The sequence below is a fragment of the Rana temporaria genome, chromosome 12 (genome assembly GCF_905171775.1).
Source record: "Rana temporaria chromosome 12, aRanTem1.1, whole genome shotgun sequence".
Lineage (NCBI taxonomy): Eukaryota > Metazoa > Chordata > Amphibia > Anura > Ranidae > Rana > Rana temporaria.
Genome location: NC_053500.1, coordinates 397170 through 469258, shown reverse-complemented (window position 1 = coordinate 469258; position 72089 = coordinate 397170). Strand labels below are relative to the sequence as shown.

At 48.1% G+C, this 72089-nt stretch overlaps 2 protein-coding genes across 3 annotated transcripts; both read right to left on the bottom strand.

Moving 5' to 3' along the window:
* Positions 1–23542: 23542 nt before the first annotated feature.
* LOC120918991 (sterile alpha motif domain-containing protein 9-like) lies at positions 23543–48676 on the bottom strand. 2 transcript variants are annotated; one of them, XM_040330920.1, is made up of 3 exons: positions 48524–48676; positions 33905–33946; positions 23543–28393 (listed from the first exon to the last, which is right to left on the bottom strand). In XM_040330920.1, exons 2-3 carry the CDS (start codon positions 33906–33908, stop codon positions 23628–23630), a joined length of 4770 nt encoding a protein of 1589 aa, XP_040186854.1. In that variant the 5' UTR covers positions 33909–33946; positions 48524–48676; the 3' UTR covers positions 23543–23627. The 2 variants fall into 2 exon arrangements, with proteins under 2 accessions (XP_040186854.1, XP_040186856.1); XM_040330922.1 differs by having other exon boundaries at positions 48560–48676.
* A 4051-nt stretch (positions 48677–52727) lies between these two features.
* On the bottom strand, positions 52728–58533 carry LOC120919330 (sterile alpha motif domain-containing protein 9-like). Its single transcript, XM_040331441.1, has 2 exons — positions 58524–58533; positions 52728–58427 (listed from the first exon to the last, which is right to left on the bottom strand). Exons 1-2 carry the CDS (start codon positions 58531–58533, stop codon positions 52780–52782), a joined length of 5658 nt encoding a protein of 1885 aa, XP_040187375.1. The 3' UTR covers positions 52728–52779.
* Positions 58534–72089: the final 13556 nt, after the last annotated feature.

The window sequence follows — 72089 nt, the reverse complement described above, 5'->3', positions numbered from 1 at the left end:
TGGGGGTATAATGCAGTGACGGTTCTGGGTGGGGGTATAATGCAGTGACGGTTCTGGGTGGGGGTATAATGCAGTGGGGGTATAATGCAGTGACAGTTATGGACGGCATGTGGATGGACACCACTCAGTTAACACTTTTGTTTCTGTTAATTCAGCCCGTTACTGGTAGAGAAGAATTGAGCTCAGCACTGCCAGTACAGGTTAGTTTTCATCTGTAAGTACCGTTTGTATTCCTTATTTCTAATTCACGCTCTGCACTGTGAAGGAAGAGGCTTCATGTGACGGGATGACTACAGTCATGTGCACAGTGAAGGAAGCCGTTCAGTCCTAAGACTGCTACCCCTTGCTGTGTAGGTGACGTCTGTAGAGATGTGTATGCATCTAATGTACTCAGGACTGGCACTTCATGTGTAGATGGATAAACTGTCAGTGTGGACACTGCTGTGCTAACATGTGCATGTTCCTTGTGCTTCTAATGTCTATCCAATTGTGTGCTGTGTGCCCGTATATGAAGACCGGTACCATGATGGCAGGCAGTCGGAATAGTGACAAGTGGTTGGTTCATATGGGTTGATGTACCTCACACCAAGCCTGTGTGCATGAAACCCCAATAGAATGACGCCACACCTTACTGGTACACAGGACATCTCCCAGACATGTACATTCAGATATGTGACATCCCAATGAGACTCTGCCACACATTACTGGTACACAGGACATCTCCCAGACATGTACATTCAGATATGTGACTTCCCAATGAGACTCCGCCACACATTACTGGTACACTGTCCACAGAACATCTCCCAGACATGTACATTCAGATATGTGACATCCCAATCAGACTCCTCCACACATTACTGGTTCACGGCCCACAGAACATCTCCCAGACATGTACATTCAGATATGTGACATCCCAATGAGACTCTGCCACACCTTACTGGTACACAGGACATCTCCCAGACATGTACATTCAGATATGTGGCATCACAATGAGACTCCGCCACACATTACTGGTACACAGGACATCTCCCAGACATGTACATTCAGGTATGAGACTCCTCCATACATTACTGGTACATGGCCCACATCTCCCAGACATGTACATTCAGGTATGAGACTCCTCCATACATTACTGGTACATGGCCCACATCTCCCAGACATGTACATTCAGGTATGAGACTCCTCCATACATTACTGGTACATGGCCCACATCTCCCAGACATGTACATTCAGGTATGAGACTCCTCCATACATTACTGGTACACGGCCCACAGGACATCTCCCAGACATGTACATTCAGGTATGAGACTCCTCCATACATTACTGGTACACGGCCCACAGGACATCTCCCAGACATGTACATTCAGGTATGAGACTCCGCCACACATTACTGGTACACAGGACATCTCCCAGACATGTGACATCCCAATGGGACTCCTCCACACAATACTGGTACATGGCCCACATCTTCCAGACATGTACATTCAGATATGTGACATCCCAATGAGACTCCACCACACATTACTGGCACACAGAACATCTCCCAGACATGTACATTCAGATATGTGACATCCCAATGAGACTCCACCACACATTACTGGTACACAGGACATCTCCCAGACATGTACATTCAGATATGTGACATCACAATGAGACTCCGCCACACATTACTGGTACACAGGACATCTCCCAGACATGTACATTCAGATATGAGACATCCCAATGAGACTCCACCACACATTACTGGTACACAGCCCACATCTTCCAGACATGTACATTCAGATATGTGACTTCCCAATGAGACTCCACCACACATTCCTGGCCCACAGAACATCTCCCAGACATGTACATTCAGATATGTGACATCACAATGAGACTCCGCCACACATTACTGGTACACAGGACATCTCCCAGACATGTACATTCAGATATGTGACATCCCAATGAGACTCCGCCACACATTACTGGCACACAGAACATCTCCCAGACATGTACATTCAGATATGTGACATCACAATGAGACTCCGCCACACATTACTGGTACACAGGACATCTCCCAGACATGTACATTCAGATATGAGACTCCTCCATACATTACTGGTACACGGCCCACAGGACCTCTCCCAGACATCCAGGTATATTACCCCTACACTAGAACAATGGTAACGATGATACTGCATAGCGTATGTTCCAGCCGGAATCTCTTATGGGCTGCCCTGTGATCTGGGTGCTGGTTGGCTGTGGACAGGGGCCAGGGTGGAACGTTTTCTCTTTCGTTCATAGACGGACACAGCCTTCATTGACCTTAGGGTTATGCTTCTTCCTACCAGGAGATTTAGGCAGAATTCTACAGCACTTAAGGTGTTAAAAACTTTCCTTCATGCTGCTCCTCCCAGGGGGCGTGGCTCCCCAGGCATAACCCACACCCTGCTTTAGCAGCCTCAGTTTGTTTTCTGCCTAACGACAGGAGGTCAAGGCTATCTCTGGAGTTCCTGGACTCTGGAGTTTTTTTCTGGCGATTTTTCTCGCTTTTTTTATTATTTTGTTCCTGCATTTTTGAATCCTGCGATTCTTCTATCAACAGCCGACTGGGTGACAGGCTGGGTCCTCGACTCTTGTAGTCCCCCCATGTTCGGCCTTCGAGCGTGTGCCGGCCCTCAGCTCAGCTTTGGGACGTCCACGACAGGCCCCATTGCTCCAGGGGCGGCCGGGGAACTTTGGTTCTAGGGCACACATATGACCGGTCTCTATGGCTTTGTCACAGTGTGTCTGGCCGACAGCCATGCCGTTTACGGACGTTGGTTCTGTCTGGGATACCTCCAGCCGGGTAGTCGCAGGACAGGTAAGTAGTGGCCCCTTACTCAGGTAAGTGGTCTGGCTGGTGGTTTCCCTGGGGAGGTCGACTGAGGGTCCGCCCTGCTTTCCTCTCTCCCCTTCCTCTCCCTCCTTCCCCTGACTGGGTAGTGGCTGTGAAGGGGGGCCTCCTGGGTTTTCTTTGTTACCACCGGGGCCCGTGTGTTGTTAGGGGGACTGTGTTGTTACTCTGGGGTGTGCTGCTGTGTTCTATGAGGTAATTTTTACCTCAGACAGCGGCCGTCTTGGAAATCTCCTTGGTAACGCTGTGATTCTTTTCTGAGGTAACAGACAAAGCAGTCAGGGCTGCTGTGTTCTATGAGGTAATTTTTACCTCAGACAGCGGCCGTCTTGGAAATCTCCTTGGTAACGCTGTGATTCTTTTCTGAGGTAACAGACAAAGCAGTCAGGGCTGCTGTGTTCTATGAGGTAATTTTTACCTCAGACAGCGGCCATCTTGGAAATCTCCTTGGTAACGCTGTGATTCTTTTCTGAGGTAACAAAGCAGTCAGTGCTGCTGTGTTCTGTGAGGTAATTTTTACCTCAGACAGCGGCCGTCTTGGAAATCTCCTTGGTAACGCTGTGATTCTTTTCTGAGGTAACAAAGCAGTCAGTGCTGCTGTGTTCTATGAGGTAATTTTTACCTCAGACAGCGGCCGTCTTGGAAATCTCCTTGGTAACGATGTGATTCTTCCCTGAGATGACTCGGCACAGCCTCTGGTCAGTTTTAGTGCTGTTACAGTTTTAGTGCTGTGAATCTTCCATGAGGTGAATACACATCACAGTCAGCACATCAGAGCACACCTGAGGTTTTTCAGCTCCCTCTGCAGCTGGGTGGGGTGGTGAATACCGGGGGCCCCCCATGCTCTGCAATAGCAGCAAGGAGGTGACCAGTGGGTTTTTTTTTTTTTGTCCTGCCTTGCAGGGTGGGTGACTCAGCGCTGACACTATGGAACTCAAGCTATGCCTGAGTTAACCCTTACCGCCCCTCCCCCTGCCACATCTGTTATGTTGGCTGTCCTGGGTTTCTTGCCAGGTTTGAAGCAGCTAGTGCCCGGATGGGGGGTAAAAAAGCGCCCCCTTCCTGAAGCCTGCTTCTGGGGATGACACAGAATCGCTGTTTTTTTCTGGTTCTGTTATGTCAGAGGCTGCGGGTTTTAACCCTTATGGATAGTGAGGATGACTCTGCTGCAGTCAGTTGCTGGCAAGAATTTGTTGGAGCTCTTGTTTCTGCGGTGCGTGAGGCTCTAAAAATTGAGGATGTGGCGGAGACACCTCCGTGTCAGTACCAGCAGACTACCACGCATCGCTGAAGTGTTTCCTTGTGTTCCTTATTTGGACTATATGTTATACAAGGAATGGGATGCACCGAAAAAAGTTTGTCAAAAAAACTTTGCAACCCGTTACCCCCTTGAGGGGGGTTTTAAAAAAAAAAAAAAAAAGTAGGTCTCTCCTCCGCCAGTGGACCCCCCTGTGTCCAGACTGCGCAAGGCCACCACATTGCCTGTGGAAGGGGCTCCTGCATTTCAGGATCCCGCTGATAGGAGAGTGGAGGCCGTGGCCCGCTCCCTATTCACGGTGGTGGGTTCGGCGGTGAGGCCGGCTCTGGCCGGGGCCCTGGCAGGCCCCGACTAAAAGGGCGAAGCTCCTGCTGCAGGAGCTGGAAGAAGGACCTCTAAGGTGGCCTTGGTGATCACCGTTAAGGGTGAACGGTCCTGTTGGGTCTTCCCTGACTGGCATCATTGAGGATGCCACAGGTGGTAAGCGCATGCTGTTCCCACGGTTTGGGAAGGGCTAGGGACCTCGCCCTGTGCAAGGACCCTCCTTGCCTACCTCCGAGCGTTTTTTCGCTCGCCCTGTGCGGTGGGGGTAGGTCTACATGGTGCTTGAATCCCCGCTGCGGGGTAGCAGCGCACCGGATACCGCATGCCTAACAAGTCTGCGGACATACCTGCTTCCGCCTGAAGGTCTGCTCCCGCCCGTGTCTCGGGTGGGAGACTGGCTTCGCATTGCGAAGTGTTTTCCTTGGGGTACAAGATTGAGTTTCTCTCTTGTCTGCCAAACAGGTTTTTTCCCTCCGGCTTCTGGCCTCCTCCGGTTCGCCGGTTGACTCCGTCAGGGGCTGTCCAGGATCTTCTGGTCAGGGGAGTGATTGTGCCAGTTCCCTCGTTGGAACGGTCTCTGGGTTTTACTCCATTCTGTTTGTGTCCCCATGGAGGATGGGGCCCGGTCGATCCTGGGCCTCAAGTCCCTCGTTTTGTTTTGTCAGGTTTTTCTGGCATCCTTGGATGTCATGAACGTGTACCTGCAGATCCTCAAACCACCAGAGATTCTGTGCTTTGCGGTCGGGGGGGACCATTTTCAATGGTGTCCTTCCCATTCGGCGGGTTTTCGCCAAGGTGCTCGTACCGATACTGGCCCGGCTGTGACAGCGGGGGTTTGTTATCATGGGATGTCTGGACGACATTCTCCTACGAGCTTCTTCGAGCTCTGCATTGGTGGAGCCGTGTCTATCACGTGTCAGGCTCTCCGAGTGTTCGGCTGGTTTCTGGATTGTCCTGAAATCAGGGTTGATTCCGTCTCAGGGATACCTGAGACTGGTCCTGGATTCCTCCGGGGCGGGAGTGTTTTTCTCCTAGCGGAAAAACTTCAGACTCTGCTATCTGCTGTGCAGCAGTTGCCGACCCAGAAGCGGTCATCTCTGCGATTCTGCAGGAAGGTTCTGGGTCAGTTGGTAGCCTCTTTCGAGGCGGTTCCGTATGCCCAATTCCACGCCAGGGTACTACGGAGGGAACTGCTGTCACGATGGGACTAGCTTCCGTCATCTCTGGATTACCAGATTCAGTTGAGTCATCTGATCATGTCTCCCCTGGTATGGTGGCTGGCGTTTCCGGTGCTTCGGGCCGGAAAGTCATTTTTCTGCAGGCCACTGGACAGTGGTCACGACGGATGCCAGCCTCTCCGGTTGGGGAGGGGCGCTTGGGGCACCCAGTCAGCCCAGGGGCACTGGACTCAGGTGGAGTCCTGCCTACTGATCAACGTTCTGGAGCTCCGAGCAATCAAGCTTTGCCTTACCAGGTGGTCCCTGGATCTACAGGGCCGACCGGTCAGGATCCTGTCCGATAACACCACGTCCGTGGCGTAGGTTGATCATCAGGGAGGCACACTGAGTTCTGTTGCAGCGACGGGGGTCGCGCGCATCCTTTCGGTGGGCCGAAGGGTCCGTTCCGGCTCTATCGGCCGGGTAAATTCCGGGAATACGGAATTGGCTAGCCGACTACCTAAGTCGCACTGCACTGGGCCAAGGAGAGTGGTCTCTCCACCCGCAGGTGTTTCGGGGTCTGTGCCGAAAGTGGGGCACTCCGGACGTGGACCTTCTAGCGTCCCGTCTCTATATCGGTAGGTGCCACGGTTCGTGGCCAGGTTTAAGGACCCGTGGGCGGACGCGTCAGGCGCGTTGGTGGCTCCTTGGGGTCGCTGTCGCCTACTTTACACCTTCCCTCCTCGGAAGCTTCTTCCTCGCCTGCTGCGCAGAGTAGAAGCTGTAGGGATTCTATCGGTCCTGATTGCCCCAGATTGGCCGCGTCGCTTCTGGTACGCGGACCAGGTGCGTCTGCTGGCAGACGCCCCCTAGCGTCTTCCCCTGGGAATTGATTTTCTGTTACAGGGTCCAATCTTCCACCCTGTTTCACAGCCACCGGCCTTAGCGGCGTGGCTGTTGAGAGCCAGGGGCTTAAGGACCGAGGCCTATTGGGCTCGGTGGTCTCTACCGTGCTGCCTGCACGGAGGTCTACCTCACGTAGGTTTTTTCCTCATACATGGAAGGCCTACTTCTCTGTGTGTGGGGAGATGAACTGGCACTCTCGTACATGCGTTGTGTACAGGATTCTGCTGTCTTTGCAGCAGGGAGTGGTTCAGGCTCTCGCCTTACGTACGGTTAGGAGCCAGATTTCTGCTCTGGCTGTTTTTTACTTGCAGCGACCCTTGGCATAGCACTCCTGGGTGCGTGCGTTGGGTCAGGGGGTCTGGCAGGTGGCCCCTCCGGTGCGCCCTCCATTACCCCCATGGGACTTAAATTTAGTCTTTTCAGTGCTTCGGGATGCTCCCTTTGAGGACATTCGGGAGGTTTTTTGTTTTATTGTCACAAAAGGTGATTTTATTTCTGGTAGCAATTACCTCGATCAGACGGGTGTCTGTCTGTTCTGGTGGCCTTGTCTTGCAAGGCTCCCTGCTTGGTCATCCGTAAGGATGAGGTGGTGCTGCGGCCGCAGCCGTTTTTCTCCCTAAGGTCGTTTCGGCTTTTCACTTGGATGTGGACATTGTTCTTCCATCCTTGTGTCCTCAGCCGAAGAACCCGAAGGAGGCCACTTTACATTCTTTGGATGTGGTTCGGGCCCTTCGAGTTTACTTGTCGGCGACAGCTCCGTTCCGGATGTCGGACTCGCTGTTCGTGTCTGTGTCCGGTCCCAGTAAGGGCCTGGCAGTTTCGTCGGCCACCATTTCCAGGTGGATCCGACGGATTGTGCTTCAGGCCTATGCCCTGAAGGGCGGGCGCCCCCCTTTCGGGTCATGGCGCATTCGACCAGGGCGATCGGGGCCTCTTGGGCTTTCCGACACCAAGCCTCTGTGTTACTGGTGTGTAAGGCTGCGACCTGGTCGTCGGTCCACGCTTTTTCAAAGTTTTATATGGTGGATGTGAGTGCATCTTCGGATGCCTCCATTGGCCGCAGGGTGTTACAGGCGGCAGTTTAAGGTTGGAGTTCCTCCGTTGAGTAACTCCGGTTTTTGTTTGGGGTGTAACCTGTTTTTGCTGTGTTATTTTTCCCACCCCTCGAATTTTTTTGACACTGCTTGGGGACGTCCCTAAGGTCAATGAAGGCTGTGTCCGTCTATGAACGAAAGAGAAAAAAGGATTTTTGTACTCACCGTAAAATCCATTTCTCTGAGTTCATAGACGGACACAGCACCCACCCCTCCTTTGTTTGTACTGCTTGTTACGAACTGAGGCTGCTAAAGCAGGGTGTGGGTTATGCCTGGGGAGCCACGCCCCCTGGGAGGAGCAGCATGAAGGAAAGTTTTTAACACCTTAAGTGCTGTAGAATTCTGCCTAAATCTCCTGGTAGGAAGAAGCATAACCCTAAGGTCAATGAAGGCTGTGTCCGTCTATGAACTCAGAGAAATGGATTTTACGGTGAGTACAAAAATCCTTTTTTTCCAACTCCTGGCTAATGAAAACCAGAACAGCATGATGGTGATGCCAAAGGCAACCGGTTTAATTTAGTTCCTATACTGGTATAGCCGGTGTTCCAGTACAGATGGAAGCCAATCGCCTTCATTCATGATCACCTTCTCTGTAATTATTCACAATATTTCCATCCTGTTATTGGACCACATGGAGTGTATTTGCAGGCACAGCCCATATCAACCAATCGGATGAGTGAGGAGTGTAGGATGGTAGTTGTGTATACACTTGTGCCTCTCTTTACCTGTAATTCAGTACAGCTTCTCCAGAGAGCCGTGTGCTGCGATTGGCTGGTCTTCCTTCCAGGTCTTCTCTCTTCTGTGTAAGTAACCTTATCCCTTCACCTGGCACTCATTGGTTGGTAAGTACCTCAGACACATGTATGGTTATCAATGTCTCTCTGGCACACACATCCGTCACAAGAGCTGAATATTCGGTAACTCGGGTTCCATTCACACTGACATGTCGCCACGCTGCCGATCCCAGCGGGAAGAATCTGGTGACCACACCCAGCCGTCAGTCCCAATCACATACACTGACAGGCTGGTGGCTGCAGCTATTCATGTCAGATTGCACCCCCAACGACTGCCTACAGGGGGGTCACAGAGAAAATCAGTGTGTCACAAATGGCTGCGGACCCCGACAGCCTGTCATTGCAGTGTATGGAGCCGGCGGCCGCAGCAGGCAATCCCAGCCATTGTAATCTATTTATTTCTGCTGCTGGGATTTGCAGCGTGGCCAACATTGACCACCAAACTTCAGTAAAAGGATTTGTTGCTATGGGTTACTGCGTCATGTACATTATCATTGCTGTAACTGCCTCAAACGCCTGTGCTGAGGTGATCTAGTTTTATATTCTGTATGTATATTGTGATAAGTCTATAAAGCTTTTTAAATGTCAAGCAGCTGCCTAACATAGAAGTGATCAGATAGGTTGTGCTGTCCCCCCCCCCCCCCCCCTCCATTGATTCTACATGGTAATATCATACTAGAAAGAGCCAGGTACACCCTCCAAATGCTGAAGATGGGTGCGAAGGGTAGTGCCCATGTCTAAACTCTGTCTACAGAGGTGCAGAATTGTGACTATCCACTACTTATAGGTCACCTGCCACTCCCTAAAATTAGTTTTGGGGATCTTTAGTAAAGTCTGATGTAAAAGTGGGGAGTGGGGACAGCTAAAAACCAACTCTACACATACTGTGGTGAGGGTAGTAGAGAAAATTATCATTCAATAAAGGGGTGGGACGGGAAGCTCTGTGGGCGGGCGCAGTGGGGTAGGAAACTCTGTGGGCGGGTGCAGTGGGACGGGAAGCTCTGTGGGTAGTAGAGAAAAATTATCATTCAATAAAGGGGTGGGACGGCAAGCTCTGCGGGCGGGCGCAGTGGGACGGCAAGCTCTGCGGGCGGGCGCAGTGGGACGGCAAGCTCTGCGGGCGGGCGCAGTGGGACGGCAAGCTCTGCGGGCGGGCGCAGTGGGACGGCAAGCTCTGCGGGCGGGCGCAGTGGGACGGCAAGCTCTGCGGGCGGGCGCAGTGGGACGGCAAGCTCTGCGGGCGGGCGCAGTGGGACGGCAAGCTCTGTGGGCGGGCGCAGTGGGACGGCAAGCTCTGCGGGCGGGCGCAGTGGGACGGCAAGCTCTGCGGGCGGGCGCAGTGGGACGGCAAGCTCTGCGGGCGGGCGCAGTGGGACGGCAAGCTCTGTGGGCGGGCGCAGTGGGACGGCAAGCTCTGTGGGCGGGCGCAGTGGGACGGGATGCTCTGTGGGCGGGCGCAGTGGGACGGCAAGCTCTGCGGGCGGGCGCAGTGGGACGGCAAGCTCTGCGGGCGGGCGCAGTGGGACGGGATGCTCTGTGGGTGGGCGGGCGCAGTGGGACGGGATGCTCTGTGGGTGGGCGGGCGCAGTGGGACGGGATGCTCTGTGGGTGGGCGGGCGCAGTGGGACGGGATGCTCTGTGGGCGGGCGCAGTGGGACGGGATGCTCTGTGGGCGGGCGCAGTGGGACGGGATGCTCTGTGGGCGGGCGCAGTGGGACGGGAAGCTCTGTGGGCGGGCACATGCAGAAATGTGCTATGTCTGTTTTGCTCTGTAATGTGAATCTATATTTGCATTGAATGGAGTTGCCAGCGGATGGCCTTGCGTTCCCTGGGATGGTTTGGTTTATTTCTGGATGACTTGGATTAGAAGACATGAAGTATATTAGGCCTTGTATTGGTAAGCGCAGTGATCTTCCATCATCCCGCCCCCTATTATAGATGAGCGATGAATTTCATGTTTAATGGTTCATGCAGGTCATGGATCGGCAACAATTTTATTTTTTTCTCTCTTCAATAAAGATATTTGTTTGTTTTTCTATGATTTTGAGTCCTGATTTTGTGTCCATTTATTCATGTGAGGGGTGATTACCTTTGGGAAAGATGAGTTTCCTGTTTTGTGCCTTCCTGTCCTGTCATAAATTTCAGAATGATGGCTCCAATTTGAAGAGTGACACGCTGAACACATACAAAGCCTGGGACACGCTGGACACGGGCATGAATACATACAAAGCCTGGGACACGCTGGACACGGGCATGAATACATACAAAGCCTGGGACACGCTAAACACGGACACAAATACATACAAAGCCTGGGACACGCTGGACACGGGCATGAATACATACAAAGCCTGGGACACGCTGGACACGGGCATGAATACATACAAAGCCTGGGACACGCTGAACATGGGCACTAATACATATAAAGCCTGGGACACGATGAACACGGACACGAATACATACAAAGCCTGGGACACGCTGGACACGGACACGAATACATACAAAGCCCGGGACACGCTGAACACGGACACGAATACATACAAAGCCTGGGACACGCTGGACACGGACACGAATACATACAAAGCCCGGGACACGCTGAACACGGACACGAATACATACAAAGCCTGGGACACGCTGGACACGGACACTAATACATACAAAGCCCGGGACACGAATACATACAAAGCCTGGGACACGCTGGACACGGACACGAATACATACAAAGCCCGGGACACGCTGAACACGGACACGAATACATACAAAGCCTGGGACACGCTGGACACGGACACTAATACATACAAAGCCCGGGACACGCTGAACACGGACACGAATACATACAAAGCCTGGGACACGCTGAACACGGACACGAATACATACAAAGCCTGGGACACGCTGGACACGGACACTAATACATACAAAGCCCGGGACACGAATACATACAAAGCCTGGGACACGCTGAACACGGACACGAATACATACAAAGCCTGGGACACGCTGGACACGGACACGAATACATACAAAGCCCGGGACACGCTGAACACGGACACGAATACATACAAAGCCTGGGACACGCTGGACACGGACACTAATACATACAAAGCCCGGGACACGCTGAACACGGACACGAATACATACAAAGCCTGGGACACGCTGAACACGGACACTAATACATACAAAGCCCGGGACACGCTGAACACGGACACGAATACATATAAAGCCTGGGACACGCTGAACACGGACACGAATACATACAAAGCCTGGGACACGCTGGACACGGACACTAATACATACAAAGCCCGGGACACGAATACATACAAAGCCTGGGACACGCTGAACACGGACACGAATACATACAAAGCCTGGGACACGCTGGACACGGACACGAATACATACAAAGCCCGGGACACGCTGAACACGGACACTAATACATACAAAGCCCGGGACACGCTGAACACGGACACGAATACATACAAAGCCTGGGACACGCTGAACACGGACACTAATACATACAAAGCCCGGGACACGCTGAACACGGACACGAATACATATAAAGCCTGGGACACGCTGAACACGGACACTAATACATACAAAGCCCGGGACACGCTGAACACGGACACGAATACATACAAAGCCTGGGACACGCTGAACACGGACACTAATACATACAAAGCCCGGGACACGCTGAACACGGACACGAATACATATAAAGCCCGGGACACGCTGAACACGGGCATGAATACATACAAAGCCTGGGACACGCTGAACACGGACGAGGTCCGGGACATGCTGAACATGGGCACTAATACATATAAAGCCTGGGACACGCTGAACACGGACACGAATACATACAAAGCCTGGGACACGCTGGACACGGACACTAATACATATAAAGCCTGGGACCCGCTGACACAGACACTAATGCACATGAGGTCAGGGACATGCTAAACATGCACAGTAATACACACAAGATCAGGGACACGCTGGACACACAGTAATACACACAAGATCAGGGACACGCTGGACACACAGTAATACACACAAGATCAGTGACACGCTGAACACACAGTAATACACACAAAGCCTGGGACATGCTGAACATGGGCACTAATGCATATGACAAGATCCAGGACACACTGAACACATACGAGGTCATGGACACTAATCGATGAGATCAGGGACACACTGTAGACGGGCACTAATGCATATGAGGTCTGGGACACGCAAAAGAGGAAAGATATGGACAGCCGCACTCCAATTTCTTAAAAAGACGTGCCCTTTATTGGGTAAAGGAAAAATGCACTACAGGTATCAGCACACAGTGGGAAAAACAGCTGACGCGCTTCGCATTGGATATCAATGCTTAGTCGATGCTTATGACTAAGCATTGATATCCAATGCGAAACGCGTCAGCTGTTTTTCCCACTGTGTGCTGATACCTGTAGTGCATTTTTCCTTTACCCAATAAAGGGCATGTCGTCTTAAGAAATTGGAGTGCGGCTGTCCATATCTTTCCTCTTTTGCATATCCCGTGCATTGCCGGCACCCATTGGTTTCTGAGTGGACATTGATTGTTCTAGTGTGCTCACCTGGAGCGGCAGCCTTCCTACCTGAGGTCTGGGACACGTTGAACATGCGTGTGATGAGTCCGACATCCAAATGAGATTGCAGAAAGCAAAGATGACTGATCAGACCCAATTTGTAACCAGCAGGTTTTCCCTCAGACACGGGTGTTAGGGTCTCTCCCCCCCAAGCCCCGTCCTCGCAGCTGCATCCACTTCCGCAGTACCTACCGTTCCTCTCCTCCGAGGTCCCCCAATTGCTATTGTTAGTGATCTAGTACATAGGTGGTCCCCTCACGCTCCTGGCCAGTTCTCGGGTGGCAGAACTACTGAGACTGAGCAACTCTAGAGGAGGAGGAGGAAGACCGTTGCATCCTCCTGAATGCTTTAGCTTCCATGCACCTGATTGGTTGCTAGGATGCTAGGCATGTCTACCACCCAATAGTTCTGTCGGTGGGATGTGAGAGAGTCGGACTAGTCATAAACCACCATAGAGACTACAGGGGGATTTCTTTACAAACTGTCCATAAAAATATGACCGGTTAGCAGCCCTGATACACATTGAAGTGTAAAATTGGCTAAAGATGGATCGGAAACTGTCCGTTTCAACAAGGATCGGCAGGATTTCACCCATTGTGGACATCCCTGCTCGAAAGAAGTCTCATTTCACACTGGTGCGTTTTGACACGTCAAATTGGCAGCAATGGCACCATCCTAATCGGTGCGACGCGGCATCTGCGGTGCTGCACCGATATCAAAAAGTTGTGTCTGTACTACTTTTTGCGATTTCGGGCTGCGATTTTACATGGACAGGTTTCTGCACAGATGTCTTTTAAATCGATCGACAGGTGGGAGTGAAATCGTGCGAGTTCAGCTGAAACCCCCCCCCCCCCCACATCGAGTGAGTGAGTGAGAAACTTATATAGCGCAACCCATGCGAAATGAATCGCCTTCATTCCCGCAGCCCAGTGTGAACCGGGCGGCTTCATTCATTTTTTTTTCGGAAGAGTTTTTTTGACCGGTGAATTCTGGCAGCACTGGGTTCCGCCTCCTACAATACAACGTCTGCGGGAGGGCGGGGGCGGGCATTCTCCATCATCCTGTAGATGAAGGAATCTCTGGCCAATTTCTATGGAACTTTTAACATTACAGTAGTTATAAAGTCTAAAATAAATGTTACTATTCCTTGCATTAATGTTTAGATAGTAGTTACATATAAAGAAATGATTCCGGGCGGCTGCACTTCCAAAAATCCTTTTATTGAAGCTTCATAGGACAAGTGGTTGATGGATGGAGCAGGGGACAAAGAGGTAGATGTGTTTCGCACAGATGTTAGTGCTTAGTCATTACCTATTGGAACCAGTCACCTATCTACTACTCTAATGTAACGTCATTAGGTTACAGGTAAACTAACCAATTAAAAATGAGTTCTCAGCTGGTGTTAGAAAGAAAACCCGCCTAGAATACACGGTGTAAGTGGAAACGCGTCTACCGCTTTGTCCCCTGCTCCATCCATCAACTTGTTATAGGAAGCTTGAATAAAGGGATTTTTGGAAGTGCAGAGGTTCGGAATCATTTTCTTATGTTACACCGCATGCAAGCTCGGCTACACCTAGCTAGTGTAGGTGTGTGGAGGGGGGGGGGGTAACCAGAGACTCGCTCACCTGGAGCAGATTTTCTTGTTACATAGTAATAGCCCCCCATACACACTATTAGATTTTTGTCTTCAGATTTACCAGAACCATATAATATGAGGCCAAGAGAGTGAACCTATATGAGTGGCCCCCATAGTAGGCAGCTTTCTAGGGGGGGGGGGGCACTTGTAGAAAAGGAGGAGCTTTGCTGGGGTACCCCAGAAGAGGAGGTTCAGGGCTGCTCTGTGCAATTCCAACTTATTTTATATATTTTTTAACCACTTTCTGCCCGCCGTATTGTAAAATGATGAGAGGATGAAAGTGAGAGAAGAGCCCGTGATACCAACAAGTCCCACGCCGGCCACAGTTCACATAAAATCCCGCGCCTTGGGTTACGCTATTATTACTGTACATCAAATCTATTGGAGTTCATGGGCAGCTTCCATCACCCACCTGCGATAGACGCCCTATTCTACGTGGATACCCCATTATTTGTAAAATATATATATATATATATATGGATAGAAGTCACATATAAGAAGGTTTGTGAATGAGAGGCAAGGTGTTTGGCGCCCGAGGGGACCTGTAACCCATGTCATTTGTTATGTGAGGAAAATCCCAAAAATGGAGAACAAACAGCCGGAAGACCTAGAATTATAACAAGAAGATTACTAATGTGAAGGAAGGGATCACATGACTCCTATGGTAGGTTCATAGTGATCTCTGATCAGGACATAGATAGGAAGGGATCACATGACTCCTATGGTAGGTTCATAGTGATCTCTGATCAGGACATAGATAGGAAGGGATCACATGACTCCTATGGTAGGTTCATAGTGCTCTCCGATCAGGACATAGATAGGAAGGGATCACATGACTCCTATGGTAGGTTCATAGTGCTCTCCGATCAGGACACAGATAGGAAGGGATCACATGACTCCTATGGTAGGTTCATAGTGCTCTCCGATCAGGACACAGATAGGAAGGGATCACATGACTCCTATGGTAGGTTCATAGTGATCTCCGATCAGGACATAGATAGGAAGGGATCACATGACTCCTATGGTAGGTTCATAGTGATCTCCGATCAGGACATAGATAGGAAGGGATCACATGACTCCTATGGTAGGTTCATAGTGCTCTCCGATCAGGACACAGATAGGAAGGGATCACATGACTCCTATGGTAGGTTCATAGTGATCTCCGATCAGGACATAGATAGGAAGGGATCACATGACTCCTATGGTAGGTTCATAGTGATCTCCGATCAGGACATAGATAGGAAGGGATCACATGACTCCTATGGTAGGTTCATAGTGATCTCTGATCAGAACATAGGAAGGGATCACATGACTCCTATGGTAGGTTCATAGTGATCTCTGATCAGGACATAGATAGGAAGGGATCACATGACTCATATGATAGGTTCATAGTGATCTCCGATCAGGACATAGATAGGAAGGGATCACATGACTCCTATGGTAGGTTCATAGTGATCTCTGATCAGAACATAGGAAGGGATCACATGACTCCTATGGTAGGTTCATAGTGATCTCTGATCAGGACATAGATAGGAAGGGATCACATGACTCATATGGTAGGTTCATAGTGATCTCCGATCAGGACATAGACAGGAAGGGATCACATGACTCCTATGGTAGGTTCATAGTGATCTCCGATCAGGACATAGATAGGAAGGGATCACATGACTCCTATGGTAGGTTCATAGTGATCTCCGATCAGGACATAGATAGGAAGGGATCACATGACCCCTATGGTAGGTTCATAGTGATCTCCGATCAGGACATGGATAGGAAGGGATCACATGACTCCTATGGTAGGTTCATAGTGATCTCCGATCAGGACATGGATAGGAAGGGATCACATGACTCCTATGGTAGGTTCATAGTGATCTCTGTTTAGGACATAGATAGGAAGGGATCACATGACTCCTATGGTAGGTTCATAGTGCTCTCCGATCAGGACATAGATAGGAAGGGATCACATGACTCCTATGGTAGGTTCATAGTGATCTCCGATCAGAACATAGATAGGAAGGGATCACATGACTCCTATGGTAGGTTCATAGTGATCTCTGTTTAGGACATAGATAGGAAGGGATCACATGACCCCTATGGTAGGTTCATAGTGATCTCCGATCAGGACACAGATAGGAAGGGATCGCATGACTCCTATGGTAGGTTCATAGTGATCTCTGATCAGGACATAGATAGGAAGGGATCACATGACTCCTATGGTAGGTCCATAGTGATCTCCGATCAGGACATAGATAGGAAGGGATCACATGACTCCTATGGTAGGTTCATAGTGATCTCCGATCAGGACATAGATAGGAAGGGATCACATGACTCCTATGGTAGGTTCATAGTGATCTCCGATCAGGACATAGGAAGGGATCACATGACCCCTATGGTAGGTTCATAGTGATCTCCGATCAGGACATAGATAGGAAGAGATCACATGACTCCTATGGTAGGTTCATAGTGATCTCCGATCAGGACATAAATAGGAAGGGATCACATGACTCCTATGGTAGGTTCATAGTGATCTCCGATCAGGACATAGATAGGAAGGGATCACATGACTCCTATGGTAGGTTCATAGTGATCTCCGATCAGGACATAGATAGGAAGGGATCACATGACCCCTATGGTAGGTTCATAGTGATCTCCGATCAGGACATAGATAGGAAGGGATCACATGACTCCTATGGTAGGTTCATAGTGATCTCCGATCAGGACATAGATAGGAAGGGATCACATGACTCCTATGGTAGGTTCATAGTGATCTCCGATCAGGACATAGATAGGAAGGGATCACATGACTCCTATGGTAGGTTCATAGTGATCTCCGATCAGGACATAGATAGGAAGGGATCACATGACTCCTATGGTAGGTTCATAGTGATCTCGATCAGGACATAGATAGGAAGGGATCACATGACTCCTATGGTAGGTTCATAGTGATCTCCGATCAGGACATAGATAGGAAGGGATCACATGACTCCTATGGTAGGTTCATAGTGATCTCCGATCAGGACATAGATAGGAAGGGATCACATGACTCCTATGGTAGGTTCATAGTGATCTCCGATCAGGACATAGATAGGAAGGGATCACATGACTCCTATGGTAGGTTCATAGTGATCTCCGATCAGGACATAGATAGGAAGGGATCACATGACTCCTATGGTAGGTTCATAGTGATCTCCGATCAGGACATAGATAGGAAGGGATCACATGACTCCTATGATAGGTTCATAGTGATCTCCGATCAGGACATAGATAGGAAGGGATCACATGACTCCTATGGTAGGTTCATAGTGATCTCCGATCAGGACATAGACAGGAAGGGATCACATGACTCCTATGGTAGGTTCATAGTGATCTCCGATCAGGACATAGATAGGAAGGGATCACATGACTCCTATGGTAGGTTCATAGTGATCTCCGATCAGGACATAGATAGGAAGGGATCACATGACTCCTATGGTAGGTTCATAGTGATCTCCGATCAGTACATAGATAGGAAGGGATCACATGACTCCTATGGTAGGTTCATAGTGATCTCCGATCAGGACATAGATAGGAAGGGATCACATGACTCCTATGGTAGGTTCATAGTGATCTCCGATCAGGACATAGATAGGAAGGGATCACATGACTCCTATGGTAGGTTCATAGTGATCTCCGATCAGGACATAGATAGGAAGGGATCACATGACTCCTATGGTAGGTTCATAGTGATCTCCGATCAGGACATAGACAGGAAGGGATCACATGACTCCTATGGTAGGTTCATAGTGATCTCCGATCAGGACATAGATAGGAAGGGATCACATGACTCCTATGGTAGGTTCATAGTGATCTCCGATCAGGACATAGATAGGAAGGGATCACATGACTCCTATGGTAAGTGATCCGATCGGGACAAGATAGGAAGTGATCTCCGATCAGGACATAGATAGGAAGGGATCACATGACTCCTATGGTAGGTTCATAGTGATCTCCGATCAGGACATAGATAGGAAGGGATCACATGACTCCTATGGTAGGTTCATAGTGATCTCCGATCAGGACATAGATAGGAAGGGATCACATGACTCCTATGGTAGGTTCATAGTGATCTCCGATCAGGACATAGATAGGAAGGGATCACATGACTCCTATGGTAGGTTCATAGTGATCTCTGATCAGGACATAGATAGGAAGGGATCACATGACTCCTATGGTAGGTTCATAGTTTTTTTAACCCTTTCACTTCCAAATCATTTTAAACGCGCCCCGTCCCGCCGAGCTCACGTGCAGAAGCGAACGCATACGTGAGCAGCGCCCGCATGTGAAAACGATGTTCAAACCACACATGTTAGGTATCGCCGCGATCGTTAGAGCGAGAGCGATAATTCTAGCCCTAGACCTCCTCTGTAACTCAAAACATGCAACCTGTAGAATTTTTTAGACAACGCCTATGGAGATTTTTGGTAAAAGTTTGTCGCCATTTCACGAGTGGGCGCAATTTTGAAGCGTGACATGTTGGGTATCAATTTACTCAGTGTAACATTATCTTTCGTGTGTGGGTGAAGGGTGCGCTAAATAAATAATGCTAATAATAAACAATATTTGTGCAAAAAATACAAATACTATATCATCTTAAAGAAACAAATAAATGTGATAAACCAATAGATCCAGAGTCACTGGATGCTAAAAGTGATAATGTGGTAAACCAAACGTGAGTCCACAGTAAAGAAGTCCAGTGAAAACATAAATGGCTGGAAAAAATGCTTCCCATATGTGATTCTTAGTTGTAAGAAATATTGTGCTTGCAATCAAAGTTGTAATCCACCTTCACCATAACGTTATCAAACACCCAGTGTGAATGAATAGGCAGGCTCCTTACCAGATGGAATTGCCCCCAGTTTTGATACCAAAAAGGGAGGACAATTAAAGCTTTAACAGGATCACCTGTATAAGAATTGGATACGTCCTGACAGCAGTGATGATCGCAGTCATTGATTTTCGGATGTATGCATGTAAAATAAATTGTGGCAGAACATAGTGTAACTCGTTTTAATATCGTTAAAAATTATGTACATAGGGAGCCAAGTGGCCGCTTAACATTATCTTTCACAATATAAAAATATATAAAAAATTGGGGTAACTTTACTTAAAAAAAGTGCGCTTGTAAGACCGCTGCGCAAATATGGTGTGACAGAAAATATTGCAACGATCGCCATTTTATTCTCTAGGGTGTGTGAGGATGGGACCTTGTGCTGGGTGAGAAAGGGCTGTTTTACGCCAGATTCTGTAAAGAAACACATGTTAATTGGTCAGCTGTGTTTTGGGTTTTTAAAGGCTGATCTGAGCAGCATTCAGGGCCCCACCCCACAGACAGGAGGTCTGTGCTAAGGAGTCAGGTGACTCCCAAAACTTCTGTGAGAGAAGACAGAGTGGATGCATCTCTGCAGGAGGCAGAGGTGATTACTGTTGGAGCAGCAGGACATAAGCTAGGTGTGTGCTTATGTCTAAGAAGCTGGTAGTTCTGAGGAGCAGAACGTGGGGCCTAAGCTAAAGGCCTGAACAGCCGGATGGCAAATGTGAAAGCCGGGAGGCTGAATTGTTGATTTCCAAGATACAGGAATGATGAAAACCCCCTGCGAGGGCTACTTTTGTTTTCTTTGAACTTTACTTTTAAATAAAAGTGGGCTGCCAGCCCTTAAACTCCAGTATGGGATTGGCGTCTCGCTGAAAAACGCATCTACCCTTGGGAGTCTGATCCCCCAATCTCACAGGTGTTAAAAAAAAATGTATAATGTTTGGGGGTTCTAAATCATTTTCTAGCAAAAAAAAAAAAAACAGACTTTAACTTGTAAACGTCAAATCTCAGGAAGAGGCTCGGGGGTGGGGTTAGAGCACGGTGGAGAATCTGGAAACTTCAGGCGGTGATCAAGTCAAGGACCCAACCAGCGGAGGAGACACTTGCAGAGCAGCCTTGTGTGTCAAGCCAGGGACCGAGCCAATCAGCAGGGCTGAAGCTTGAGAAGTATCTGGAGTGCCAAGTGTGGGTGACGCTTGAGGGAGATACCACTGCAAGGATTGGAGGAGCTCAAGGGATTCAATCGGAGGATCTAGTGAAAGACCGGGAGTCAGTGTAGAACTACAAGAAGCAGTTATAGTGAGTGAGTACACCCCAATCTTTTCTTGTATCTTTTCATGTCTCTAGTGGTTGCCGGCGGTACTGCTTCTGATAGATTTAAAAATTGGGATGTTGGCGCTGCTTGTATAAAATCCAGCTAAATGCAATCAGTGAGTGTGGGGGGAGAAAGCAAATACTATCAATGTATAAACGGTCAACAAATGTATGATTGTATAAAACAAACCTGTGATATATCTGAATATATAATATAAAAAAAGCCGCGCCCAAAATTAAAAAGTCTATAATATTCAGCAGATGAAAGGAATGATTAAATCCTGTGTAGCATCAATCAAATATTTCAGGTGGAGCCTTCAGAGTTGATTTGTATGTTGAGACAATGACTGGTCAGAACTTCAAACCACCAGGTACCATGCATGCAATCTGTGCCATCCCTCCACCATAAGCATAAGCAGCTTACCAGATGGCAAGCCTTTAACACAGTTGGCTATAGCCCAGCCACGGCCTTTCAATCCCCTGGACACTTGGTTAAGACACTTCGTTATTAACGGCAGGATCCCAGGCTCAGGTGTTAGTGGTAAAGGATTGCGGTTCAGCCGCAATTACAACCCATCAGCAAAACGACAGCAGTCAAGCGGTCCACAATACATGTATCGGGAGATAGAGAGGGACGCAATAGCGTGATACCGTAGGGTATAAAGATTTATTTAAAACAGTAGTGTACTTACACAAATACAGATAAAAACAGCGTGTAGCAAACGAATAAGTATAAGCCGACCGGCTTGAGGAGCCCTCCTCCTTGGCGTGGTGACGTCACTGACGCAGCCTCCCAGACGCGTTTCGTCACTAATGGACGTTATCAATGAATAGTTAGAGTTATATGGTCTTTAACATTATAGACATATCACTGGTCTGTTTTTTATACATTCAAATTTTAAGATATATCACAGGTTTGTTTATTTATTTAGGGGGGGGGGGGGGTTCTGGCATTCAGTTTTTGAGAATCGTGATCTTTATTCTAAGCAAAAGAATCGCAAATCTCATTTTGCCCAGAATCATGCAGCTCTACCTGAGACCTTGTAACACTAATGAGTCACATGACACCAGGAGGGAAAATGGCTAATTAGGCCCAATTTGGAGATTTTCACTTAGGGGTGTCCTGACTTTTGTTGCCAGCGGTTTAGACATTAATGGCTGTGTGTTGAGTTATTTGTTATACAAGCTGTACACCCCTCCCCCCTGTGTACAATCACTACACAACATTGTAGATACAAATAGCCAGATTCACGTAGGCGGGCGCAACGTTAGGCAGGCGTAGCGTATGGCATATACGCTACGCCGCCGTAAGTTAGAGAGGCAAGTGCTGTATTCACAAAGCACTTGCCTCCTGTTACGGCGGCGTAGCGTAAATGGGGCCGGCGTAAGCGCACCTAATTCAAATGAGGATGGGGGGGCGTGTATTATGTAAATGGTAGGTGACCCGACGTTTTTTACGAACGGCGCATGCGCCGTCCGTGTACATATCCCAGTGTGCATTGCTCCAAAGTACGCCGCAAGGACGTATTGGTTTCGACGTGAACGTAAATTACGGCCAGCCCCATTCACGGACGACTTACGCAAACTACGTAAAATTTTCAAATTTTGACACGGGAACGACGGCCATACTTAACATTGACTAGGCCAGCTATTTGTTCGACTAACTTTACGCCGGAAAAAGCCATACGTAAACGACGTAAAAAAATGCGCATGTACGTTCGTGAATCGGCGTATCTAGTCATTTACATATTCTACGCCGAACTCAACAGAAGCGCCACCTAGCGGCCAGCGGAAAAATTGCACCCTAAGATACGACGGCGTAGGAGACTTACGCCGCTCGTATCTTAGCCTAATTTAAGCGTATCTGGTTTCCAGAATACGCTTAAATTTACGCCGGCGTAGATTCAGAGTTACGAGGGCGTATCTACTGATACGCCGGAGTAACCCTACCTGAATCCAGCTATAAGTGTAATTTCTTCAGTGTTGTCACATGAAAAGATTTACACAAATGTGACTGTGGGATGTACTTACTTTTGTCAGATATTGTATGTTTGTTACTCTTTTATCACTCATGAAAAAGCTCTCTTCTGACCTACACTTGGTACATGAGACCACAAGACACAGTCGGAGTCATTACACAGGAAGTTTATTACAAATAGAACGTGATCTGAAGTTGCATGCAATACTATAATGGGGTTAAGCTCTCAAAATTGTTTCACCAAAAAAATAGGCGCTTGTCTGCCTACCAAGGGAATCGCGGAGGCTGCTGTTACCTGTCCTCCTGAAAATGTTAGATATTTAGCTGTCAGCATGAAAACGCCATAACACATAACAAAGGGTATAGAGGCTTAAGCCCTGTACACACGGGCAATAATCTCATCAGGAAAAACCCGTAGTTTTCCCTGACGAGATTCTTGGCAAGAATCTCTTGCCGCCCGAGTGGACGCACTGACCTTTCAAAAGAACTGCGGTTCTCTTGAAAGGCAAGAACGCGGTGACGTCATTGCGTACGACAAGCATGCGCTCGTCGCAATCGATGCCGTCGCCTCGTTCTTGCTTCACCCTACCTATGCCGTGGGTTTCCACAGCGACAGGTAAGTATACACACTTTCGTATTTCTCGTCAGGAAACAGGCCGACAAGACTCTTGACGAGAAAAAGAACCGGTTCTCTGTTTTTCTCGTTGAGATTCTGGCCAGATTTCCAGACGAGAAACCTGAAAGCCTCGTACACGCGACCGGTTTTCTCAGGAAGAAGCAGTTTTCTTGCTGTTTTTTGCCGAGAAAACCGGTCGTGTGTACGAGGCTTTATAGTCAAGCTGGGCTACTGCACTTTTATATTGTATGCGACTAATCCTGTATATGTAAAACCGAGGTAGAAGGTTACATTCTCATTTCCGCATGGTACAGAAGAATTGTTTATGGGAATAATTTCAAATCTTTCTTTTTTGCAGTGTCCTTTGGTGTAAATTCTCCCATTTTCAGCAAATCCCGGCACAGTTTTAAGCAGTCTCTGCACACTTTCTAACTTTCTCACCTCTCCATCATCCCACTTTAATCTCCATTCATTTACCGGTCCTTCCATGTGTTTTTCTACAGTGCTACGGTGCAGAAATTTCTGAAGACCAAAGCCATGTCCCAAGAAAAATAGTACATTGCTTCTTTTCTTCCGAACGGGGACATTTTTGATCCTGATTCCATGTAGTCTCCGGACAGACTGAAGAGCATAGTTTAGGATGCCATCCTTTTTATCATCTGGCTCTCTATCCATGATCTCATCAGGCCAGTAGAGCAGCAACAGCAGCAGATAGGCACTTGGCGGAAAAGACTTCCTCTGTGTTTGAAATTTCTTGCTCAGTTGCCTTAACTCCGGAAACGAGAGAAGTTTAGGAGAACTTGGGTCTACACAACCCAAAGCTATATGACTCATAATGTAGTTGATTAAATCAATATCATCCAGTATTTCATTTTCTATGCATTTCTTGTACAGATCTACAATAGCTGAAAGTTTACCTTTCGACCTATCATCCTTGTAATCAGATAGTAAAGAAAAAATTGTTGTAGTGCTTCCACCTCCCAGTCTGTAAATGTTCATCTTTTGAAGTAGTTTGTTGATTGAATTTTCTGTATCGGTTTCAGACGGCGATAGCTGGTAACTAAAAAACTTGGCAAATGCTTCTATTTTCCTCATCAGCCATTTTCGAGGGGTGAACACCCTTTCTTCCACTTCCCTTTCTTTCACTTCGCTGTTATGTTGCCCTCCATCAATTTTATCAGTCTGAAAGTAATTTAATTCTTCAGCTATCCAGTCTAGAGCATTGTAAATGTTTTTATGCAGGCCTTTTAAATGGCTGTGATATTTGGACCATGGTTTCTTGATGGGCTCTGGAATATAATCCGTCAAGAGATAATGTACGAGTTCGCAGCTCTCACCTTTTTGGTCTTTTGGAAAGATTTCAATTGTCGATAACAGGTGCAGCAAACGGCATCCAACTTCCACTTCTCCGAAATATCCAGCATTGTTCATCGTGTCCATTTCTGCTTTTGCGGCTTTTTGAGCTGCCTGAAAACACTGCATAGCTTTTATTGCATATTCTAGGTAGTCTGCTACTTTATCTATAGGTTCAGCACTATCTAAAGGTTTAGTGTTATGTAGAGGTTCAGCATTATTCTTCTTATCTAATAAAGAAAAAAACCACCTTTTATACACTTGGCCTTCTGTGTCCAGAATAAATGAATCTTTCGGAAGCTGAGATCTAGCGGTTTCAGCCCAATGTTTGGCCTCTTCAAAATTCTCATACTTGTAATGCAACCTTGCAAGCTGCTGTGCTAGAAAGGGATCTTTATCAAACCGTTCGTAGGCCGCTTCCAGAAGTTTCACGGCTTTCTCTTGTTGTTTTTCAACGTTACAAACATGTTCAATAAGAGGGGACAAATACGAGTCCACACCGTCACCTCTACTTATTTTACGCCGCCGGAAAAGCAAGTCCCTAACAAATCCAAGAAATTCATCTCTGCCAAATCTGTGCTTGAACAGGACATTTTCCTGAAGGAGGTCCATGGCTATTTGACTTTGTGGATATTCAGGAAGCTGTTTTAAGATTTCCTCCGCAACTCGAAAATGTATGATATGAATGCAGTTAATGGAAGTAACGAGATCCACTTGTTCAATGAATATTAGCCTTGCTTGTTCATTTAAGCAACTGTTGAAGTTGAATTTCCTCAATGGACTTGATTGTGTTGTATATGGTTCAAGGCCTAGGAAGGCCTCGCAGTGCGAAAAGGATATGTAGGAATTTTGAATGTAGCAATTTAACAAAGCTACATAACGCATTAGACGTGTCACATTAGAAGAGTGGTCAACATTAAGCATGATGTTATGTACAAAGTTTTCCACATATTCTTTAACAAATTCTTGGCTCATTAAAATAAATATGATGATGGATTCTGGTGAGAATTGCTTCTGAAGCTTTTCAACTTTCGTTGCGAATTTCGTCTTTTCTTCTTCGCTCAGTTTGTGGGTGATGGCGACAGTTTCGTGCATTGAAAACCTTAGAAGATTTTCAGGGGCATTATCTCTTTTACAACTGAGTAGAATAAAGCATGGTTTCAGGGAGAGAATTTTCATAGATGCCATTGCTTTCATTAGTTCATCCCTCAAGTCATCAATGTACTCATCATCGCAATCTTCAATGAGGAGGAGAACGGGGAGACATTGGTTCATATCCTTTTCATCATATTGTCTTAAATTGACAGCATGTTCACATACAGTCATTACTGGAAATGATGACTTCACTACAGCACATCGCAATTCTTTACGTTTTTTCCAAAGAATTTGCCGTGCAACCGTGCTGCCACCACTGCCTGGTTGGTGAACAATTTTTATCCGGGCAACAGGAAGTCTTACAGGATTGCCAATATTATTTAATAAGGTTTCAACTTCCTTACAAGCTTCTCTTTCAATAAAGTTTTCACAGAGATTTTTTTCTGCAAGCCAGAGGTGTTTCCAGCAGACTTTTCCGCCTCGATAGAAGGTAGTCTCGATTTCATCGATTTCCTCCTTGGTCAGGTCCTGCAGCCCTGTACTGTCACATTGGTTTTCACACAGCACCTCCAATGAATGCATCTTCTCTTCATCTGGTCTGGCAAGGATACACACTCCCTTTGTAGAAACACATAACTGTCTAGGAGAAGATGATGAAGGTAGAAGGCTTTGGACTGTTGCATCAACATGACTTAGCTTCATGCCCACAATGCTTCTCTGCTCTAGAATCTCCATTGTACAAGAAGCCTGTGCCTGGCTGGTCCACATCTTGTAATTGTCTTTGCTTTCTGAAATGCATAGTACGTACTCCATCCCATTTAATTCTGTGTAGAATTCATGAAATGTATTTACAATGGGCTTTTCTACGGGGGAAAACAACAAGAAGATGACAATAAAGTATCCCTTTGGAAGAATTTCATCACATAAAAAAGAAACAGCTTTTTTTAGAAGTTTCCTCTTTGTTGTAATCCAAGTGTTTTCGTCACAGGCCTCATCTTCCCCCCTGTAGTTGCTTCTTCCATTACAAAATATCCAGCTGGTTTGATTGAAGAGGGAGAGATTTTTCTTGAGGTCACTTGTGCTCACCCCACTTTCATTGGAATAGCTCTTTAAGGAATGGATGTTTATGGCGTGGTGCTCCTTATATTTAGCACATAGACCATTGCTGTCAGAATTTGGGTCAAAGTCAAAAACGCACAAAATTTTTAAACGCGTCAGAAATGTGATGTGAGGTAGGAGAGCCTCACTGCATTGATTGGTGACTAGTATGTATCTGAGAGACTCGTTAAGGTATTTTTTCCCATCAGTCAACAGAACTGATAGTTTTCTCCCTAAATCTTCCGTTATCGATGTGTCACCGCTCACATTCAGTTCTGCTCTCTCTCTAATTTCATCTACATTTCTCAGTCCCTGAATAAATGCGACCTTCTCATCGTCTGCCACAGGTTCAGACTTGGCACCAATCCTTTGGTACATCGCTTTCTTTTCCTGAATCGTTTTATTGGATTTTTCATTAAATTTTGGCAAAGTCACCTCAAACACTTTTCCTTTTACCTTCTTTGTTTCAGGCACAATGTCAACTTCCACTACAAATTTCTGTTCGTTTGAGCCTCTATCGACAACCTCAATAAATTTTGGAGGGCGAATGCAATATCTTGCTGCATCACTTGTTACTTTAGGGAAACACTTCTCGATACAATCCAAGGCATCAATGTACCAGTCTGGGTCTTTCACAGGAATGCCAGCTATTTGCCCATGTTTGTAAGTCTTGTCTTCTACACTGTCCATCACACCAAAATGTATTGTGCCATTCGTACGCATGTTCATGCAGGCACAAGCAAATCGGAGAACTTCGTAGGCAAATTTTGCCTGTAGTCTGACTCGATCCAACTTTGCTGCAATAACAAGTGACTTGTATTCATGACAAGGTGTAATGAGATCATCGACTCCTGTTTCTGGTGGAAGAACCTGGTTTTTAAGGTATTTGAAACCTTCAACTTGTTTATCAAATGGTCGGAAAATAGCCGTGGTTATAGGTTCTGATTGTTGTATGCATTTCTTGTCCGGTTTGGATGGATTTGGTGGATTCTCAGCCAGTGTCTGGTTCCCCAGTGTCAAGGATTGCATGGGTTGTACAAGTTCATCATCAGTAGAAGATTGGACTGCTTCTGGTTGGGTGGCACTTTGAACTTCTGTGGAAGCAGCTTCAGCTTTGGTTTTACCTGAGTGCTGAACATCATCTGAGTCTTTTACCCTGCCGGGGACATTCAAGGGTGGTGAACTGGATGTATTATTTCCAGCCCCCGAGTCATCTTTGCTTCGTTTTTGATCTCTTATAAGCTCATTTCTCTTTTGGATTAGCAGCTGAATCTGCCCTTGCTTCATTCCAATTGTTTTAAGAAAGTCATCTTTGATTTCTTTTAGAACTGGTCCGGTTACTTCTTCATCATATAACTTATCAATATACACAGGCTTTATTCGTATGGAGTGGAGCCACGATCGAACATGGTCCTCCGTCCAGTCATCCACAGATACGGTCATGTAATCTAAGAAGAAAACAAAAGACACGATCTTCAGTAAAGGCTTGAACCCACCATGAAAGGAACGTTTATTTATATACCCCTCCCCCAGCTTACATCTTGCATTGAACAACTGCCAGCGTGAAAACATTACATTGAAAAAATATCGATCTGCCTCACATAATACTAAGTTACAGTTGGGTCCATTTATATTTGGACACAGGCACAACTTTAGATTATTCAGGTATTTACCAAAACATATTCAAGCTATAATTATATAATGGATATGGGTCGAAAGGCCACACTCTCTTGTTTAAGTTGAGGGTATGTACATCCAAATCGGAGGAAGGGTTTAGAAATGACAGCTCTTAAGATTAGCCACCCCCCCCCCTTTTTTAAAGGGACTAAAAGTAAATGAAAAAGTAAATGAAAAGCTGTTTCATGGTCAGGTGTGGGCTACTCCTTTCGTTATGTCTTCATCAATTAAGCAGGTAAAAGGTCGGACGTGACTGGGGGGTCACACACGCCTCCCACATCTTTGTTAACGATACGTTTATCTCCTTTGAGGATTTAAAAGGTACGGTGTGGAGTGACGGATACATTTTTATACAAGTATCTATTATTACGCCATGCCGTTAGGGTGCAGTTTGGTGGTCTGACCCAGGAGCCCACTGAATCACCTTTGGAGGTGCTAATGTCGTACCCGGATATTGAAAAGCTGGTTACGACTATTTATTCCCGCCTGCAGTCTGCGGGGGTCAAACCCTTTCAGATTGCTCAGCAATGGGAGGTGGACATTCCGGGGCTGTCCGAGGAAGGGTGAGAGGAGGCCTCGGAGGTCTGCTTCCTCAATCTTATCGGGTCTAATGATCAGTTTGTACAATTTAAATTTATACACCAGTTGCACTATACTCCTGCCAGGCTGGCCCACATGGGATTTGATTCTGCTGCTTCTTGCTCTAGGTGTGGCTTCACTGAGGCCGGTTACATACATATGTTTTGGTCTTGTCCCGCTCTATCAACGTTTTGGAAGGACTTGTTTTCTTTCTTTAAGGACACCTTACATTTACCCATTCCTCACACACTGGAGGTCGGGCTGCTGGGAGTGCTCAATGACTTTATACCCAAGATCCATGCTTGAACTCTGATACACACTGTTTTGTTTTATGCTAGGAAATTCATTCCAGATATTCAAATGTAACGTATGGTGAATAAGGTTATACACATCTTTAAACGCATTTATAAGGGAAGGACCTGTCCGAAAAAGTTTACTAAGATTTGGCAACCCTGGCTTGATATTGCAAATTCCTTTTGGAAAGACACCCCGCTCTCCCAGCCATAGCGGGCTATCGTCATGAGTTGAACTGGTACGTCTGTGGGTTGATGGGTGACGGGGTGGAAGGTTTTGTGTGTTTTGGATCTAGTTGGGGGTGTGGGTGGGCTGTTAGGTGAGACTGGTTGTGTGCATGTGTGTGAGTGTTAGACTGATGCCGCGTACACACGACCGTTTTTCGGGTTGAAAAAAATGAAGTTTTTTTTAATGTCATTAAAAATTATCGTGTGTGGGCTCCAGAGCATTTTTCACGATGTAAAAAAATGGGCATTAAAAATTTCGAACATGCTCTAATTTTTCACGTCGTTTTTAACGTTGTCGTTTTTTACGTCGTAAAAGATGGTCGTGTGAGTGAGTGAGTAACTTGTATAGCGCAGCAAATGCAAACTTAATCGCCTCAAGGCGATTGGAATCCAGCGTCGTGGTCTTTCAGAAGAGGTGGGTCTTTAGTTTTTTCCTAAATGAAGGACACTCTCCAGGAAGTGGAGACAAGTGAAGGACACTCTCCAGGAGGCGGAGACAAGTGAAGGACACTCTCCAGGAGGTGGAGACAAGCGAAGGACACTCTCCAGGAGGTGGAGACAAGCGTAGGACACTCTCCAGGAGGCGGAGACAAGTGAAGGACACTCTCCAGGAGGCGGAGACAAGTGAAGGACACTCTCCAGGAAGTGGAGACAAGTGAAGGACACTCTCCAGGAAGTGGAGACAAGCGAAGGACACTCTCCAGGAGGTGGAGACAAGTGAAGGACACTCTCCAGGAAGTGGAGACAAGTGAAGGATACTCTCCAGGAAGTGGAGACAAGCGAAGGACACTCTCCAGGAGGTGGAGACAAGCGAAGGATACTCTCCAGGAGGTGGAGACAAGTGAAGGACACTCTCCAGGAAGTGGAGACAAGTGAAGGACACTCTCCAGGAAGTGGAGACAAGCGAAGGACACTCTCCAGGAGGTGGAGACAAGCGAAGGATACTCTCCAGGAGGTGGAGACAAGTGAAGGACACTCTCCAGGAAGTGGAGACAAGTGAAGGACACTCTCCAGGAGGCGGAGACAAGTGAAGGACACTCTCCAGGAGGCGGAGACAAGTGAAGGACACTCTCCAGGAAGTGGAGACAAGTGAAGGACACTCTCCAGGAAGTGGAGACAAGCGAAGGACACTCTCCAGGAGGTGGAGACAAGTGAAGGACACTCTCCAGGAAGTGGAGACAAGTGAAGGATACTCTCCAGGAAGTGGAGACAAGCGAAGGACACTCTCCAGGAGGTGGAGACAAGCGAAGGATACTCTCCAGGAGGTGGAGACAAGTGAAGGACACTCTCCAGGAAGTGGAGACAAGTGAAGGACACTCTCCAGGAAGTGGAGACAAGCGAAGGACACTCTCCAGGAGGTGGAGACAAGCGAAGGATACTCTCCAGGAGGTGGAGACAAGTGAAGGACACTCTCCAGGAAGTGGAGACAAGCGAAGGACACTCTCCAGGAGGCGTATCATTGTCAAAGTTTACAATCCAAAGAAGACTTGAGGAGAGCAAATGCAGAGGGTTCACCACAAGGTGCAAACCATTCATAAGCCTGGAGAATAGAAGAGCCAGATTAGATGAGCAGTTCTGGAAAAGCATTCTTTGAAAGTTGAAAGTCTGCACTTCAAATTTATTTGGATTGTTTCTTTTTAATTATTCTGGTGGTATACAGAGCCAAAGTCTGAACATTGTGTCCAAATATATGTAGCGCCCGGCTCCCAAATGACTGGGCACCATGTTAAATTTAGTGGGTGTCTGAGCGATAACATGGCTCAGACTGTATGTTTTATTCTAAATGAGCCTCTGTCCTGGCAGTGGTTGTGTCTGGTAGCATTTTTCACCGTTACCTGTAGGTGGCGATACCCCCACAGGTCAGTGTTGCAACCCAGGTAAGCCACAGGTCATTGAGTGTCTTTTCTTAGGAGTAGCCCAGTGGGAGTGGTGCCCCGCTGTGCATGACGGGAAGGGATACTTAAGGGGCAGAGGCCATGTTTTGGGGTCCTTTGCCTCGTGGCCCTCCTGGCATGAGGTATGTGTTGTGTGATTTACAGCCCCGGGACCAGGTTGGCTGCATCTCTACTAGTAGGCCCAGTTATGTTGGCTGGGGTCTACGAATCAAGGGGGATTCCAAGCTGTCCATCTGAGTGAAGGAAGCTACACTTAATGAAGGAAACATGGGGAGGACCTGCCCTGGAGAAGACCAAGCGGAAGGCTTATGTCTCGGGATAGGCCTGGTGACTTTATTAAGGAGGGATCCACATATCAGAGAGGGGTCTATCCAGGGGAGAGGGGTCTATCTGGGTAAGAGAGGGGTCTATCTGGGTAAGAGAGGGGTCTATCCAGGGGAGAGGGGTCTATCTGGGTAAGAGAGGGGTCTATCAGGGTGAGAGGGGTCTATCTGGGTAAGAGAGGGGTCTATCTGGGTAAGAGAGGGGTCTATCTGGGTAAGAGAGGGGTCTATCTGGGTAAGAGAGGGGTCTATCTGGGTAAGAGAGGGGTCTATCTGGGTAAGAGAGGGGTCTATCAGGGTGAGCAATACCCACTCAGGAGGTAGTGGTGAATGACTTTGGAGTTGAGGGGTTTTTCCCCAGTGATCTGTAGCGTGTACCTGAACCTTCCCTTCCCCTTCATCCTTCTACCTTCTTCACAAGTTTTCAGCAAAAGAATAAAACCTGACAGTTGGAGGTTTTCCATCTTGTGTGGACATTGGAATTCTTTCAGACTCTCTTCCCCTAGATGACAAGTGTTGAGGTAACGTGCAGGACCCAAATCTAACCAGCAGCTCCTCCGGGGGAAGTGCTACATATATATGGACCTGACTGTACATACACGCGTTGTTCCTCAGACTAAGCTGCACCAGAACCCAGTGGACTTTACATCAATTATGGAAATGGACTATATTGTCTGTTACAAGATGAAATTATTATGAAATATATTTTTTCCAAGTATAGAGCCAAAATGGAAACCGGAAACAGAGGAAGGTCTTTTCTCTGACATTGTGGGGTGGGGGGGGGGGGCGGCAGAGCGCACAGCGGGGCGACATACCTGGAAGGATGGGGTAGCAGCCCCTCTTTTATCTCAGAAAGAAAGCTTGAATTTGAACTCACAACCTGCTGGACGGGTAAGGCCCCTTTCTCATTGGTGGCCCCAATCGGACCATCCATCTATTGCCCTCTATGGAGCTGCGGGTGTCAAGAGAGACGTGTCCGTTGGCATCTGATCCTATCTGCTAAAAAACACAAACGGGATCCATTCCCCATCTGTTTATTGAATGGGATGACCAATCGGGTGAAAGCAGACAGGCGGTCCATTTACTGAACTCCGACTGCCCACAGAGGACAGTGCGCTGTGTCTGCAGACAGACGGACAAACCATCCGCCTCTTCATCTGGGGGGAGTGTGAAAGGGGTCCAACCATCCGCCTCTTCATCTGGGGGGAGTGTGAAAGGGGTCCAACCACCCGCCTCTTCATCTGGGATCAGCGGACACATTCTCCACTGAGCAGGCGGGCTTCGGGGGGAGTGTGAAAGGGGTCCAACCATCCGCCTCTTCATCTGGGATCAGCGGATACATTCCCCACTGAGCAGGCGGGCTTCGGGGGGAGTGTGAAAGGGGTCCAACCATCCGCCTCTTCATCTGGGATCAGCGGACACATTCCCCACTGAGCAGGCGGGCTTCGGGGGGAGTGTGAAAGGGGTCCAACCATCCGCCTCTTCATCTGGGATCAGCGGACACATTCCCCACTGAGCAGGCGGGCTTCGGGGGAGTGTGAAAGGGGTCCAACCATCCGCCTCTTCATCTGGGATCAGCGGACACATTCCCCACTGAGCAGGCGGGCTTCGGGGGGAGTGTGAAAGGGGTGCAAGCAGCGTGTATTACTGGGTGCTTTGTGTAAGTGACTGCAGGATTCTCTGAGTTCTACAGAAACACCAAATTCCTTGTAGATGTGAATTGTCTCCTTTTTACACTTGAAGAGGATCTACAGGAGAAGAAACCCGCGCCGGAGATTCTGCGAGACGCTTCCATTATGTCCTTTCCCCCGAGCATCCAGAACACATTATCACTACACATTATCACTACACTTCTATAGTTCTGGTAATGTAAATGCGTTTCTTTTTTTGGTTGAATTTAAAACATCCACACACAGCGTTCCCCAAATTATAGGAATAAAAATAAAATATTCTCTGTCCCTTACCCATTTTTATATGTGGAAATCATCCACGCTTCTCTATATCATCTGCAACAATAAAAACAGAACACGTTATTATACCGAATAGAAGGCAATCAAACATTTACAAAAGCATTTAAGGTGGATATATATATATACACACATTGGGCCAGATCCTCAAAAGAGATACTCCGACTTAACTGCTGTTCAGTCTGTGTCTAACTTTGGAAACGATCCTCAAAAGGCTTTTTCCAAAGTTAGACAGAAGATCCGGCATGTGTAATTGAATTACACTGCCTAATTTTAGGATGCAGTACCGCATCCGCCGCTGGGGGCATTTCGAGTCGAAATGCCGTTGCTAGTATGCAAATTAGCACTTAAGGCGATCCACAAAGCTTTCTAGCTTCCTTTTTGCGCCGTAAGTGTTATTTTGCAAGTGTAAAATTAGGGCTGGTTCTACAAAGTGTAAACTAGTCACACCTTGTAAAAGCCCATTCCAGCGACGGCATTTGGTATGCTTTCCCGAGGGAGAACTCCACGGCAATTTGTAAAAAACAAAACCGGCATGGGTTCCCCCCCAGGAGCATACCAGGCCCTTAGGTCTGGCATGGGTTGTAAGGAGACCCCCCCACGCCGAAAAATTGACGTAGGGGGTCCCCCTACAATCCATACCAGACCCGTATCCAAAGCACGCTACCCGGCCGGCCAGGAATGGGAGTGGGGACGAGCGAGCGTCCCCCCCCCTCCTGAGCCGTGCCAGGCCGCATGCCCTCAACATGGGGGGGTTAGGTGCTCTGCGGCAGGGGGGCGCACTGCGGGCCCCCCCACCCCAGAGCACCCTGTCCCCATGTTGATGAGGACAGGACCTCTTCCCGACAACCCTTGCCATTGGTTGTCGGGGTCTGCAGGCGGAGGCTTATCGGAATCTGGGAGTCCCCTTTAATAAGGGGGCCCCCAGATACCGGCCCCCCACCCTAAGTGAATGGATATGGGGTACATCGTACCCCTATCCATTCACCTGGAGGCAAAAAGTAAAAGTTAATAAACACACAACACAAGGCTTTTTAAAATAGTTTATTATTCTGCTCCGGACGCCCCCCCTGTCTTCGTTATTAGCTCAATTACCAGGGGGGGCTTCTTCTTCCACTCTCCGGGGGTCTTCTCCGCTCTCCGGGGGTCTTCCGCTCTCCGGGGGGGCTTCTCCGGACTCCGGGGGGCTTCTTCCATCTTCTCCCCTCTTCCGCTCTTGACTCGGCGCACCCCGGTTCTTCTGCAGCTCTCCGGTGCCTTCTTCTTCAGCGCTGGCTGCCTGCTATGTTTGTGTGTTAGCTCGATTTCAAACAGGCAGCCAGCGCAGTCTTCTGTGGCGTCAGGGTCTTCTCTTCTGTTCTTCCGATGTTGACTCGTCGCCTGTTGTCGCTGTAATGATGGAAGCGCGCCTTGCATCCCATTTATATAGGCATCACCGTCCCATCATGCTCCGGCAGGTACCCACGTGGGTACCTGCCGGAGCATGATGGGACGGTGATGCCTATATAAATGGGATGCAAGGCGCGCTTCCATCATTACAGCGACAACAGGCGACGAGTCAACATCGGAAGAACAGAAGACCAGAAGACCCTGACGTCACAGAAGACCGCGCCGGCTGCCTGTTTGAAATCGAGCTAACACACAAAGATAGCAGGCAGCCAGCGCTGAAGAAGAAGGCACCGGAGAGCTGCAGAAGAACCGGGGTGCGCCGAGTCAAGAGCGGAAGAGGGGAGAAGATGGAAGAAGCCCCCCGGAGTCCGGAGAAGCCCCCCCGGAGAGCGGAAGAAGAAACCCCCCCCGGAGAGCGGAGAAGACCCCCGGAGAGTGGAAGAAGAAGCCCCCCCTGGTAAAAGAGCTAATAACGAAGACAGGGGGGGCGTCCGGAGCAGAATAATAAAATATTTTAAAAAGCCTTGTGTTGTGTGTTTATTAACTTTTACTTTTTGCCTCCAGGTGAATGGATAGGGGTACGATGTACCCCATATCCATTTACTTAGGGTGGGGGGCCGGTATCTGGGGGCCCCCTTATTAAAGGGGACTCCCAGATTCCGATAAGCCTCCGCCTGCAGACCCCGACAACCAATGGCAAGGGTTGTCGGGAAGAGGTCCTGTCCTCATCAACATGGGGACAGGGTGCTCTGGGGTGGGGGGGCCCGCAGTGCGCCCCCCTGCCCCAGAGCACCCAACCCCCCCATGTTGAGGGCATGCGGCCTGGCACGGCTCAGGAGGGGGGGGGACGCTCGCTCGTCCCCACTCCCATTCCTGACTGGCCGGGTAGCGTGCTTTGGATACGGGTCTGGTATGGATTGTAGGGGGACCCCCTACGTCAATTTTTCGGCGTGGGGGGGGTCTCCTTACAACCCATGCCAGACCTAAGGGCCTGGTATGCTCCTGGGGGGGGGAACCCATGCCGGTTTTTTTCTTTGAAAATTGGCATGGAGTTCTCCCTCAGGAATGCATGCCGCTGTCATTTTTTTTTTTCCCCGACGCAACTTTTTTAAGCCGTCGCGATCCTCAAAACTCGGCGTAACGTAACTTCGCGCATGCGCAGTACGGCCGGCGCGGGAGCGCGCCTCATTTAAATGGGACTCGCCCCATTTGAATAGGAACGCCTTGCGCCGGCGGAATTTTAGTTACACAGCCTGAAATTTCTAGATAAGTGCTTTATGGATCAGGCACTTAGGTAGAAACTTTAAGGCAGTGTAACTTAAATTGGATTTTTTAAGTTACGTCAGGTTTTTGTGGATCTGGCCCATGATCTCACAAAAGTAAGTACACCCCTCACATTTTTGTAAATATATTATTCATTCATTTCTTGTATCTTTTCATGTGACAACACTGAAGGAATTACACTTTGGCCCGGATTCACAAAGGACTTACGACGGCGTATCTCCACGTACGCCGTCGTAAGTCCGAATGTGTGCCATCGTATCTCGGCGCCTGATTCAAAGAATCAGATACGCTGGAACTTGGCCAAGATCCGACCAACGTAATTTTCTTACGCCGTCGTATCTTGGGTGCATATTTACGCTGGCCGCTTCCATAGATTTACGCATGTTGGGCCATAGTCTCGTAGATCGGCGCATATTTAGTCAGGCGTAGCGCATCTCAGATTCGCACATTAGGCATAACTCCCCGCTGAGTTGGGCCGGCCCAGTGCATAAAAGCATCACCACATGCGCCCAACGAGTGCAAAGAGACTCCATTTATTTCTGTTGGTGGTGTGAGATTTGGAGCTTTAACTTTGCAATGCCTGGACCCAGGAAGGAGAGAAGAAAAAAAAACTTCACCCAAGATGAGAGGGCCATCATTGTCTCTGCGATGGAGAGATACGATGCTCGCCTCCATGGTGCAGATAGTGGCAGCACCAGCAAGACAAAAAAGGAGGAGATCCTTAGGAGAGTTACTGCCCAGGTGAATGCCTTAGGCCATGAGGTCAGGACCCCCCAGGACATTCAAAAAAAGATGAATGACCTGCGTGGTGTGGTGAGGAATATGCTTGCCACCATTAATAAGCATTCCAGGGGCACTGGAGGGGGGCCACCCTGTACTATTCGGCTCACAGAAGAGGAGCAGGTGATTGCCAGATGCCTTCAGAGCGAGCAGGTGGAGGGCCTGGAGGGCCACGACTCAAGTGAGCCGCCCATGAGGACAGGTAAGTGTGTTTTATCTTCTATCTGGTGTGTAGCATGTTTGGGGGGGGGGGGGTGGTGGGACATGTGACAAGTGTGTGGGTCCTCCAACATGTGAATGTTTTGTGTCATCCACAGGTGTGCAGGAGGTAGCTGGGCCATCTGATGCTGCCAGTGGCCGTCCCACGCCATCATCCCCTGAGCATCCTGCTTCTGTGGCTGACCCCCTGGGAAGCCAACAGGCCTTGGTGGAGGGGAGTGGGCAATCCTCTGCGCAGGAGGTGGTTGAGGAGGTCGTCCATGAGGAGGTGGTCCACAACGATCAGGAGGTGTTCCTCTTTTTGGATGAATCATGTGGTGGCAGGACCATCCCAAACCCACCGTATCTCCAGCCCCTCAGGGTCCTCCAACACCCTCTCCAGTCCCTCCCATCCCCCTCATCTCCAGCCCCTCAAGGTCCTCCCCCTATGCAAGGGCCCCAGCCACTCCTGTCCCCAGGAAGGCGACCCACAGGACAAGGGGTGCGGCAGGAGTGCTGCAAGAAAATCTTGCCAGGCAGCAGGACCAACAGAGCTGACATATGGGGGAAATCGTGGTGGAGTTGAGGCGCCTATCCAACAGCCTGGCTTCCTCGGGAGCAGTACCAGATGCTCTCCAAGATGTGGCTGGAAACAGCGCAGCCACAGTCACCAGCCTGGGGGAGCTTCAGAATACCACAGCTGAACTTGTGGGGGAGGTCAGGTGCCTTCGAGTGGCTGTACAGGCCCAGACAGCTTCCCAGGAGGCCCAGACAGCTTCCCTGGAGGCTGTGCTCACCCGCATAGCGGTGGCTTTAGAGGGCAGACAGGCAGCCAGGGAGGGACCTGGGGATGCTCCTCCACCTGATGCCCCACCCCCCCCCCAACTGAGGCTCCCCCCAGGCAAGTGAGGGCCAGAAACCTGGGCACCAGGCGTAGCCCGCGCCGGGGCAAGTGATTATTTTTTTAACTTATGTTTGCTCTGATTAAGAGCTTTTTTTATATTATTTGCTCTGATTAAGAGCTTTTTTTTATATTATTTGCTCTGATTAAGAGCTTTTTTTATATTATTTGCTCTGATTAAGAGCTTTTTTTTTGTGTGCTGCACACAGGCAGTAGTGCAGAGTACAGTGTGAATGGTGTGTGAATGTGGGGGGGTGACACTCCTGTCAGTAAGGGGTGTCACCCTCGGGCACTGGGGATAAGTTCTCCCCAGGTCCGTATGAATGGACAGCAACATCATTGGGGCCTTGACGCGGCGTTGCTGCTCCCTAGTACCATATGGGATACTTTGGTCTAATCCAATGTGATGTGCATGTGGGGTGTGTGTGCTAGGGACCACAGTGGTGTGCATGCGTGCATTCTCATTGTGCCATGATTAATGTGTGTGTTTAACGTTCAAAGATTCGTTCCACGAGACATCTCCTGACTGCTGTACCATCAGCAGACGGGGTACCCTTGGTTAGGGGGGGACTGTGTGGTTCGGGGGTCAGGTCATCACGTAGGTCAATCTCCAGGCCCCTTCTCACTGCGAAGTTGTGCAGCACGCAACATGCAGCGATGATCTGGCACACAAAGTTTGGGGAATACAACAGGGTACCCCCAGTCTTATCCAGGCATCGGAAACGGGACTTCAGGAGGCCAAATGTGGGTTCCACCACACCATGGGTACGTGCGTGTGCCTCATTGTATCTTCTCTCTCCTGGGGTTTGGGGGTTCCGGAATGGAGTCATGAGATGGGGTCCCAGTGCAATTGCAGAGTCACCTGGAAGGGAAAAGACAGGAGGATGTTGGTCATGCATGTGCCCCTCGTGATGTCTGCATCATGGGGGGAGACAGTCATACCTGACACCCATGTCACTCACCAACCAGCCAGCTGTCCCCGTACACGTTCTCTTCAAATTGTCTTGGGATGTCGCTTTGACGGTATATGAAACTGTCATGGCTGGACCCTGGGTGTTTGGCACGGACATGCCATATGAGGCCATGGGCATCCACTATCACCTGTACATTGATGGAATGCCACTGCTTCCTATTGCGGTATATGTGCTTTGTCTCATGGGGGGGCTGTAGTGCCACATGTGTGCAATCAATGGCCCTGATGGTGCGTGGGAATCCGTCAATTAGGCAGAACTCACGCATTGCCTTCAGCCGCAGGTCCTCCTGGGTGGGTTTGATGATGTGGTGGGACATGCGTCTGAGGATTGCGGGGACAACCTGGTGCACACATCTACTCATGGAGGATTGGGATATCCCAACCACGTCTCCACTTGTTCTTTGAAAAGAGCCAGTGGCAAGGAAATGCAATGTTGCCAGGACCTTCACCAGTGGCTGCACTGCATGTGAGCATTGTGTTGGGCTGGTGATGTCATCCTGCAGGGCTCTGGTAATTTCCAGGATGGCATCAGGGCTGAATCTGAAAAGGCGATACACCTCCAAATCACCCATGCCAAAGAGGCTAATGCGCGGTGGGTATATCCTCTCACGTGCCCTCCTACGTGCCCTCCTCCTTCTACGCGCCTCGGCCTCTGCACACACTAGTAGTGCTAAGACCACGCCTGCCCCTGGCATGTTGGCATACGAATGTGTTGTCCTATAAGTGTGGTTGCTCAGCTCGTCCGGGATGGTGCTGCTGTATTGGCTTTCAAGCTGACTTACTCAGGCCTGGAGCAAAGTTACCCCTGCTTTATGAGGGGTAACTTTAGGCCGGCCATTCGTCTTATGCGCACAGCCTACGCCGATCGCGCGTAGGTTCGGGAATCAGCGCATATACATCATTTGCATATTTGAATACTAATTCTATGGCAGCGTAGGATGCCATCAGCGGAAATATACGCCTACGCTGCGTAAACTTAAACAAGTTAGGACGGACGGGAGAAGCCTTGTTTCTGGCGGATCTGGTTCTGTGACTACGGCGCATAGATAGGACGGCGCATCTTTACACTTACGCCTCGCATCTCCATCGCCGGCGTAACTTCTTTGAGAATATGGCCCAGAATATGCAAATGAGCTAGATACGCCGATTCACTAATGTACTTGCGCCCGCCGCCTTGATATACGTCGTTTGCGTAAGGTGTTTTGTAGGCGTAAAGTTACCCCTGCTATATGAGGCGCAGCCAATGTTAAGTATGGCCGTCGGAACAGCGTCGAATTTTAATACAACACGCCCACTGCCTTGTTCATTTGAATTACGCGGGCTTACGCCGGCCCATTTACGCTACGCCACCGTAACTTAGGGCGCAAGTTCTTTCTGAATACGGTACTCGCCTCTCTAAGTTACGGCGGCGTAGCGTATTTGAGATGCGCTAAGCCCGCCTAAAGATATGCGATTCTTTCTGAATCTGGGCCTTTGTATCTACAATGTAAGTAGTGAGAGTACACGGGGGGGGGGGGTGAGTGTACAGCTTGTATAACAAATAACTCAACACACGGCCATTAATGTCTAAACCACTGGCAACAAATTGGGCCCAATTAGCCATTTTCCTTCCCCCTTTGGCAGGCTCATTACAGTGTCTATGGAATGTACGGTCTAGGTCCTCGTTTATGGAAAGTTTTTCGCATATTTTTGAATCCTCCTTTCCTGGCTGATCCCCACGTCAGCATGTGGTGAGTCAACTCTGCCCTTTGCCTCCTCTTAACTAGTGTATGAAGAGTGTTTATCACCCCACATAGACATTCTGTAAAATCACTCCGTATGGGACACCCAGGGGGGGAACTGTGCTGACATGAGGATCAGCCAGATTACCTTATGTCCCCGGGACGTAGCTACCAAAGAGGGAGGGAAAAGCTACGAGATTGACATCTGAGTATTGCAGCAAAACAAATTGTGTATTTACAGTGCAGATCTAGAGTTCAGTTACCGATAACAACGAGGACAGAGAGGTGGGAACGCCTATAGGGAATGATAATTACTCTTTTATGGACCTGTAGGGTCAAGGTGGCAGAGTTGACATCAGGTAGGCCAGCGAAGATAAAACCAAGATTTCTTAGGGTACTTTCACACTGAAGCGCTGGGTGCGTCGGCGGTAAAGTGCCACTATTTTTAGCAGCGCTTTATTGTCGTTTTTGCCACGATTTTCGGCCGCTAGCGGGGTGGTTTTAACCCCCACTAGCAGTCGAGAAAGGGTTAAACCCGCGCACAAAAATGCCGCTTTACTGCGTTTTGTGGGCGGTTTGAAGGCGCTGTCCCATTGATTTCAGAGGTATATTCACCGCGCCTACAGCGCCTCAAAGATGCGGCTGGCAGGACTTTTTTACCGTCCTGCCAGCGCAACACTCCAGTGTGAAAGCCCTCAGGCTTTCACACTGGATATAAAGGAGCGGCTCTTTCAGGGTGCTTTGCAGGCCCTAGTTTTAGCACAATAGCGCCTCAGTGTGAAAGAAGCCTTAAAGAAAGGAGTTTCTTGGAGCGCAGTATGGGACACAAGATCTGTATTGTAAAAGATATTTGTAAATTCTGTATAAGGAAGTTACACACGAGGCGGAATCCGCCATGGATGGATATGGACGTATCGCCATACGTCTGATTTTGGCGGATCGGATGTTAGTGGACATGTCTCCACTGACATTCGACTCTGCATAGGACTGCATGGAGCGGCCGTTCAGGTCCGCCGTCAAAACTGACAGGCGGAGCTAAACGGTCCGTCCGTGTGAAAGGGGCCTAAAACTCTATTTTGTGTGGTTTGTCTATGTATTGTACTCTGCACTAATAATGTTTAGATTATGTTTACATTCTTTGAAGTTCTGGTTAGAATTAGCCTGCCTATGTTACGCCCCTTGTTACCATAAAAGTACTATTGTAATATTGTGATCCCTATGTAATCACGTGTATAAAAACCTACTACACAATTTATTCATTTGGAACCATTGATCAATATGAGGATAGGAGTTGCCTATCTGTACATTTTCCAGAACATGTAACATTACTAATAAAACACCCAAAAAATATCTAACTGGGATGGGCAGCTGCCCACATAACAAATGGATCGAGAAGGCTCAATAGACTTGGAGAGCAGCTTGTGGCACCTTATGCCTGAACGTGGCATCTGGAGGCCTGAACATCCACCAGCAGAACTATACAAATGTGCGGACAGAAGCCCAGGTGGTAGCCATGCAAATCTCAGAGACGGATGCCTGATGAAGAATTTAAAATTAAATCCAGATAAACATGTAACAAGGGCGCTGCGAAATGTCAGGACCTAGCAGATAATGTCGGAATTGGATGAGGGTATTGAGAGGATTTGATCTTCAAACAGTTCAGGCCGCACTCAAAGAGGAAAGCGATCACCAATAGAAAACAGATAAAAGAAAAAGGCGCCTCTAAGTGCAGAATTAAAAACTTTTAATATCCCCAAAAATGGAACAAGGATCCCAGAAATGACATCAGCGGAAGGGGGCAACAACCAGCGTGGACCGCAAACAGGAAATTGGTCATCAAAATAGGACGCGTTTCGGAACTACTGATTAAAGAAGGAACCAATCAGTAGTTCCGAAACGCGTCCCATTTTGATGACCAAGGGTTTATTCAAACAGAAGTGTCAAGGCTGAGATTTGTTCTTTCGTGGTACTCTAAACGAGATGCTGATTGAGCGTGGGAGAAGGACGGAATATGTCACACACAGTAAAAATAGGCCTTCTAGGTGTGTTTTTAGACTTTGTCAGAAGCTTATTTTATTGGCCTTCACTGTATAGAAAAATCAAGTCAGATAGGCCCCTATCTCTGAGGACTTCAACAAGCATGACCCCTTGGGCCAAACGGCTGCAATGAAAATCACCAGAATTTCTTGCATCTCGATCCTTCTGAGAAGCTTCAGGGGTAGAGTGGTCCCGCCCGGTCATCCACTGTAAAGGTTCAAGAGTCCCTGGACCTGGTGACAAATCTGTCCAGTTTGTTGGTGAATCTGGGCACTAGAAGATCCACGTCTGGCGTCCCCCGCCTGTGGCAAAAGGTTTGAAACAATTCCAGATGGGGACTTCATTCCTCCGGGACCCAGATACTGAAGACTAAAACTCCACCTGACAATAAGTTTGAGTCTCGGCTACCAAGTCCATGTGACCCGTTTCCACTTCTAATCTGACAGGCGCTGTACATCTGACCTGCGAAGAAGAGCAGCCACACACCCGCTGTACACGAGATCTGACCTGCGAAGAAGAAGAGCGGCTCCATCCACACCAGAATCCCGGGATCTCACACACTGTGGCCACACACGAGATCTGACCTGCGAAGAAGAACGGCCACACACCCGCTGTACACGAGATCTGACCTGCGAAGAAGAAGAGCGGCTCCATCCACACCAGAATCCCGGGATCTCACACACTGTGGCCACACACCCGCTGTACACGAGATCTGCCCCACGAAGAAGAAGAGCAGCCTCCATCCACACCAGAATCCCGGGGATCTCACACACTGTGGCCACACACCCGCTGTACACGAGATCTGACCTGCGAAGAAGAGCGTCCACACACCCGCTGTACACGAGATATGACCCACGAAGAAGAGCGGCCTCCATCCACACCAGAATCCCGGGGATCTCACACACTGTGGCCACACACCCGCTGTACACGAGATCTGACCTGCGAAGAAGAGCGTCCACACACCCGCTGTACACGAGATATGACCCACGAAGAAGAGCGGCCTCCATCCACACCAGAATCCCGGGGATCTCACACACTGTGACCACACACCCGCTGTACACGAGATCTGACCTGCGAAGAGAGTGGCTCCATCCACACCAGAATCCCGGGGATCTCACACACTGTGACCACACACCCGCTGTACACGAGATCTGACCTGCGAAGAGAGTGGCTCCATCCACACCAGAATCCCGGGATCTCACACACTGTGGCCACACACGAGATCTGACCTGCGAAGAAGAGCGGCCACACACCCGCTGTACACGAGATCTGACCCGCGAAGAGAGCGGCTCCATCCACACCAGAATCCCGGGGATCTCACACACTGTGGCCACACACCCCCTGTACACAAGATCTGACCTGCGAAGAAGAAGAGCGGCTCCCGATTCTACTAACAGAAGACATTTCATGCAGCCAAACTCTGGTTACCTGAGGTGTGACCTGGGTGTGGAGCGCTCTCCAGGAATGAATACAGTCACACTGTGTGCAGGAGAGAAAGGTGGAATCTCACCCCGAGGAGACTGCGGAGGAATCTCAACCCAAGGAGACTACGGAGGAATCTCACCCCGAGGAGACTACGGAGGAATCTCACCCCAAGGAGACTACGGAGGAATCTCACCCCGAGGAGACTGCGGAGGAATCTCACCCCGAGGAGACTGCGGAGGAATCTCACCCCGAGGAGACTGCGGAGGAATCTCACCCCGAGGAGACTGCGGGGGAATCTCACCCCGAGGAGACTACGGAGGAATCTCACCCCGAGGAGACTACGGAGGAATCTCACCCCGAGGAGACTGCGGAGGAATCTCACCCCGAGGAGACTACGGAGGAATCTCACCCCGAGGAGACTGCGGGGGAATCTCACCCCGAGGAGACTACGGAGGAATCTCACCCCGAGGAGACTGCGGGGGAATCTCACCCCGAGGAGACTACGGAGGAATCTCACCCCGAGGAGACTACGGAGGAATCTCACCCCGAGGAGACTGCGGGGGAATCTCACCCCGAGGAGACTGCGGGGGAATCTCACCCCGAGGAGACTGCGGGGGAATCTCACCCCGAGGAGACTGCGGGGGAATCTCACCCCGAGGAGACTGCGGGGGAATCTCACCCCGAGGAGACTGCGGGGGAATCTCACCCCGAGGGGACTACGGAGGAATCTCACCCCGAGGAGACTACGGAGGAATCTCACCCCGAGGAGACTGCGGAGGAATCTCAACCCAAGGAGACTACGGAGGAATCTCACCCCGAGGAGACTGCGGAGGAATCTCACCCCGAGGAGACTACGGAGGAATCTCACCCCGAGGGGACTACGGAGGAATCTCACCCCGAGGAGACTACGGAGGAATCTCACCCCGAGGAGACTGCGGAGGAATCTCACCCCGAGGAGACTACGGAGGAATCTCACCCCGAGGAGACTACGGAGGAATCTCACCCCGAGGAGACTACGGAGGAATCTCACCCCGAGGAGACTACGGAAGAATCTCACCCCGAGGAGACTACGGAGGAATCTCACCCCGAGGAGACTACGGAGGAATCTCACCCCGAGGAGACTACGGAAGAATCTCACCCCGAGGGGACTACGGAGGAATCTCACCCCGAGGAGACTACGGGGGAATCTCACCCCGAGGAGACTACGGAGGAATCTCACCCCGAGGAGACTACGGAAGAATCTCACCCCGAGGAGACTACGGAAGAATCTCACCCCGAGGAGACTACGGAGGAATCTCACCCCGAGGAGACTACGGAGGAATCTCACCCCGAGGAGACTACGGAAGAATCTCACCCCGAGGAGACTACGGAGGAATCTCACCCCGAGGAGACTACGGAGGAATCTCACCCCGAGGAGACTACGGAAGAATCTCACCCCGAGGGGACTACGGAGGAATCTCACCCCGAGGAGACTACGGAGGAATCTCACCCCGAGGAGACTACGGAGGAATCTCACCCCGAGGAGACTACGGAAGAATCTCACCCCGAGGAGACTACAGAGGAATCTCACCCCGAGGAGACTGCGGAGGAATCTCACCCCGAGGAGACTGCGGAGGAATCTCACCCCGAGGAGACTACGGAGGAATCTCACCCCGAGGAGACTACGGAGGAATCTCACCCCGAGGAGACTACGGAGGAATCTCACCCCGAGGAGACTACGGAGGAATCTCACCCCGAGGAGACTACGGAGGAATCTCACCCCGAGGAGACTACGGAGGAATCTCACCCCGAGGAGACTACGGAAGAATCTCACCCCGAGGAGACTACGGAGGAATCTCACCCCGAGGAGACTACGGAGGAATCTCACCCCGAGGAGACTACGGAAGAATCTCACCCCGAGGAGACTGCGGGGGAATCTCACCCCGAGGAGACTGCGGGGGAATCTCACCCCGAGGAGACTGCGGGGGAATCTCACCCCGAGGGGACTACGGAGGAATCTCACCCCGAGGAGACTACGGAGGAATCTCACCCCGAGGAGACTGCGGAGGAATCTCAACCCAAGGAGACTACGGAGGAATCTCACCCCGAGGAGACTGCGGAGGAATCTCACCCCGAGGAGACTACGGAGGAATCTCACCCCGAGGGGACTACGGAGGAATCTCACCCCGAGGAGACTACGGAGGAATCTCACCCCGAGGAGACTGCGGAGGAATCTCACCCCGAGGAGACTACGGAGGAATCTCACCCCGAGGAGACTACGGAGGAATCTCACCCCGAGGAGACTACGGAGGAATCTCACCCCGAGGAGACTACGGAAGAATCTCACCCCGAGGAGACTACGGAGGAATCTCACCCCGAGGAGACTACGGAGGAATCTCACCCCGAGGAGACTACGGAAGAATCTCACCCCGAGGGGACTACGGAGGAATCTCACCCCGAGGAGACTACGGGGGAATCTCACCCCGAGGAGACTACGGAGGAATCTCACCCCGAGGAGACTACGGAAGAATCTCACCCCGAGGAGACTACGGAAGAATCTCACCCCGAGGAGACTACGGAGGAATCTCACCCCGAGGAGACTACGGAGGAATCTCACCCCGAGGAGACTACGGAGGAATCTCACCCCGAGGAGACTACGGAGGAATCTCACCCCGAGGAGACTACGGAGGAATCTCACCCCGAGGAGACTACGGAAGAATCTCACCCCGAGGGGACTACGGAGGAATCTCACCCCGAGGAGACTACGGAGGAATCTCACCCCGAGGAGACTACGGAGGAATCTCACCCCGAGGAGACTACGGAAGAATCTCACCCCGAGGAGACTACAGAGGAATCTCACCCCGAGGAGACTACGGAGGAATCTCACCCCGAGGAGACTGCGGAGGAATCTCACCCCGAGGAGACTACGGAGGAATCTCACCCCGAGGAGACTACGGAGGAATCTCACCCCGAGGAGACTACGGAGGAATCTCACCCCGAGGAGACTACGGAAGAATCTCACCCCGAGGAGACTACGGAGGAATCTCACCCCGAGGAGACTACGGAGGAATCTCACCCCGAGGAGACTACGGAAGAATCTCACCCCGAGGAGACTACGGAGGAATCTCACCCCGAGGAGACTACGGAGGAATCTCACCCCGAGGAGACTGCGGGGGAATCTCACCCCGAGGAGACTACGGAAGAATCTCACCCCGAGGAGACTACGGAGGAATCTCACCCCGAGGAGACTACGGAGGAATCTCACCCCGAGGAGACTACGGAAGAATCTCACCCCGAGGAGACTACGGAGGAATCTCACCCCGAGGAGACTACGGAGGAATCTCACCCCGAGGAGACTGCGGGGGAATCTCACCCCGAGGAGACTACGGAAGAATCTCACCCCGAGGAGACTACGGAGGAATCTCACCCCGAGGAGACTACGAGCCCCCCCCTCAAGGAGACTGCGGGGTGACATCACCCCATAATACAGCCCCAAATGTACATGGCAGACAAAATGTCATTTCTGCAAACACAATCCCCCCAACTTATCTTATTGTAGTGCACCCCGAAGCTGGGCCATTGTCACTCCAATTACCATCTATAGTGATTATTCCATCGCTGACCCATACAGATCCATACTGATATATTCTGCAGATTATTCCATCACTGACCCCCCCCCCCCCCAAGAATTCTGCAGAGCATTGCTCCCTCCCCCTCCTGACAGATCCATATTGATATATTCTGCAGAGCATTGCTCCCTCCCCTCCCCCTGCTGACAGATCTATATTGATATATTCTGCAGAACATTGCTCCCTCCCCTCCCCCTGCTGACAGATCTATATTGATATATTCTGCAGAGCATTGCTCCCTCCCCTCCCCCTGCTGACAGATCTATATTGATATATTCTGCAGATTATCTCATCACTGACCTGTCTACAGATCTGCAGATCATCTCTCCCCCTTACCCTGTGCAGAGTTGCTCTCCTCTCTGTGATATGAAGAAGTATTTCCTGATCTCGGTTGGTGTTTTGTTCTCTCTTAGTTTCGTTTTCCCAGCCTGAGTGGACAGAGAAGGGGGAGGGGATTGTAGGACGTGGGAGGGGATTGTAGGACGTGGGAGGGGAGTGATAGAACATTTCCATGGGTTCCTGTAGATCAGCGTGTGTGTTCTATTTATATAGAAGTCTCCTCCATTCTGTGTGTATTGATCACGGGTCTCATATCCTCACATTCCTCCCGCCTGTGTACTGCCCACAATATTAACCCCTTCACCTCCGGAAGATTTACCAGGCCATGTTTTATGATACGGCACAGCGTTACTATAACTGACAATTGCGCGGTCGTGCGACGCCGATCACAAATAACGTTCATGTCACTTTTTCCCACAAATGGAACTTTCTTTTGTTTTGTGGAATGGGGGGTGTTGGGGCGCTTACTACTTAAAATTAATTAATAAATATAACAACATTAACTTAGTGCAATAATTAGCAAATAAGCACAATAATGCGTGATAAAGTGCATCAATAACAAACTAATAGTGCTAATAATAAAGTGAATAAAAATTAGCAATAAGGAATAAGCAGATGATCCTCATGCAACCAATTCCATACTGTACCTGGGTTTTTTTTGGTTATATAATGTGATGCCATGCCTATACTTCCCTTTATTTGTACACGAGCCACACCTATACTATTGTAGTGTTGTGTTGTTCACTCATGGCAGCTCACAGCCACCTCGAGCCACTTGTTTACTTACATGATGTCCCTGCGTGGGCTAAGAGCTTGAGAATGTTATGCTGCGTACACACAATTGGACATTCCGACCACAAAACAGTGGGGGGTTTTTCCGACAGTTTTTGCCTCAAATTTGTCTTGCATACACACCGTCGCACAAATGTTGCTTGGAAATTCCGATGGTCAAGAACGCCGAGAAGTACAACACTAAGACAAGCTGAGAAAAATGAAGTACAATGATTCCGAGCATGCATAGGATATTTGTGCGTCAGAAATGGCTACACACGATCAGAATTTCCAACAAGAACTTTTGTTGTCGGAAATTCTGATTGTGTGTATGCGGCATTAGTGTTGTTTTATTCTCTTTGTATTTTTCTGAAACATTAATAAAAAGATGTTAAAAAAAAACGTAGCTTTAATATACACGTAATAGTGAGAGTCCCTGTCCCTATGGAAAGGGAGCAAAAAACGGACACAGAGGGCTAGATTCAGATAGATTACGCGGATCTATAGATCCGCTGATCTATCTGATTTAAGATCCGCCGCCGCAAGTTTTAGTGGCAAGTGGGTAATTCACTAAACACTTACCTCCAAACTTGCGGCGGCGTATCTTAAATCCCCCGGCGGAATTCAAATTCCGCGGCCAGGGGGAGTGTAGCATTTAAATCAGGCGCGTCCCCGCGCCGATTTACTTGCGCATTCGCCGTCCGCTAATTTTCCCGGCGTGCATTGCTCCCAATGACGTCGCTAGGACGTCATTGGTTTCGGCGTGAGCCTAACTTGCGACGAGCGGTTTTGTGAATCGACGTATGCAAACGACGTAAAAAAAATAAAATTTGACACGGGAACGACGGCTATACTTAACATTGGCTGCGCCTCATAGAAGCAGGGGTAAGTATACGCCGGTAAAACGCTTACGTAAACGACGTAAAGTGACTGCGTCGGGCCCGCGTACGTTCGTGAATTGGCGTATCTCGCTGATTTACATATTGTCGCCGTAAATCGGCGAGAACGCCCCCATCGGCAATTTTAAAATTGCAGTTAAGATCCGACGGTGTAACACAGTTACACCTGTCGGATCTTAGGCATATCTATGCGTAACTGATTCTATGAATCAGTCGCATAGATACGACCGGCCTAAGTCAGAGATACGACGGTGTATCTCCTGATATCTCCTGATACACCGTCGTATCTCTGACTTAGGCCGGTCGTATCTATGCGACTGATTCTCTTTGAGAATCTGGCCCAGAGTCTCCATGTCAGCGGACTGCAGAACTACATGGCATAGCTTTGAAACGGAGGAAACTGTTTTGTCAGCTTTCTCCGGGTTTTGCTAAGTTCGGATGGGGTTGTGTAGTTTGGAGATCCTGCAGAGACTTGGGTGGGATGGGATCTCCAACCCTGTGTCCAGGTCTTATGAATAGCCAGCAGGTTGTGTGCCCAGGTGCACACAGCCCAAATAACGAGGAGCTAGTTAGAGCAGAGAGTGGAGGAAGGTGGCGTGTGTGCAGCGGTATAAAGACAGTCCTGGGTGTGGAAAGCGGTCTGTCTGTGTGAGACTACATCCCTGGTGTGGGGGGGACTTTGTGCCTGACGGACTGGGAGGCTGGTAGACCTGAGGTGACTAGCAAGTCCAAGGGGGCTGAAGGAAGTCCTGAAGTCTGGGAGACAGTGGGCTGGAGAATCCTGTTGAGGCCAGGAGTGGGCCAGGTTTAGCAGCTAACTGTACGTCAAAGTAAGCCTAGGGAGCCAGGAGCCTTGGCATTTTCTGTTAAGTGATCTTTACTGGAGAAGAACCCCTGCGTGGGAAATCCTGTGTGTGAACTGTTATTGTGTTTCCTTTTGATAAAAATGGGCTGCCAAGCCCTCAAACCTGACAAATGACTGCTGTGGACTCGCTAAAAAACGTATTTACCACTTGAGTTAAACACCCCCATATCGCAGGACGCACTCCTGAAATTCAGCAAGAATTGTTTATATTGGGGAATGTTAGCTGCTCCAGACAGAAATCATATTCCAATATTTTACCAATGATATGGAGTTCAATTATATGTTGGTGTTTTCTCTTCCTCGGGGTGAGATCTCTGTGGTAAGATTCTCAGGTCTGTTCCTGCCACGGACATTATGAAGGAGGGTCCCTCTCCCTTCTGGAACATCTCATGTGGGGTCACCCTAAGAGGGGCAGGAACTAGAGGAACGCTCCACTTATAATTTGAGTGCTGAGGAAGAGCCCGGAGCTGGAGGAAGTGTTCCCGATGAGGTTTTCGAAGCAGAAGATGTCATCTGGGTACATTTCACACAATTTACTTAGTAATTCACAATTATAAGTGCTGGGAGCAAATATGAGAGAAAAAATCTTTATTAGATAAAGAAGTTGTATATAACTTTTTGATTTATTTTTCTAAATGATCCCAGCTATAGTTAATGAATCGTTTTAAAAAAAATCAAATTTTTAATCTTTTTTACAGACATACATATTACGCTGAAGCATACTGGTGAAATAGTTCAGGAACGTGCTCATTTCATGGAAAACTTTGTTGCTGGTGTGATAGAGGAGAAGTTGGACCCAAATTTTGCAACTGCTTAAAATGTGTGTAAAGCTTGCCATGTTCAATAAGAGCATCAAATACCAATTCAATCCTGTCAGAAATCTTGTGAGCATATAACTTGCCATGCTCTGACTGGTATCACCTTGTTCCTAGTTCTCTGTGTGGACTACAGAACACCTCCCTCCATGTTCTGGCAAAAAGTAGGCATGGGGTAGGTGTTCTGTAGTTCAGTCCTTGGGTGACATTGCTGCCTCCTCCACTGATACAGTACAGTGAGTAGGCTTTGTCACCCTAGGACAAGAAGTGTGTTACTGACAGTATCACCAAATGAAAAAAAAAAAGAAAACAAATGCAGCCATCACGTCTAAGGCCCCATACACACCATAGAATCTATCCGCAGATAAATCCCATCAAATGGGTTTCTGCGGATAGATTCTATGGTGTGTACACTCCGTCAGATATTTTTATCCGCGGATAAATCTCCCCTGGGATGGATTTCCAGCAGATGGATATTTGCTGACATGCTCAACAAATCCATCTGCTGGAATCCATTCCAACGGATGGATCCGCTCGTCTGTACAGACTCACCGGATCCATCCGTCCAAAGGGATTCCCCGCACGCGTCGTAATGATTTGACGCATGCGTGGAATTCCTTATATGACAGCGTCGCGCCCGTCGCCGCGTCATAATAGCGGCGACGGCGCGACACGTCATCGGCAGAGGATTTCAGCGCGGATTTCAATGCGATGGTGTGTACACGCCATCGCATAGAAATCTTCTGAAATCCTCGAGAGGATTTATCCGCGGATACGGTCCGCTGGACCGTATCTGCGGATAAATCCTCTCGTGTGTATGGGGCCTTAGGGCAGGTAAGGTGCAATATGAAATTTCTGTTCTTGGGTTCAGATCCACTTTAATGTTTTTTTTACTTCAATCCCGTAAGTTACGTATCCAATGTAGGTGAACCCCAGGTAGAAAGTCACATTTTCATCCCCATGAGGAACTGATGAATAGTTTAGAGGTAAGACCTCGATCTTCCCTTTTCCGAAAGGGCCCTTTGTGTAGACTTTTCTATTTTCTGTCCATCCATCGACTTTCTTTAGCTTGTCCTGGATTAGTTTTCTATCTTTTAGATCACCGTCAAATCGGAAGGTGCGTTCATTTAATGGATGGTTTAGAAGCCTTTCTATAGCACTTCTGAAAATGAACTTCTGGAGGCCGATGCCCTTCCCGAGGAAGAAGAGCACGTTTGTTCTTTTCTTACGGACGGGGACGTCCTTAATTCTTTTCTGGTGCAGCTGTTTAGCTTTTTCCATTGCAAAGTTCAGAACATTGCCTTTCTTTATATTTTGTGAGGTTAGAAATCTTTCATCTGGCCAGTAAAGCATGAAAATAAGAAAGTAGGCACTTGCAGGAAATGTTTTTCGCTCATTCAGAAACCGTTGGCTTATCTCCAGCAATTTCTTGAATTCCAAAAGTTTTCTAGAGTCCGGCTGGACACTTCCCAGAGCAATATGGCACATTATGAGGCTAATGAGGTCACCATCATCCAGCTTGTCTTCGGATATGTCTGTGGGTAAGTAGTTGATGATCCTCTCTAATGCTACAACTAGGCGTTCACTTTTTGAATTGGATAGCAATGACAGAATTGTTGCCACACTGCTGCCCCCTAGGCTATAAATTGCCATTTTTCTGGCAAATTTATTTCCTTCAGATTTGGCAGAATGTCCTGCCCAGTCTACAGATCTAAAACAATCAGCAAATATTTTTGTCTGCCTAACTAACCAATTCCTGACAAAATCATCCTTCTTGGTTGTCTCCCAGACATCAATTTTATCCCCCTGAAAGCAGCCGACGTCTTCTGAAATCCACTCTAGAGTGTTGTACATTTTTTGGTACAAACTTTTTAAATGACCGTGTAGATTTGCCCAGGAGTCCTTTATCTCTTCTGGAATGTATTTTACATCAGTAAGGTATTCCACCAATTCTGCCTTGTCTTTCTTTATGTTTTTAAATAATGTTAGTAGCAGCTCTAGCAGGTTGCATCCAATATCTACTTCCCCCATATATCCAGAGTTATTGATTGTATCTTTGTCATTATTTGCAGCTCTTTGTGCCTCTCTGAAGCATTCCATTGACTTAAGGCCAAGCTCAATCAGGCTGATTTCATCTCCTGAGCTTCCGTTCTCCTTATACTTGTCATGGTTTGCGGTAAACCATTCCTTGTAGAGGCGTCCTTCAGTGTCCAATATATATGAATCATCCGGCAGCTTTGCTTTGGCGGTTCCCACCCATTTCTTTGCTTCTTCAAATTTAGAATTTTTATAATGGAGTCTGGCAAGTTGTTGTGCAAAATGTGCATCTTTATCAAATTGCTCAAAGGCAACCTGTAGCAGCTTTATGGCCATCTCAGTGTCTCTTTCCTCCTTACATACGTGTTCTATTAGTGGTGAGAAGAAACTATCTGCATTGTCACCACGACTTTTCTTGTGTCGCCGGAAAAACAAGTCTTTTATAAATTTTACAAATTCTTGCTTTGCAAATCTGTGGTTGAGAGCAGCAGATTCGTTGAGTAGTTCCAGGGCAATCTTACTCTGAGGGTATGAACGGGTGGAATATTGATTTATAATTTCCCCTGCGATTAGAGGATGTAAAATACGAATGGCAGAAATGAATGTTAGTTCATCCCTTTGCTCCATGATCAGTGCTTGTTCACTTAAGCTGTTGAGATCATGATTTTGGCTCAGTTTGTAGTCTTGAGTAACAAAGGACTGAATTCCCAGAAGGACTTCACAGTGGGAAAGGGAGATATAAGAATTTTGAACATAATGATTTAGTAATGCTGTGTATCTGATCAGACGAGTTACTGGAGAAGAGTGGTCCAGATCTTCCATCACATTCTTCACAAAGTCTTCCAGGTACTTCTTATTGAACTCTTGACTCATTAAAACAAAAGTAATGATCATATCATCAGAAGGAAATGTTTCATTGAGTTCTTCAGCTTTGTCTTTGAACAGCAGCTTCTCGTTATCTCTGAGCTTGTGGGTGATGGCGACCGTGTCGATGGGTGAGACTGAACAAGACTTTTCTGGTGCATTTGAACGTTTACAGGTCAAGAGGATAAAGCGAGTCTTTGCACGTCTCACTTGTTTGTGAATCATGACTTCTTGTAAACTGTGTTTTAATTCATCAATGTACTCTTCGGTACAGTCTTCTAGAAGAAGGAGAACCGGCAAACAGTTTTTAGTATCCCCTTCTTCATACTCTCTGAGCTCCACCGCATGTTCACACACCTTTGTAGTTTGGTATCTTGAGTTCACTATGGCACACCGTAAGTTCTTTTTGTTTTTCCAGAGGATCTGCCTGGCCACTGTGCTCCCCCCACTGCCTGGCTGGTGAAAAATGTTGATCCGTGCTACAGGGAGTTTCACGGTGTCTTCATTTAAGATGCCGTTCAGCATGCCCTCAACTTCCTGACAGGCATGGCGCTCAATGAATGCCCCACATTTCTTCTGCTCAGCGAGCCACAAATGTTTCCAGCTAATTTTTCCTCCTCGATAGAAATCCCTTTCAAGTGTCTTGGGGTCTATGGCCTTAAGGTTGGTGTTTTCACACTCATTTACACACAAGATGTTTAGGGAGTTCATTTTTTCTTCTTTAGGAATTGTAAGAAAACAAACTCCTTTTGTAGAGACAGGTAACGTTCTGTTGAAGTTTTTTTCTGGAATCATGTTTTGAACTGTAGCATCAACATGGCTGAGCTGCATGCCAACAACACTTCTTTGGTCAAGTTCTGTTCTGTTACATGTCGCTTGTGCCAAGCCAGCCCACTGTGTGTAATATTCTTCACACTCTGTGATACAAGTGATGTACTCCATACCGCTCAATTCCTCATAAAATTCCATCAAGGCTTTAACAATTGGTTTTTCCACAGGGGAAAACAGCATGAAGAGCACAATGAAGGATCCTTTCTTAATATTATCACAGATTAAAGAAACCGCTTTCTTAAAGTGCTTCATTTTGTCTTTGATCCAAGATTGCTCATCACATGGTAAATCTTCCCCATCGAAACTCTTCCGTCCATTACAAAATATCCAGCTTGTGTGCTTGAAGAACCCCAGATTATTAATAATGTCATCCAGGTTCTTCCCGTACTCACTGGCATAGCTCTTTAAGGAGAATATATTTGACAGATGGTAATCTTTACACTTGGAGTGTAGCCCACTGGTGTCAGACTCTGCATCAAAATCAAAAACACACAACATTTTCAAGTATTTCAAAAAGGTTAAGTGTTGTAGTTGGTGGTTCTCACACCGGTTTGTGATGAGTACATATTGCAGTGTGTCATCGAAGTACTGCTTACCATTTGTTAGCAAGACAGATACTTTCCTACCTAGATTTTCATATCTGTGTGCTTCACTGACATTGGCCTCCTCAGCTTCCTTTCTCCTCTTATCTGCTTCACATCTCCTATGGTTTACTGCATTAATTTCCTCTATTTTTATGGACTGTGATGTTGTCCCTATCCTCTCATATATAGTTTTATCTTGATAAAAAGTTTTATTATTTTTCTTATCAAACTTTGGCAAGCACACATGAAATGTTTTCTCCTTTACTCTGATAAATAGAGGCTCAATATCTACTTCCACAACAAACCTTTTCTCTTTCAACTCCGCATCAACAACCTCAATAAATTCAGGGGGGTAAATGCACGCCGCTGCAGCTTCATATTCACTGGCTTCAGTAAAGCACTGATCCAAATCATTTTTTAAATCTGCATACCATGCTATATTGTAAATTGGAATACCAACTATCTGTCCATGTCTGAAGCCTTCGTCTTCTACTCTGTCCGTGATGCCAAAGTGTATGGTTCCATTGGTTCTCATGTTTAGACAGGCGGCAGCAAATTTAAAGGTCTCATATCGTAGTTTTGCTAGAAGTCTTGACCTATCCAAGCCTGCAGCAGTAAGAAATGATTTGTACTCGTGACAAGGAGTGATCAGATTAATGACACCTGTCTCAGGGGTAAGTACCTGGTTTTTCACATATTTTACATTTGTACCATGGTTATTGAAGGGTCGGAAAATGCTCTGTGTAAAAGATTGTAAGTCTTTCGGCTTCTGGACTGGTCTGGCGTTCTCTTTTGAACCATTGATCCTTTCAGAACTTTTTGCCACTATTTGGTTTTTATCTTCTGGGCTCATTGTATCTTGGTGCTCTTCAGAAACATTGATGCTTTTCCTCTGAGGTAGTTGGTCCTCTTCAATAGATCTTTTTGTTAAATTGATATTCATTTCTGGGAGTTTTCCCTCTATACTGTAATTTTGCTCTGTGGGACTTTTCTCATCTGAACATGATTTTCTCTGGTTTTCTTGAGGTTTGTCTTCTGATTCAGCTTTAGCTGTTCTTTTTACATGTTGCCCATCCTTCTGCTTTTGGTTTATGGTCTCATGAGGTGTCTTGGACTTCTTTTTTTTACTTTTCTGAACTGGTTTGTTCACTTGGTTGGGCTCAATGTTGTTGATCTCAGGAGACACTAACTTGTTTTCTGAGGTTGGATTGCAAATGTTTTGTTGAGGTTTGTTCTCTGACGACACATTTATTTGACTTAAACCTTCTGCAAATTGGTCTTTTGTATCTGTTTGGCCTTTAGTTTTTGGAGGTTGCTCCGATTTTTTTCCAGGTGGCTGACAAGGTTCTACAAATGCACTTGTACAGCAAGGATTCTGCGTTTTGGGTTTACCTTCTGTGGTTATATTTTCTTTGTGTGTCCTTGATGTATCGGATTGAGGGGCATTCTGTTTTTTTGGTGACGTGCCCTGAGGAATCTCTTTATTCTCCAATGAATTTTCTGTGGGCGGCTTGGTTTTATTTCCTGAAGGGTTCATTTTTTCTGTTAAGCTGTGAGATACAGTACTCTTTCCTGAAGTTGTCTCCTCTCCCTCCCCCGGTTGACCTTCCTTTGTCTGATGTGGTTTTGTATTAGCACCTGAGTTTTTTTTCTTTTTCTTTTTCTTTTTCGTGATCTCCCTGGGTCCTTCTTCTGAACTAGGACTTTTTATAGACTGCTTTTCCACAAGTTTATTTACATCTGGACTGGACATTCCTGGATATGGTGTAGCTTCATTCTGAGTATTTCTGTTGGTCTGATGTGTTTGTTCCTTGTTTTTTGTTGGATCAGACTGAGTATCTCTAGGTTTTTCTTGTAGGATGTTACTATTTCTCTGATCTTCCCCCTCTGTCTTGTGTTTGGCAGATGATGAACCTGTGTCTGGGGGATTAATGGAGCTTATCCTCTCCCCTTTGTCCTCCCGCTTTGGTGATTTTCTTTGAATCTCTTTTTCTAACAGTTCATCTCTTTTTCTGAGTAAAAGTTGTATTTGAAGTTTTTTCATTCCCATTTTTCCTAGATCACGTTCACTGAGGATTTTTAGCACTGCTCCTGTGGCTTCTTCTTCATGAAGTTTAGTGATGTATTCCTGTTTTAATCGAATTGAAGACAACCAGCTGCTGACATCGTTCTCAGTCCAACATTCCAGAGGCTTGTCACCTTAAGTTGAAAATACAATCATTGAGAACTCTAAACACGGGTACTGTATACTACTGTATGTATAAAAAACCCTAAGGAACACATAATGCAACTTACCCAGACTCATGATGATATCTTCTTATACCATACAGATCTGAAAGAGAGAGGAATACATGTCAGCAGCCACATTTGGAAGTGCGGTTTTTAATATCTGTATGATACCATAATCGGTCAAAAGGCAGATGAAGATGTTTGTCCACTGTGTGTAATAGTATCAAGAGTAGGACTTGTGTATGTAATACTGTTGTGTATATTAAGGAGCTGAGAGTCAGTGGGCCAGATTCACAAAGAGATACAACGGCGTATCTCCTGATACGCCGTCGTATCTCTGAGATCCGACGGTCGGATCTATGCGTGTCACGGTCTGGGGTCAGGCTCAGAGGCCAGTAGCTATAGCAGCTGAGCAGGTCACCCTGGCTGATGACACGGGGTCACCTGAGGTGCGGAATCTAAGCGCTAACCGGTATTCACCAGAGCTCCTGAAGGTGGAGATGGATTTTGCTGCGTGTTAGCGCCAGGTCGCGGTCCTCAGGATTGCCCCACCAGGAGGTGAGAAAGCCAGGGTACAATAGCAGATAAGCAGGTAAGGATCAAACAGAAGCGTGGTCGGTAAACAAGCCAAAAGGTCGGTAATGAGTATTTGTAGATTGGGATCAGGCAGAAGCGTAGTCGATAACAAGCCAAGGGTCGATACGAGTATTTGTAGGTTGGGATCAGGCAGAAGCGTAGTCGATAACAAGCCAAGGGTCGATAACGAGCAGTAGCAAATATGGACGGCAGCAGAGAAGACAGGAGCGAGATACAGGCTGGAGAGAGCACAATATTCTGGCAAGGAGGAAGTGCAGAGACATGGCTTATATCAGGAAGTTGGTGGGAGGAGCAAGGGGTTCAAGGTTCAAGACAATCAAGACACAAGGCAGGAATGTTCAATGGATCAGATGGGTTTGTCCAGCAGATCAGACAGGGAGCTATCCAGCATCCCAGATAGCTCAGTGAGAAGGTTCACTGCCAGACACAGCTGAGGTCCCAGGTTCGAATCCAGGTCCTGACAGTACTCCCCTCCTCCCAGGACGTCCACTGGACGTCTTAGGGCCAGGTTTCTGAGGGAACCTCTGGTGAAATTCCCTTGTTAATCTAGGGGCATGGACATTCTTTGCAGGCTCCCAAGAATTTTCTTCTGGCCCATAGCCTTCCCATTGAACCAAATATTGCAGTTTGTTCCTAGAGATCCTGGAGTCAAGAATTTTTCCCACTACAAATTCTTCTTCACCCTGTACCTCAACAGGTGGAGGAGGAGGATGAATTCTTCCAGAAAAGGCATTTTCATGAAACTGTTTGAGTAGTGATATATGAAAAACAGGGTGAATCTTCATATTGTCAGGAAGTTTTAGGCGAAAAGTGACAGGGTTGATTTGAGCAGAAATCTCAAAAGGTCCAATAAACTTTTGACCCAACTTAGCACATGGAACCTGAACCTTTAAATTTTTGGTAGATAACCAAACCTTGTCACCTACCTGAAAGGTGGGAATAGACCTACGGTGTCTGTCAGCAGCCTTCTTGTAATATTCCTGCGCCTCCTTCAATGTATCGGTCAATTTCTCCTGGATCTCATGTAATGAAGTTAGTCTGTTGGTAACAGCAGGAATTGAAGTTGGGATAGGGAGATCAGGAATAAAAACTGGATGATACCCGGTGTTTAGGAAAAAAGGGCTTTGGGAAGTGGAGCTATGTTTAGAATTATTATAAGCAAACTCAGCCGTAGGAAGGTAGTCCACCCAGTCGTCCTGGAGATAACTCACGAAACATCGAAGGTATTGCTCCAGAGTTTGATTGGTCCTCTCGGTTTGACCATTAGACTGTGGATGAAAAGCTGAGGACAGATTAATTGTTACACCCAAAGCTGAGCAAAAACTTTTCCAAAATTTTGAGGTAAACTGTACCCCTCTGTCAGACACCACATCATCAGGAATTCCATGAAGTTTAAAAACTTCTCTAACCATTACCTCAGCAGTATGTTCGGCAGAGGGTACCCCCTTCACTGGAATAAAATGAGCCATCTTAGTGAGACGGTCAATGACTACTAGAATGGTGGTCATTCCTTTCGAAAGAGGAAGGTCAACCACAAAGTCCATAGAAATTGACCCCCATGGTCTTGATGGAACAGGCAGTGGTAGAAGTAACCCCAGAGGAGAAGATCGGGGTGTCTTATTGCGAGCACAGGTTAGACATGAAGCCACATATCTCTTTACATCTTTCTTGTACCCAGGCCACCAAAAGGAACGTGATAAGAGTTCTTCTGTCTTAGAAACCCCAAAATGACCAGCAAGTTTAGAGTCGTGTACCAACCTGAGGGCTTCTACCCGAACTGATTCAGGTACATAGAGGCAATGTGCTTGAGTCCAAAAACCATTGTTGTACTTGAGGTTAATGTCTTTAGGAGGATTATTAAGAAGTTGGTCATTCTCATACCCCTCCTTGAGGAGATTAAGAAATGTCTTTGAACTTGTGGCCCCTAGAAAGTTCTTTTGAGGCAGGATTGTACATTCAGAGTTTCTTTCCTGGAGGGGCCCAGGCAACATCCGTGATAGGGCATCAGCCTTACCATTCCTTGACCCAGGGCGGTACGAGATAACAAAATTGAACCTAGAGAAGAAAAGGGTCCAACGTGCTTGTCTAGATGACAACCTTTTAGCAGACCTAATAAATTCTAAATTTCTATGATCGGTGAGAACGGTTACAGGATGCTTAGCCCCTTCCAACAGATGCCTCCACTCAGAAAATGCTTCCTTAATTGCCAGCAGCTCCTTGTTTCCAATGTCATAATTCCTCTCGGCAGGAGACATCAGTCGAGAGAAATAAGCGCAAGGATGAAGCTGCATTTTTTCTCCAATTCGCTGAGAAAGGATAGCTCCCACAGCAGAATTAGAAGCATCAACTTCTACGATGAAAGGTAGTTCTGGATCTGGATGTACCAGGATTGGCGCAGAAGTGAAGAGAGTTTTAAGTTTATTAAAGGCAGTCTGTGCCTCAGGTGACCACAAAAAGGGCATCCCTTTCTTTGTCAGCTGTGTAATTGGAGCAATTACCTTGGAGAAATTCCTTATAAATCTTCTGTAAAAGTTGGCAAATCCAACAAATCGCTGTATCTCCTTAACAGTTCTAGGGACAGGCCAATCCACCACTGCTTTGATCTTATCAGGATCCATGCTTACCCCTTCAGAAGAGATTATGTATCCCAAGAACTGGATCTGAGTTTGTTCAAACTCGCACTTTTCTAGTTTGATGTAAAGTTTATTCCGCCTTAATCTCTCGAAAACAATACAGACATGTTTGCGGTGTTCTTCCAAAGTATCAGAGAAAATGAGAATGTCATCCAAGTATGCTATTACAAACTGATCAAGCAAATCTCGAAAAACATCATTAATAAAATGTTGAAAAGTTGCGGGAGCATTGCAAAGCCCAAAGGGCATGACCAAAGACTCAAAATGTCCATATCTGGTTCTGAAAGCAGTTTTATATTCATCCCCGGGACGAATGCGGACAAGGTTGTATGCCCCCCGTAAATCTAATTTGGTAAAGAGTTTGGCGGAGCGGAGTCTCTCAAGCATTTCTGGAATGAGCGGGAGTGGATAGCGATTCTTAATTGTGATCCTATTTAAATCTCTGTAGTCAATACACGGACGCAGGGTGGAGTCCTTCTTTACCACAAAGAATAAGGCTGCCCCAGCAGGAGAGGTTGAGTGTCTGATAAAACCCTTCTCTAGATTCTCATTAATCCACTCTTTAAGCACCTTCAGTTCAGGTTCTGATAAAGAATAAAGGCGCCCAAATGGTATTTCTGCCCCTGGAAGCAATTCAATGGGACAATCATAAGAGCGATGAGGAGGCAGCTGATCTGCACCCTTTTTATCACAAACGTCCCGAAACTCAAGATATTGTGGAGGTAGCTTGTCGTATGACTTAATGGTTGCCAAAGCTGCTTGTAAATCCTGGGTTGGTGAAGGGCTTATTTGATAAGATTCTTTGCAATGTCTTTTGCAGTGGTCAGATGTAAAGCTTAAAGAACGTGTCTCCCAGTTGATGGAGGGATTATGGATAGAGAACCAAGGAATGCCTAGGATAATAGGGAATTTGGGTGATGTGATCAGCTCAAAACTGATGGTCTCCTGATGGTCAGTCTCAATTAAGAGCTTCAGTGGGATGGTCTCGTGGGTAACTGGTCCTGAAGACAAAGGTGAGCCATCCACAGTTTCCATATTAATAGGGGCGAGTTTATTTCTTATTAGAATGTTATTACTTTGGGCAAATTCTATGTCCATGAAGTTTCCCCCGGCCCCTGAGTCCAGCATAGCAGAGCAAGGTATTTCATTGCTTTCAACGATAAGCCTTATTGGGATAACAAAATGAGTTGATACGGAATTAACTTTATTTGCTTCCTGAATCAAAGGTGAGACGGACTGAGAAATTAAGTTTATTTGTTCAGATACTGTAACATCCGTTGCTGCAATTGTTCTTTTAAATTTATTGGGACAATTAACTGCATAATGTCCGGAGTCTCCACAATACAGACATAAGTTCTCTGAACGTCGTCTATCTTTCTCCTGAATAGTAATAGACCTCTTAATAGCATCCACCTGCATAGGTTCAGGAGCGTCAGAATCAGGAAAAACTCTTGGACCCTTAGGCGAATACTGAGTAGTAGAAAAACGCATGCCACCATTACTGCCTAAGATTCCCAGTCTCTCCTTTCTCCTTTCAGCAAGTCTCTGATCAATTCGAATACATAATTTAATGAAAGCCTCGAGGTCGTCAGGACTTTCTACTCTGGCAAGCTCATCTTTTACTTGTTCCGAGAGTCCTTGACGGAACTGACTCTTTTGTGCTGCTGGATTCCAATTGGTATCTGAGATCCAGCGTCGAAATTCAGTTGTGTACTCTGCAACAGAGCGTCTACCCTGCCGTAAATTGTGCAATTTAGCCTCAGCAGTAGCGCAGCGGTTAGGATCATCAAAAACTTGGTTCATCGCAGTCACAAAAGAATTGAAATCATCCAGGACGACATCATCTTTCTCCACATAAGGGGAGGCCCAGGCTAAAGCTTCCTCAGTCAGGAGGTTGATAATAAACAGCACCTTTTTCCTTTCAGAAGTAAATGCAGCAGGTTGCATCTGAAAGTATATACGACATTGATTAAGGAACCCTCTATAATTGCGGCGGTCTCCGTTAAACTTAAGTGGTAGGGGCATTCGTGCATTAGAATCTACAGCAGCAGTATCTCGGGCACGAAAGTCACGCAATTGTTTATTCAGATCAAGGATTTCCTCCTGTAGCGCTTTCAGTTCAATTTGTAACTCTGAAATCTTTTCCTGGGAGTTAACAGCATACGTCTGCAACTCACCGATTTGCATTCTGAGAGGGGCTACTGCAGCTGCTACAACGGCCTCCATGTTTTGGGCCAGAATATTCTGTCACGGTCTGGGGTCAGGCTCAGAGGCCAGTAGCTATAGCAGCTGAGCAGGTCACCCTGGCTGATGACACGGGGTCACCTGAGGTGCGGAATCTAAGCGCTAACCGGTATTCACCAGAGCTCCTGAAGGTGGAGATGGATTTTGCTGCGTGTTAGCGCCAGGTCGCGGTCCTCAGGATTGCCCCACCAGGAGGTGAGAAAGCCAGGGTACAATAGCAGATAAGCAGGTAAGGATCAAACAGAAGCGTGGTCGGTAAACAAGCCAAAAGGTCGGTAATGAGTATTTGTAGATTGGGATCAGGCAGAAGCGTAGTCGATAACAAGCCAAGGGTCGATACGAGTATTTGTAGGTTGGGATCAGGCAGAAGCGTAGTCGATAACAAGCCAAGGGTCGATAACGAGCAGTAGCAAATATGGACGGCAGCAGAGAAGACAGGAGCGAGATACAGGCTGGAGAGAGCACAATATTCTGGCAAGGAGGAAGTGCAGAGACATGGCTTATATCAGGAAGTTGGTGGGAGGAGCAAGGGGTTCAAGGTTCAAGACAATCAAGACACAAGGCAGGAATGTTCAATGGATCAGATGGGTTTGTCCAGCAGATCAGACAGGGAGCTATCCAGCATCCCAGATAGCTCAGTGAGAAGGTTCACTGCCAGACACAGCTGAGGTCCCAGGTTCGAATCCAGGTCCTGACAATGCGACTGATTCATAAGAATCAGTTACGCATAGATCTCCCTTAGATCCGACAGGTGTAAGTGACTTACACCGTCGGATCTCAAGCTGCAATCTTCCGCTGTCCGCTAGGTGGCGTTTACTCGCGACTAATATGCAAATGAGGAGATACGCCGATTCATAAACGAACGCCCGCCCGTCGCTTTTTTTTACATTGTTTGCGTTCGGCTTTTTCCGGCGGATAGTTACCACTGTGCTATATGAGGGGTCGTTCCCGCGCCGAGTTTTGAATTTTTTTTAAGTTGTTTGCGTAAGTCGGTCGCGAATTACGGATGGCCGTAATTTACATTAACGCCGAAAACAATGACGTCCTAGCAACGTAATTTGGAGCATGGGCACTGGGAAATTTCGCCGGCGGCGCATGCGCAGTTAAATCGGTGCGGGGACGCGCCTGATTTAAATTGTACACTCCCCCTAGCCGCGAAATTTTAATTCCGCCGGGGGAGTTACGATCCGCCAGCGCAAGTTTGGAGGTAAGTGCTTTGTGAATACTGCACTAGCCTCGCAAAATTGCGTCGGCGGATCGTAAATCACATAGATTATGCGGATCTAAAGATCCGCTAATCTATGTGAATCTAGCCCACTGTGTGTAAACAGAAGACACAAACATTCAGAACTCAGGGGGCCTAAATCACTTCTAAGGATAATAACTTAAAGGAACACTAGGGCCCCGTACACACGAGAGGATCTATCCGCTGGAATTTATCCGCGGATCGGTTTCACCTGATAGATCCGCTGGTGTGTACGATCCAGCGGATATTTATCCGCGGATATTTTTCCGGCCGATGGATTTCCAGCGGATATAAATTTCTTAGCATGCTAAGAAATCTATCCGCTGGAATCCAGTAGAGCGGATTGATCCGGTGGTCTGTACAGACTCACCGGATCAATCCATCCTATTCCCTCCCTCGCATGCGTCGTAATGATTCGACGCATGCATGGAAGTCCTTATATTACAGCGTCGCGCACGTCGCGGCGTCATCATCGCGGCGACGGCGCAACACGTCACCGCGGAGGGAATTCCGCGCGGATTTTGATCTGATGGTTAGTACAACCATCAGATCAAAATCCGCCAGAGGATTTATCCGCGGGAACGGTCCGGAGGACCGTTCCCGCGGATAAATCCTCTCGTGCGTACGGGGCCTAAAGGTTTGTTTTTTATTAGATCAATTGATTGCTGTAAGCTAGAGCATTTAAATATCACTTGTGACGGTATCGGTATGATATCCCCGTCAAAGATTCCCTTCTTCCATAAGAACATCACCCAATATTCCACGAGGAGGGATATTCCTGAGATCGCCCATTAAGCCACACATGAGTCCAGGCTTACTGCTAGAACAAGACAGACTTTAATGTTATATCACACAGCTTATATGTCATTTCCAAAACTGTTACAATGACAAATCTCCGCCCCCTCACACTGGGGCTTCCATACAGATGATTAGGCAGACACGACGGAGCCAATGCTGAAAACACATTTTCTTTAGACAATGACATCAATGACGCTGAGTACTAGTTGTACTGAATACATTAACTAGACCGCTCGACCCCGCATATAGAGAGATAATTACCACAATGGAGCAATCAGAATAATTAACACAAGCCACTTAAACACAGATCTCCTTCACACAACACAATAGATCAATTAACCTTTAGAAATAGTGAGGGGACATTAGCACGTCAATAACCTGTTAGCCAAGGACAGAATCACACAGGGCAAGCAGGGAGAATTAGACTGAGACATATAGGCAAATGCATCACAATGGCCCCCCTTTTTCTCCCTGCTCCGGCAAACCCGGTTGGACCTTCCCTGGTCCAGTAGGGTTGACGGGTTTAGAGCTTTTAGTCCGAGGTTAACTCTGTTTGGCGTGACTGACCTCCCTTGGCAACTGCTTCAGACTCAGGTATGCCACTGGGTCGTCAGATCACACGCCGGTCAGTCCCCAAGTCTTTGTGTGATCTGCAAAGTCACCAGAAGTCAGTGTGAAGACGGCGAATGGGTCTGTGCGCCGCCATCTAGGTGTCCCGCTATGGTGAGGGTCAGGTTATGGCTCTGAAGTGACAGTCACAGGAGATTCATAAAAAGAAAAAGTTATATTTGTTGAAATGCTGTAGCACCGGTGCTCAGAGTCCGGGGGGGGGGGAGGGGACTCAGAGCCCCATAAGGTCAGCCACCCTCTGCTCCCTCCGCAGCCGCCAGTTCTCCTCTTTGAGCTTCTCCAGCTCCATCTCCAGTTCATGGAGCCTGGGGGGGTCAGCCTGCTGTGACCTCAGGTGGTTGTTCTCCTCCTCCATGCGGCTTATGCACTCCTCCAGCTCCATGTACTCACGGATCAGCTCCTGCTTGCTCATGTCCTGCAGGCTCTCCACGTGGTCCTTCATCATCAGGAACTGGGTGGTGGTGTAAGGGGCCACCGGTGGGCCCTTGGCGAACATCTCGGCCCGCATCTGGGACGCCCGCTGCGACTCCCTCTCCTCCAGTCGCTTCTTCTCCTCCCAGGTCAGCTTGTTATACGGCTTCCAGGACCTCTTCTTCTTGGGGGGTAGCCGGCGGTGCCTCTTTCTGCCCCGCTCCCTCCAGGGCCCCTCCGGCTCATGGCTGTCGCCCATGACCAGCTGACAATGGTGTTCCCTGTTGTCCGTAATACCAGATTGTACCGTGAGGACTTCGTAAATGGTGTCCGATGGTTCTTCCGGACCCAGCTCCTGGAGATCCCAAGCCGAGTCTACACAATGGGCTGCTGCTGGTGGGCGGTACCCAGGTTGAGACCAATTTGACCTGGTGTTGTCATTCAGGGGGCAATTCTGCTTGAAGTGACCCAGCTGTTTGCACCGGAAGCAGCGTTGATCGTTGTCCTCCTGGCGTGGATAGCGAGGGCTCGATGTCATCGGTCTGTTAGGCGGTTGGTATCTAGCGGCTGGTGGGTGTGAGGGCGCCGTTGGTCGTGGAGGTTGTACCCACGGTGTGACCTGGTTTGTCTTGCGAGTATCCGCATATTCATCCGCCAACTTAGCGGCCTCTGGTAGAGTCATGGGCCTGCGATCTCTCACCCAATCTTTGACGTCCGTCTGGATGTGATTGTAAAATTGCTCCAGGAGCATTAGTTGCAAAATGTCCTCTGCGGTGGTGGCCTGGCTGCTGTTAACCCAGTTAGAGGACGACAGGGATAACTGGCATGCCCATTCCGCGTAAGAGTCTTTCGTGGTTTTGCGTGAGTCCCTGAACTTCTGTCGGTGGGACTCTGGGGTTACTGCATAACGAGCCAGGAGCGCTTCTTTAACCCGGGCGTAGCTATGGATATCCTGATCTGGTACGGTCCGGAAAGCATCAGAAGCTTTGCCTGACAGTTTGCCTGACAATATTGCAACCCACTCTCCTCTAGCTATTCGGTGCAGGTTACATTGTCGCTCAAAATCCGTCAGGTAGTTATCAATCTCACAGTCCTTTTCATCAAAAGCTTTAAAAGCGCTAAACGGAATCTTCCTTGCGTCTGCTGTGCTGTACTCACTGTTTGGAGAATGTGCGGCTGCTTGTTGGACTTCTGCCAGTTTTAACTGTAGCTCTGCGTCTCTTATTTCTTTAGCCTCCTGTAGTTCTGCGTCTCTTATTTGTTTATCCTTCTGTAGTTCTGCGTCTCTTATTTGTTTAGCCTCCTTCGCTAACAGGTCCATCACTTTCAGCACCACATCCGTCGTTGGGTTCGGGCCGAACCATGCTAGCTTCTCTCTCATTAGCTTGTTGGCTGGTGATTCCTCTTCCTGAATCACTGGTGTCTCCATCTCTTGTACTGCTGGCGTTGCTGCAATCCCGTCCTCCTGGTCTATCTCCATTGATTCTGCTATGATGACCCGCTTGGTTTTGTTGCTAGCAATCCTTCCACAAACTTCCAGTAGTTCTTCCAGTGTCTGCTTGGAATCCGGGTGTGAAGGGGAATAGAAGGGAAAATCCCACTGCTGCCAACCAATTGTGACGGTATCGGTATGATATCCCCGTCAAAGATTCCCTTCTTCCATAAGAACATCACCCCAATATTCCACTAGGAGGAATATTCCTGAGATCGCCCATTAAGCCACACATTAGTCCAGGCTTACTGCTAGAACAAGACAGACTTTAATGTTATATCACACAGCTTATATGTCATTTCCAAAACTGTTACAATGACAAATCTCCGCCCCCTCACACTGGGGCTTCCATACAGATGATTAGGCAGACACGACGGGGCCGATGCTGAAAACACATTTTCTTTAGATAATGACATCAGTGGAGTTAAATACTAGTTGTACTGAATACATTAACTAGATGGCTCGACCCCGCATATAGAGAGATAATTACCACAATGAAGCAATCAGAATAATTAACACAAGCCACTTAAACACAGATCTCCTTCACACAACACAATAGATCAATTAACCTTTAGAAATAGTGAGGGGACATTAGCACGTCAATAACCTGTTAGCCGAGGACAGAATTACACAGGGCAAGCAGGGAGAATTAGACTGAGACATATAGGCAAATGCATCACATCACTTACCTCGTTTTTTCCTTTTGACCTCCAAAATACAGTAATCCAGGTTTGAAAATGCCATTTCCACCAGCATCTGAGCCGTTTTGCATGGTGGAAAGCAGAATGTGCCCCTCACCCCCTCCCTATGACTACAGCCCTGCGTGAAGATGCTCTCTTATACCTCACAGGCATGGAGGCTAAGCCTTATGGGAACTGTAGTTCTCACAGGCCGTGATGTAGCAAGAATGAATGCGCACCGCAAACCAGGAAGTCAGTGAGAATAATGATTCAGGAGTGACGAAGGTGAATAAAACGGCTCGATTTCATCAGGTATCAAACTAGTTAAAATGCAAAACATTACTTTTTACTTTATCAGCTACTGTCAGACTTTCATTTAAGAGGAAAATATTTTTGTCTTTACAACCCCTTTAAAGCCCAACTCCAGGAAAAATGTTTCCCATGCAGTGGGGCTGTGACCACACTGTACGGGTCAGCTGCTTATTTTCTAGGCGAGAGGAAAGTGGAGATATGTTTACCTAATTCTTTCATCCTCCCAGCACAAGGCCTGTCCAGGAACCAGGAACAGTCTACCTTTGGACCATGGGGGAGTGTTGTTTTCTGGAGGATTGAAGGATCAGGTGAGAATAAGCTTTCTGCTCACCCCTGGACAAAAGAAGCAGTTGACTCATGCAGTGTAGGCACAGCCCACCTGCATTGGAAATTTTTGGGCTATAAAGCAGAAATAAACTCTGAAAGTCAATATGAACTATTATTATACTCATGGAGACTCATGCGCCCCCCTAAAAATTTTGAGCACCAGCCACCACTGCTTATAATAATGATTTGTATATTACTCATGGTAATTAACCCCTTGCCACCCAGGCCAATTCTGACACTTCTCTACTACATGTAAAAATCATAATTCTTTTTTTGCTAGAAAATTACGCTATGGTGGTCTTTGCACTTTTTATGTTGCAGGGTACAGAGCTGCACGATTCTGGCTAAAATGAGAATTGCAATTTTTTTGCTTAGAAGAGAGATCACGATTCTCTCACGATTCTTGCGGCGTAACATCATCTTTCACATAAAAAATAAAAAAAAGGGGCTAACTTCACTGTTTTGTTTTTATGGTTTTTATTATTCATTGAAATGGGCAAATGCAGTGTGACATAAAATATTGCAGCAATTGCCATTGTATTCCCTAGAGTCTCTGGCCCAGATTCAGTAAGCAGAGGGAGGAGGAGGAGACTCATGCAGATAGCAGAGGGAGGAGGAGGAGACTCATGCAGATAGCAGAGGGATGGGGAGGAGACTCATGCAGATAGCAGAGGGAGGGGAGGAGACTCATGCAGATAGCAGAGGGATGGGGAGGAGACTCATGCAGATAGCAAGGGGAGGAGACTCATGCAGATAGAGGGAGGGGGAGGAGACTCATGCAGATAGCAAGGGGAGGAGACTCATGCAGATAGCAGGGGGAGGAGACTCATGCAGATAGCAGAGGGAGGGGGAGGAGACTCATGCAGAGGGAGGGGGAGGAGACTCATGCAGATAGCAAGGGGAGAAGACTCATGCAGCTAGCAGAGGGAGGGGGAGGAGACTCATGCAGATAGCAGAGGGAGGAGGAGGAGACTCATGCAGATAGCAGAGGGAGGAGGAGGAGACTCATGCAGATAGCAGAGGGATGGGGAGGAGACTCATGCAGATAGCAGAGGGAGGGGAGGAGACTCATGCAGATAGCAGAGGGATGGGGAGGAGACTCATGCAGATAGCAAGGGGAGGAGACTCATGCAGATAGAGGGAGGGGGAGGAGACTCATGCAGATAGCTAGGGGAGGAGACTCATGCAGATAGCAGGGGGAGGAGACTCATGCAGATAGCAGAGGGGGGGGGGAGGAGACTCATGCAGAGGGAGGGGGAGGAGACTCATGCAGATAGCAGAGGGAGGGGGAGGAGACTCATGCAGATAGCAAGGGGAGAAGACTCATGCAGCTAGCAGAGGGAGGGGGAGGAGACTCATGCAGCTAGCAGAGGGAGGGGGAGGAGACTCATGCAGATAGCAGGGGAGGAGACTCATGCAGATAGCAGAGGGAGGGGGAGGAGACTCATGCAGAGGGAGGGGGAGGAGACTCATGCAGATAGCAAGGGGAGGAGACTCATGCAGATAGCAGAGGGAGGGGGAGGAGACTCGTGCAGATAGCAAGGGGAGGAGACTCATGCAGATAGCAGAGGGAGGGGGAGGAGACTCATGCAGATAGCAAGGGGAGGAGACTCATGCAGATAGAGGGAGGGGGAGGAGACTCATGCAGATAGCAGAGGGGGAGGAGACTCATGCAGATAGCAGAGGGAGGGGGAGGAGACTCATGCAGATAGCAAGGGGACGAGACTCATGCAGATAGCAGAGGGAGGGGGAGGAGACTCATGCAGATAGCAGAGGGATGGGGGGGAGACTCATGCAGATAGCAGGGGGAGGAGGAGGAGACTCATGCAGATAGCAGAGGGAGGGGGAGGAGACTCATGCAGATAGCAAGGGGAGGAGACTCATGCAGCTAGCAGAGGGATAGGGAGGAGACTAATGCAGATAGCAAGGGGAGGAGACGTATGCAGATAGCAGAGGGAGGGGGAGGAGACTCATGCAGATAGCAGAGGGGGAGGAGACTCATGCAGATAGCAGGGGAGGAGACTCATGCAGATAGCAGGGGGAGGGGGAGGAGACTCATGCAGATAGCAAGGGGAGGAGACTCATGCAGATAGAAAGGGGAGGAGACTCATGCAGATAGCAGAGGGAGGGGGAGGAGACTCATGCAGATAGCAGGGGGAGGAGACTCATGCAGATAGCAGAGGGAGGGGGAGGAGACTCATGCAGATAGCAGAGGGAGGGGGAGGAGACTCATGCAGATAGCAAGGGGAGGAGACTCATGCA